Source organism: Drosophila suzukii, unplaced genomic scaffold (genome assembly GCF_043229965.1).
Source record: "Drosophila suzukii unplaced genomic scaffold, CBGP_Dsuzu_IsoJpt1.0 scf_10, whole genome shotgun sequence".
In the NCBI taxonomy this organism is placed as follows: domain Eukaryota; kingdom Metazoa; phylum Arthropoda; class Insecta; order Diptera; family Drosophilidae; genus Drosophila; species Drosophila suzukii.
Genome location: NW_027255897.1, coordinates 222,992 through 294,196, shown reverse-complemented (window position 1 = coordinate 294,196; position 71,205 = coordinate 222,992). Strand labels below are relative to the sequence as shown.

Sequence of the window (71,205 nt, the reverse complement as noted above, 5' to 3'; positions counted from 1 at the left end):
GCAGTTCATGTTTCAAAGTGTACCTACGCACGTCGCGTAAAAACCCAAAAGTACTCCCGTTTTTTTTGGGTACCACTCAGTCTTGGGGCTTCAACTATTTCAGCGATCAAGCCGCACCGCCCCAACATTTTGGTCCAGTTCGAGCAGGATTTCAAAATCTTTGGACTTTCCTCTCCTGGAGTTTCCTTTGATTTTGTCCCAGCAGGGCACTCCAGATAAGTTCCGCTTACTATAATTGCCGGTCAGACAGCCAGTTTTTCGAACCCTATTTCGACTAACTTTCTGTATGATATATTGTCTAAATCCAAAAGAGATTAATCCGACGCAACGGCATTTAATATATGTATTTCAATTCCGTTACTTGTGCCCGACAATATTCCAGTTTCCTTTGCCCACAGTTGCACACTTGAAACAACTCCAGTAAATATTTCAGTGCTACTATTCAACGAAAATATTTGTCAAATATATTTTCAATTCCAATCGTGTGTAAAATATAACTCAGCCGCAGTAAAAAATTCCCGGTCATAAAATTTTTCCTTAAGATTTGCACTCTTTATTTTTTACTGTGTTCCAGCTGCGTGTGTATATTTACATAAATATTCTAATACAGTCCACTCTAACTACTCTTTCTAATACAGTCCACTCCAACTACTTTTCTCGACCTACAAATACGGCTAAACTATTTCCAATATTAAGAACAAAGTTACAAATTCCACAAATTTACTCCAGCAAATCGTTTGCAATTTAGTTGTGCAGGTGACAAACAAACGCACCGACATACAAACATAAGCGAAGTCTTTCCCATTCCCGCAACGTTATTCTGCTACTCGCAATCCACATATGTACACACATACATACGTATATCGATATTTTCGCCAGTGCACAGTGGGTCAAGAGCTCACAATAAATGTTCCTTCCAAACATACAATATTAAAGTCCGTAATTCTTTACATAAGTCCGACCATCCGATATAATAAATATTTATTGCCTATCCGACAGTGTGACCGTATATATTTACAATCTTAATTGGTTCCTAAATTCCAATTTGATTCCAATCCGTTTCCTTACTTCTGAATTAAAATTCTAAATTATTTAACGTCATGGCAACATCAGTAAAATCCGCTTTAACCCGATTTATGGCCACAGCTGACTGTCTGATCCACTTTGAGGCCACTGTGAACGCTCCAGGTGCTCCTACACCAACGTTATCCGCCTATAAAATCCGTCGCGATCACCTCAATTCCTTGTGGCAATCGGTAAAGGCAGCATACGACATATGCTCCGACAGTATTATATCTGCAGGCGAGAGCGCCGCAGACACAAAATCCATACTAAAGTCCAAGTATTACCAAACGTACTCCACTTACGAAATATTTGCCGCGCAGCTGATGGAACAAATCCAAAAAGGCTCCTCCCAAATACCTCAAGCTCCAGTAACTCCGTCCCAAAATTCCACGTCTTATGGCTGTCGGCTCCCTCCTATCGACACAGAGGTTTTCTCTGGCGACTATTTTCGCTGGCCGACTTTCCGGGACCTTTTCACGGCAATATACATAGACAATCCGAGTCTAACGCCCGTTGAAAAATTATTCCATTTAAACTCAAAAACAAGTGGCGAAGCTCATTCCATAGTTTCGAGATCCCCACTCACCAATGATGGCTTTCGCTCAGCCTGGAATAACCTAACTGAGCGTTTCGAAAATAAGCGATTGCAGGTGAACAGTCACCTGAAAACACTTTTCAATGTGCAATCCATAGCACAGGAGTCGGGAGCAGCCTTAAAGGAACTTCAACGCACTTTTCAAGGTTGCTTAACTTCCTTAAAATTTTCCGGTGTTAATATTGAGAATTGGGACCCTATCCTGGTTTATATGTGCTCGACAAAACTACCAAAGCTCACTCTCTCATTATGGGAGCAATCCATCCAAAATAAAGCCGAAATTCCTACGTGGCTTGAGCTTGATTCATATTTGACGGAGCGCCATCTAACTCTTGAGGCCGTCGATAGCTTCCGATCTGCCAATTTCCACCACGTACAGTCCAAAGACACAAATCGAGAGGCAGAATTTCCAAAAATAAATTCCTTCAACACAAGGTTAGTTCCGATAACCAAAGGCTGCGATCTGTGTTCGAAGAAGAACCACCCCGTGCGTATATGTCCACGCTTCCTACAGATGACGGTAGAAGATCGCTTAGCCTATATCCAAAGGAAGCAGTTGTGCTCCAATTGCTTTGCAAGTAGCCATCAATTCCGGGATTGCACAAGCGCTCACAACTGTCTCACTTGCCAAGATCGACATCACACATTGCTGCATCGAAACAGCGGTCTTACTACTCCGACGATTCCATCCGACCCTCCAAGGCCAGTATCCGCCTCAGTTCCACACATCATTTCGTCCTATTCAACGCAAGTTTCCGTACAAAAAGTTCCTCCTAAGAATACTCCATCCGAATATTGGGTTCCATACCCCGCCTTGGATGGCAGACGTACTCGAGGTATTAAATCCTACCAATGCCGAGTCTGCCAAAAGATCCATCCTCTACGGAAGTGCCACCACTTTCTACGGCTAAGCCCCCAGAATCGGCTTCAGGAAGTACATATCCAGAAGTACTGCTCCAATTGCTTGGCTCACAATCATTCCAAGGACTCCTGCCGCAGTGGTCATCACTGCCACAAGTGTGGAAAGGCCCACCACACTCTCCTACATACGGACGACCGATCTACACTTCCAACATATTCCTGAGCCTACTATCCTGAGGTTTTTGCTACGGGTGTCCTCGCAAGGGGGGGAGAATGTTCACGCCAAAAGGGCGTTTAATTTCAGGAGGCAGTGTCGAGCGGCAGTTTTATCCAGATTTCTATATCTCGCGCGCTCGCACTGCCGTCCGCTCTCCCTCTCCATCTGTCCCCTAAGTCTCCGCTCTGCTCTGGAGCGCTTAAGTTAAGTTAGGCTTAAGCAGTTCATGTTTCAAAGTGTACTAATAAACACCTACGCACGTCGCGTAAAAACCCAAAAGTACTCCCGTTTTTTTTGGGTACCACTCAGTCTTGGGGCTTCAACTATTTCAGCGATCAAGCCGCACCGCCCCAACATGTATGAAAAAAAAAACAGCTCAAATGAATGTTTCTAAACATTTTCAAAAAATCATTAAAAATATAAGCAAACTGATTTTTTTTACTATTATTTTTGTTTAAAGAAACTGCAACAAAAATTGGAAAAAAAATTTAAAACGTAGATTTTTACACAAGTTCGACCTTTTTAATAAGTACTGAACGGGTTAAAAAAAAATGTATTGTATAATTTAAACTGCACTTAAATTACCTTTCCATTGATGCCAAAGTGTACAAAAAGTAAGTTCAAATTATGAGTATACTTTACTTTTGTTTCGTCAAAATACTTATGCCGACCAGTGTATAAGTTAACTAAAGGCAACCGGACTGAGAGTCAATGTCCGAAGATTAAGCGCTGGCCAAATTGCTGACACTGCATTTTACTGGACGCTCCTGCGTACTGGCGTCGATACTTTTGCGGGACATGTGTCCAAATATATGTTAGTAGACCCGTTACTGAAATACATGCCTGTGTCCGTATAAGTAATAAAATGTTGTCACTAATTGAAAAATGAGATATGCGCACATTAACTGTAGCTTTTAATTGTCCGTTATGTGGTTAACTCAAGACGTTTTGACCATGTATCACAACTGACATATAATATACTTGACCATAATTTGACCTCCTGGATCGATCTTAGAACTTTAATATTCTTTCACAAAACAGTAACGAGTAACGTAAATAAACTTACCCCAGCAACATCTTTAAGAACCCAAAATTACATATGCCCTCGAATACAAACAATGTGTTAAAGAAGGCTACATTTCATAAATGGTATTCGGTTATGGAACAATCTACCGCATAGATAATACCGCATTTATAATAAAGTTAAAGATCTCTTAAAATACCAGTACACATAGGTATAATAAAAAATAAAATTAAATTAAATTAAAAAATATTAAAAACAATAATAATAGTAACTAAGAAACTACGAACAAATATTAAAAACAATAATAATAGTAACTAAGAAACTACAAAAATTTGATTTTAGTCATAAACATTAATTATAAAAGTGAGAAAAATTGTTTTAATAATTTTAAAATAATAATAATTTTAAAATATCAACTCAATGTGACTAGCGCGATAATTATTTATTTATTTGTACACTGAAGGCTTACTTATAAAAACTAAGCTACAGGGAGTGATGACAGCCATAGCTGCTGAGGCTTTCGGCTGATTACATTTTCATCTATTTCTTATTTATTATATAAGATTTAACACTTAACATTTAGCTTACGAATAACAAATAACACTTAATTAGGAAACATAGAAATCTTAATTTTGATACATGATATTAGAAAGTAGCTTTAAATTCTCATCTTGTAGCCTTATAGTTCATTCATGATGATGGCTTTTTTTAGAAATGTAAGATGGATAAGTATGTTTTCAGGTTTTGGATTAGTTAAGAAAGGGATGAGATCGGAGTTTGGGGTTTTGGGTCTAGTATTGTGGAAGGATGGGCATTCGTTCAAGATATGTGTAATCGTTGTGTCCGTGCTATTGCAAAATTTGCATTGGTTCGATGGAGGTTGAACGAATCTATTGCATGGGTCAGTTATGAGTTAAAAAAAATTGATTACATAAATAAAAACAACAATAGACTAGTCTGCTAGATACAAAATTTTAACTGAAATGTATTGGTCTCGTCAATACCTATCGATTGATCCAAAAAAAAATTTGCCACGCCCACTCTAACGCCCATAACGCTTAAATCTGTCTACCGCCGGTAGGTGGCGTATTTTAATCTCGCTTTGCTGCTTGCATATCTCCATTTCCCTTTGATCCCTTTAGCTGAGTAACGGGTATCTGATAGTCGAGGCACTCGACTATAGCGTTCTTCCTTGTTTTTTATTTAATTTGATATTATACTTATGTGTACGTGTACTGGTATTTTAGGAGATCTTTAACTTTATTATAAATGCGGTATTATCTATGCGGTAGATTGTTCCATAACCGAATACCATTTATGAAATATTTATTTTTCTTTGGGCCGCGGGTAACGCCGTTCATCGAAATTCACTCGCAAAATCTGGTATTTTTCTGGTATTTCCTTAGCTCATCTGAGTACCGCGCTAAATACAGACCAGACGAAAAGCGTTAGCCGCGTGTTTTCCTCTCGCTCACTCCTATGGTTAGCTCGCGGTTTTCGTCGATGTGAGTACTAGGCTTAAAACTGCTTGACAGTAAGCCCATACTACATGCGTTGGTTATTATTCTTATTATAGCTAAAACGGTTTTCGATTTTTGTGACGGCGGTACGAGCACTTCATGCCTGACAAGAGTCAGTATTTTATTTGCTCCACAAGGTCTTTCGATGTTTTTACAAATATAATTGAACAACTAACGCAGATATTTTAAATTTAGCGTTTTTTCAATCGATATTATCTAGTTAAGGAAATAAATTTAATTATTGGCGGTGTTTGTTCAAAAGCGTTGTGGGAAAAAAATTAAAAATGGAATAAAATACACAAATACGCCTGCAGAATGCTAGAGCAAATGAAAATGTGGGTCTTTACCCACAGGAAACCACACTACAGTTGGAAGGAACATGCCGAGTGGAACTTTGCTCCCTACATGGACATCCTGCCGGGCGTGTTCTCGCAAAGAAAGTAAGTTCTGGCCAATCGAATTTGGTTACATTGCACTAATAGAAGTATCTTTTTAGCAGAACTACCACCACAATCTCCTACGGGCTCTCCATTTTGGGAGTCACAGGACTCCACCTCCACCAGCTACTTGGCAGCTAAAGCGGAGATGGAGAACACGCTGCCTTCTAAACGGTGAAGGGAAAAGGGACAGTTGGAGGAGCCATTACCAGCCATTGACAGGATGCTGGACTTCCTGCAGCATCAGCGTAACAATACCGTTCCCTATCTGGCTCCCACTTCCTCAAGGTCCCATATTCCTATTGGGATTCGGAGATGGACTGCAGAAAACGCTCGGGGAAGATGACGAAGCATCCGTGGGGCGAGAAGGAAGCTTTAAGCTACTAATTTGCATAAATAAAAATATTTGTTGAACATTCAATTTATTTTTAATTTAATTTCTGTGTGCACCAGCAGAATCTTCTTTAATTTGTTTTCCGTTTGTCAACAAAATCAGCTCCTTGACAGTAAGACAGTAAGATAAAAATCCATTCAAAGGCACATCCGCCTCCCAAAATTGTTGCTTAAATAACAGTATGCGAGGAAAGCGTTATAAATACTTAAAAAAGTCGAAATGGTTCTTACTTGTAAAAGTACTCGTGGCGTCACTGTGGCCCAAAATAGTCCCTGTTCAGTTTTCACTATCACCCTTGATAAATTTGCTAATAGCAATGAATTAATAATGTGCACTGAAAATATTCCACATGTTATGACATGACATCTCATCTAGTTTTCGGTTATCTTTATCATAACGAAAATTCAAATAAGTAAAGGCAGTGACTTTATACGTAACTAGCATAACTACAATATTATCAGCAAACGTGATTGTGTTTTTGATTTGTCGCTCTACAGCTTATTGCAAACTGCATCACTTTGATGTTGTTGGTGCACTTGCTCTATTATCGTTCGCTGACCCAACTGCAGGCTACGCTTTCTTAATTTGTTTGTTTGTCTACGCTTATGTATTAGACAACTATATAACAACACACTATGTATGCCTGCTGCCTTGCCTTTTAAATGTCAAAAAAGCCTCTCGACAGCCTACAATTTGTTGCTGGCTGTGTGACAACCTTGCTCACCCTAAATGTGCCGACGTTGGGCACAGTGCTGGCATAATTGCAGACCGTACAGAATCAAATACGGACCTGGACTTTACCTGTCCCAGTTGGCATCATATTAAAGTCAATATAATGGCTTTCATAAGGCAAACCGTTTTGGAACACCAGTCCTTATCGGCCGGAGTTAAGGACTTATCTACCCGGTTTCAAAAGGCTGATTCTACTCTTAAAGGTCGAATCCTGGTGTCAGATATACTAAACGAAACCACTAGCCGTGGCTGCCAATTCTACTTCGTGTGCTGCTGCTGTCGGCTCCGGTCATGATACAACACTGGGACCAGATCGTTTAACTACTAGTAAGCCCACTTTGGATACAGCAGTCTGCCGCAGTGCAGTCGATTCCTCCGGACCTTAACATGTAGCTGGACCATCTGTTCACTTCGTACTCCTACTCCACTTCGTACATCTACGTCGCGTGCTGCTGCAAATGGCTCCGTCACCATTTTGCCGCCTTCAACTCCCAACTCGGGACCAACGCAGTCAACCTTACCTGGAGTGACTCAAAGTCATTGCACAAACAAAGACGAAGACGATGTCAAAAACCACTTTACCAGCGAACTGAATATTTTTTGATCCGAACTAACAGTCCTGACGTTTAAGTTTAAGCAGAGACGTGAAATATTTTTGTTTAAAATTTTACTTCCTGAGGTACATCTTGGTAAGGGTCTCCATATTTCTATATGGCCTAAAGATGTCATTGTTGACGAGTACGTAAATAAGCTTAATCATCGGGCTCACGGGCCTCAGATATACGAGGATGGTCCGAAAAGTACTTAGCCTCCAAAAGAAAAATGAAAATTGTGGAAAAGTGGCGATTTATTTCTCAACATAATCTCCTTTTAGCTCGATACACTTGACCCAGCGATGCTCCAACTTTTTTAACCCGTCTGAAAATTACGTTTTCTCGATGTCTGCAAAATGGGCCCCGTGGCGGGGCCAAATCTGGAGAATATGGTGGATGGGATAGCAGTTCGTAGCCCAATTCGACCAATTTGGCCTCGCCGAGGGAGGAAGTGTGAACCGGTGCGTTGTCATGATGGAAGAGCACTTTTCTCTTCGCCAAATGGGACCGTATTTTCTGAAATTCGGCGGCGAATCGGCCCAATAATTCGGCAGAGTTCAACCCTGTGAACGTTTTGCCCTTCTCCAGGTAGTCGATGTAGATCACACCTTGTGAATCCCAAAAAACGGAGGCCATCACCTTTCCGGCCGATGGGACAGTCTTCGCCTTCTTCGGAGCAGGTTAGCCGGGTGAAGTCCACTGTTTCGACTGTTCCTTGGTCTCCGGTGTGTACCAGTGGATCCATGTTTCGTCGACGGTCATGAAACGACAGAGAAACTCCTTCGGATTCCGCTTAAACAGCGTCAAACACTGCTCTGAAGTCGTCTCACGGTTGCGTTTGTTGTCCGGAGTGAGCAAACGCGGCACCCATCGCGCCGACAGCTTTCTCATCGAACTGCCCTCGTAAATACAGCTAATTACCGCTCAGCTACAGCACCAATGCCGCTCAGTAATGTCCCCGACTCAGCATGACTTTATGAAACGAAGGTCAACGTCTACGAATCTTCTTGAATTTACTTCAGTCATCAGAAGGGCTTTTAAAAATAATAATCAAACTGATGTAATTTTTACGGACTTCAGTAAGGCATTCGATGCCGTGAACCATCAGCTAGAATTGAAAAAACGTATACTATTAGGATTTCCGATCACGTTGAATAAGTGGATTTCAACATATTTATCGAACCGGACTCAAAGAGTAGCTTTTAAAAGCTCAATCTCCAACCTTGTCCACCTGACCTCTGGTGTTCCGCAAGGAAGCCACCTACTCAAGTAGTTCTCTCCTCTCATGTTATGATGTATGCTGACAACGTAAAACTCTGTTTGCCGTTAACGAATCCCAATTTCCATGAACTTTTTCAAGCCGATTTGAACAATTTGCATTCTTGGTGCATTCAGAATTTTATATTTATCGGAAGAATCTTTTCCTCACTAGATATTTTATCGAGTGATCTTGAACGCATCTTTGGCATCATAGTTACTAAAGCAAAAGGGGTTTTTGCCTTTGTCAAGCGTTAGTCAAAGGAATTTAAGGACCCCTATACCACGAAACACTTATACATTTCCTTGTTTCGTCCAATACTTGAATACTGCTCGTGTGTTTAGTCACCTCAATATGCTAAGTACCAGGACCTTATCGAATCGGTACAGAAACAGTTCCTTTTGTTTGCATTTCGTGGTTTAAACTGGGATCGTAACTGCGTCTACTGAACTTTCCCTCATTCAAGGATCGTCGGACCAGCCATGGTGTTATGTTCCTTCACAAATTAATCACTGGACCTGTAAATTAGAGTTACCTTCTTGGTCAAATACAGTTCTCTATCCCTGTAAGGTCAACTCGTCACTTTCGACCTATTGCCCTAGAAATTTGTAAGACTAATTTTGAGTTACATGCTCCATTTCGCGTTTTATGTTTGCAATATAATGAATTGTAATTGTTTGATATTCACTGAATGCTCTGTACATTTGAATGAAACAAACATCTTAACCCACCTGTCTTTGCCCACGACGGGGCTATGTTTATGTTGGCAGATATTTGCTGACTTTAATAAAATAACAAAAAAAAAGGTTGGTTAGCGTTTAAATTGTAATTACTTTTATGTTTTTTTGAATTTATTTCAGGGCAACTAATTTTGCACGCACTCTCTTTTCGGACATGGTTTGCTTATGTCGATCAGCACTTCGCTGCAGCTGTTCGCTTCAGCGATTCTCTATGTAAACCGATTAAGAACAGCGATTGTGAAGAGTCTAATAGTGTAACTAGGTTTTCGAAGTGTTGGTCGCGGTTGACTTATTAGATTTCTTAAATTAGAGCAAATTTCCGTTTATTTTCAATCAAAAAAAAATAAAAATCAAAGAGAAAGCTATTTGTCAACCGAAAATGAAAACTTATAGAAAAGTCTTTATTTCTAGAGCTAAACAACATATAATCAATATTGATTTGGACTGCAAGCAGCAAAGCGAGATTAAAATACGCCACCTACCGGCGGTAGACAGATTTAAGCGTTATGGGCGTTAGAGTGGGCGTGGCAAATTTTTTTTTTGGATCAATCGATAGGTATTGACGAGACCAATACATTTCAGTTAAAATTTTTTATCTAGCATCAAAGTTGTGGGTGTCACAGATTTTCGCGGTTTGTGGGCGTTAGAGTGGGCGTGGCATATTCGCGTAACAAACCAATTCTCTATCTTTAATAGTTTCCGAGATATCCACGTTCATATTTACGATTTTTTTAAGTTTGTGGGCGGTTTATGGGCGTTAGGGTGGGCGTGGCAATCTTTTTTTTGGGTCAATCGATAGGTATTGATGAGAACATTACATTTCAATTAGCATCAAAACTCTAGGAGCCACAGTTTTGGGCGGTTTGTGGGCGTGGCACTCTACTGAAACAAACTTGCGCTGCGTAAGAAGCTCAGGAATCTGCACGCCAAATCTCAATAACCTAGCTCCCATAGTTTCCGAGATCTCAGCGTTCGTCCGGACAGACAGACGGACATGGCTAGATCGACTCGGCTAGTGATCCTGATCAAGAATATATATACTTTATGGGGTCGGAAACGCTTCCTTCTGCCTGTAACATACTTTCCGACGAATCTAGTATAACCTTTTACTCTACGAGTAACGGGTATAACTACGAGTCCGATTCGGCTGAAATTTCGACAGTCACAGTACACAGTACACGATAGTAAATTTGTCTTGCGATAGTGACGCCATCGGTCGGTGAGTCTAAGTACTTATCGGACTGCCCTCGTAAATACAGCTAATTACCGCTCAGCTACAGCACCAATGTCGCTCAGTAATGTCCCCGACTCAGCATGACTTTATGAAACGAAGGTCAACGTCTACGAATCTTCTTGAATTTACTTCAGTCATCAGAGGCGCTTTTAAAAATAATAATGAAACTGATGTAATTTTTACGGACATAAGTAAGGCATTCGATACCGTGAACCATCAGCTAGAATTCAAAAAACGTATACTATTATGATTTCCGATCACGTTGAATAAGTGGATTTCAACATACTTATCGAACCGGACTCAAAGAGTAGCTTTTAAAAGCTCAATCTCCAACCTTGTCCACCTGACCTCTGGTGTTCCGCAAGGAAGCCAACTACTAAAGTAGTTCTCATGAACTTTTTTAAGCCGATTTGAGCAATTTGCATTCTTGGTGCATTCAGAATTTTATATTTCTAAACAACTCTAAATGTAACTTTATGTCCTTTTATCGGAAGAATCTTTTCCTCACTAGATATTTTATCGAGTGATCTTGAACGCATCTTTGGCATCATAGTTACTAAAGCAAAAGGGGTTTTTGCCTTTGTCAAGCGTTAGTCAAAGGAATTTAAGGACCCCTATACCACGAAACACTTATACATTTCCTTGGTTCGTCCAATACTTAAATACTGCTCGTGTGTTTAGTCACCTCAATATGCTAAGTACCAGGACCTTATCGAATCGGTAAAGAAACAGTTCCTTTTGTTTGCATTACGTGTTTTAAACTGTGAAACACATCGTAACTGCGTCTACTGAACTTTCTCTCATTCAAGGATCGTCGGACCTGCCATGGTGTTATGTTCCTTCACAAATTAATCACTGGACCTGTAAATTAGAGTTACCTTCTTGGTCAAATACAGTTCTCTATCCCTGTAAGGTAAACTCGTCACTTTCGACCTAATGCCCTAGAAATTTGTAAGACTTATTTTGAGTAATTGTTTGATATTCACTGAATGCTCTGTACATTTGAATGTAACAAACATCTTAACCCACCTGTCTTTGCCCACGACGGGGCTATGTTTATGTTGGCAGATATTTGCTGACTTTAATAAAATAACAAAAAAATGGTTGGTTAGCGTTTAAATTGTAATTACTTTTATGTTTTTTTGAATTTATTTCAGGGCAACTAATTTTGCACGCACTCTCTTTTCGGACATGGTTTGCTTATGTCGATCAGCACTTCGCTGCAGCTGTTCGCTTCAGCGATTCTCTATGTGAATTAGAGTCCGATTAAGAACAGCGATTGTGAAGAGTCTAATAGTGTAACTAGGTTTTCAAAGTGTTGCTCGCGGTTGACTTATTAGATTTCTTAAATTGGAGCAAATTTCAGTTCAAGTTTTATTTTCGATCAAGAAAAAATAAAATTCAAAGAGAAAGCTATTTGTCAACCGAAAATGAAAACTTATAGAAAAGTCTTTATTTCTAGAGCTAAACAACATATAATCAATATTGATTTGGACTGAATGTTGATTTGTTATTCGAAAATTGGGTTATTTGCAAGATCTGGTTAAACGTCTCACCAGCTGCAAAATTTCTTATGTGAGAGAGGATATTGTAGACAAAATATAAAACTAATGTGATTTGTGCTTCCAGCTTCAAGCGCAAAACTGAAAAATTTCAGAGTCTGCAAACGAAAGAAATTAAATCGGGAAGGAAAAACCAAAATAAGCCGGAAAATTTGATAAGTGCCACTCGATTAGTCAAAAAATAATAAAAGAAAGAAATTGCAAAGTCCCTGTTATTGGCTGAGTTTCACAAATAAAAAAATCGAATTCTTCTATAGTGTGACCGAAGATTTGAAAGTGTTCTCGCATGAAGCATGGTCTTACTATCAAACAGTTAGGTTTTTTGACATACGGAAAACAAATCAATAAAAGCAATTTAAACAAGGAAGAACGCTATAGTCGAGTGCCTCGACTATCAGATACCCGTTACTCAGCTAAAGGGATCAAAGGGAAATGGAGATATGCAAGCAGGAAAGCGAGATTAAAATACGCCACCTACCGGCGGTAGACAGATTTAAGCGTTATGGGCGTTAGAGTGGGCGTGGCAAATTTTTTTTTGGATCAATCGATAGGTATTGACGAGACCAATACATTTCAGTTAAAATTTTGTATCTAGCATGAAAACTGTGGGCGTCACAGGCTTGGGCGGTTTGTGAGTGTTAGAGTGGGCGTGGCAATTTTTTTTTTCAGTGAACCGATAGGTATTGATGAGAACAATACACTTCAGTTAAGACTTTTTGGTCGGTTTGTGGGCGTAAGAGGGGGCGTGAAACATTGCTGAAACAAACTTGCGCTGCGTAAGAAGCTCAGGAATCTGCACGCCAAATCTCAATAGCCTAGCTCTTATAGTTTCCGAGATCTCAGCGCTCATCCGGACAGACGGACATGGCTAGATCGACTCGGCTAGTGATCCTGATCAAGAATATATACTTTATGGGGTCGGAAACGCTTCCTTCTGCCTGTTACATACTTTCCGACGAATCTAGTATATCCTTTTACTCTACGAGTAACGGGTATAAAAAGCCTAGTAGGCTGTTGTACACCAGATATTCATTTAAAAATCAATCTTAACATCCTATTTAATTTTAATATTTCTTTTCCAGCATACTAGTCTATTGTTGTTTTTATTTATGTAATCAATTTTTTTTAACTCATAACTGACCCATGCAATAGATTCGTTCAACCTCCATCTAACCAATGCAAATTTTGCAATAGCACGGACACAACGATTACACATATCTTGCACGAATGCCCATCCTTCCACAATACTAGACCCAAAACCCCAAACTCCGATCTCATCCCTTTCTTAACTAATCCAAAACCTGAAAACATACTTATCCTTCTTACATTTCTAAAAAAAGCCATCATCATGAATGAACTATAAGGCTACAAGATGAGAATTTAAAGCTACTTTCTAATATCATGTATCAAAATTAAGATTTCTATGTTTCCTAATTAAGTGTTATTTGTTATTCGTAAGCTAAATGTTAAGTGTTAAATCTTATATAATAAATAAGAAATAGATGAAAATGTAATCAGCCGAAAGCCTCAGCAGCTATGGCTGTCATCACTCCCTGTAGCTTAGTTTTTATAAGTAAGCCTTCAGTGTACAAATAAATAAATAAATAATTATCGCGCTAGTCACATTGAGTTGATATTTTAAAATTATTATTATTTTTAAATTATTAAAACAATTTTTCTCACTTTTATAATTAATGTTTATGACTAAAATCAAATTTTTGTAGTTTCTTAGTTACTATTGTTATCGTTTTTAATATTTGTTCGTAGTTTCTTAGTTACTATTATTATTGTTTTTAATATTTTTTAATTTAATTTTATTTTATTTTTTATTATACCTATTTGTACTGGTATTTTAAGAGATCTTTAACTTTATTATAAATGCGGTATTGTCTATGCGGTAGATTGTTCCATAACCGAATACCATTTATGAAATGTAGCCTTCTTTAACACATTGTTTGTATTCGAGGGCATATGTAATTTTGGGTTCTTAAAGATGTTGCTGGGGTAAGTTTATTTACGTTACTCGTTACTGTTTTGTGAAAGAATATTAAAGTTCTAAGATCGATCCAGGAGGTCAAATTATGGTCAAGTATATTATATGTCAGCTGTGATACATGGTCAAAACGTCTTGAGTTAACCACATAACGGACAATTAAAAGCTACAGTTAATGTGCGCATATCTCATTTTTCAATTAGTGACAACATTTTATTACTTATACGGACACAGGCATGTATTTCAGTAACGGGTCTACTAACATATATTTGGACACATGTCCCGCAAAAGTATCGACGCCAGTACGCAGGAGCGTCCAGTAAAATGCAGTGTCAGCAATTTGGCCAGCGCTTAATCTTCGGACATTGACTCTCAGTCCGGTTGCCTTTAGTTAACTTATACACTGGTCGGCATAAGTATTTTGACGAAACAAAAGTAAAGTATACTCATAATTTGAACTTACTTTTTGTACACTTTGGCATCAATGGAAAGGTAATTTAAGTGCAGTTTAAATTATACAATACATTTTTTTTAACCCGTTCAGTACTTATTAAAAAGGTCGAACTTGTGTAAAAATCTACGTTTTAAATTTTTTTTCCATTTTTTGTTGCAGTTTCTTTAAACAAAAATAATAGTAAAAAAATCAGTTTGCTTATATTTTTTATCATTTTTTGAAAATGTTTAGAAACATTCATTTGAGCTGTTTTTCTTTTTTCATACAAGTTTTTTCCGACATTTTTACCTATAAACAAGGAAGAACGCTATAGTCGAGTACCTCGACTATCAGATACCCGTTACTCAGCTAAATGGAGATATGCAAGCAGCAAAGCGAGATTAAAATGCGCCACCTACCGGCGGTATACAGATTTAAGCGTTATGGGCGTTAGAGTGGGCGTAGCAAATTTTTTTTGGACCAATCGATAGGTATCGACGAGACCAACACATTTCAGTTAAAATTTTTTATCTAGCATGAAAATTGTGGGCGTCACAGGTTTTCGCGGTTTGTTGTCGTTAAAGTGGGCGTGGCAAACTTTTTTTTGGGTCAATCGATAGGTATTGATGAGAACAATACATTTCAGTTAAAATTTTTATTCTAGCATCAAAACTGTTGGAGCCACAGTTTTGGGCGGTTTGTGGGCGTTAGAGTGGGCGTGGCACTGTGCTGAAACAAACTTGCGCTGCGTAAGAAGCTCAGGAATCTGCACGCCAAATCTCAATAGCCTAGCTCCCATAGTTTCCGAGATCTCAGCGTTCATCCGGACAGACGGACAGACGGACAGACGGACATGGCTAGATCGACTCGGCTAGTGATCCTGATCAAGAATATATATACTTTGTGGGGTCGGAAACGCTTCCTTCTGCCTGTTACATACTTTCCGACGAATCTAGTATACCCTTTTACTCTACGAGTAACGGGTATAAAAATCATACAAAATATAATCAAAATGATTTTTGAGAAATTCTTTTTTCAGTTACTATTATTTACCTTTCTATTGATGTCAAAGTTTACAAGAAGTAAGTTCAAATTATGAGTATATTTAACTTTTGTTTTGTCAAAATACTTATGCCGACCAGTGTACTTTATGGCCTCGAAAACGCTTCCCCGAATACAATATACCCTTTTACTCTACGAGTAACAGGTATAAGGGATCCTGATAAAGGATATGTCGGAGAGGAAGTAATGCAGCATTTCGATAAGGTCTGACCATGGGTTCTGCTGGCAGGCTTTGTATGCGTTGATAGATCTGCTCTCTCGTGTCCTTCTGGTTTTTATCGTGGCGTGAGGTTGTCATGCGAGTGTATCTAAGAGACAATAATGAGCAACAAAGGCAACGAAGACTGAAGAAGAGCTGCATCCGCTAGAATTGAGACACGGAACACCAGAAGCCGAAAGATCATGGAGATGACTTTAATTCTCCGACAAATTTATATACTTTATGGGCTTGAAAACGCTACCTTTTACCTGTCACGAACTTTTCCCCGAATACAAAATACCCTTTTACTCTACGAGTAGCAGGTATAATAACAGGTTACAATGGTGGTTTTCTTTCTGCAGTTGTTGTAGAAGTTGCTAAGATACAAAAAAAATGTGTTAAAAAACCCCAATGGTGGGTGTGGTTTCCGTTAATTAATCTGGCGCAAAATTAAAAAAATTAACCTTTTTAAACCGTGTTTTTTATATTTAATTAATTAAGAAAATTCATGGCTTAAGTTTACTTTTGTTGCCAGCTTTTGTTTAAGAGTATCCGACTGGTGAACAGCTTTATGTTTTTTGTTTGCAATTCGTGATCCGAACTGAATAGCTCGTTTCTTAAGCAATACTACGCCTCGCAGTCCTATTTGATAGCCATATAGTCTTAGAAGCAATTTATCACCGACACCTTCGGGGAAACAAAAGCAACATTTTTGGTACACTTCTAAAGATCTAATAAAATCTCTGGCTAAATTCCGGGCAGGTATTCGTTCAAGTTCGTTGTGCACGGCAAGCTGGCGTTCTGTGGCGCTGCCCTGGCAATGCTTGAAGCTCTTGCGATGGCGGGCATACCCACCAAATAATTCATCTGCCCCACTACCAATTAGGGCGACTCTGGCAGTAGAGCTATCGCAATGCGAAGCAAACCAAAAGGCACAACCGAGACTCTCATCTAAAACTGTTTCAAGTGGATATATTAGGTGCCTGATACGTGTTGTAAGAGTCTGGTCCAATTCCCGACGGGTTACATTAACTTCTAAGAGTTTCCAGCACCTCTTGGGACAAAGTTGCTTTAGTTCATTGATAGATAGCAGTGCAGTTTTGCGATCGGGAACGTCCCATAGCTTCTCAGAAATATTTTGATCCTCAACGCTTTCAAAAGCTACATTAATAAGCTCTATCGGTTCATTTTGTGCTACAAATTCGTTAGCTAGCAAGGCCAAGATGGTGCAGTCGATGCCACCCGAAAATAATATACACAACTTGGCATGTTCGCATAAAGTTGTCATTTTTTCCAAGCAAAGGCGGCAAAGTGGGGCCTTGTTTGTAACCCGATTTCTTACCGAGTTGGATAGCAGTTTATGGAGTGTCGCTAGTGACTCCTTGATTTGTGGATGACTAATTAGTTTGTTGTAAAGGTCTACATGACTGTCGGTATATGTATATTTATAGAAGTCGTAATCAAATGTGAGCTTACTTTTTAACATCCACTCTGGGGACATTGGACTCTCCACTGTAGTTTTCCAGCCAACTAATTGGTCAAGTCTGCTTAATAGCTCAACACAATAATTATTTAGAGGCTGCCACGGGTGCAATATGCATGAAGTAAGATCGTTAATGTTAACTTTATAAAGGCCCAGTGGTGGCAGTTCCAATGATAATTTATCATTTTCAAAACAGTGGGATGTGCTCAATAAATGTAAACCCTTCGGAATGCGTTCAATAATTAACGAATTTCTTCCCAGTGCATCGCGAGAGAAATAAAGTATTTGATCTCGTTTGTCATAAATTATAAAACAATGAGGTCCCTCCCATTTCTTCAACAGCTGCAGTAGCTTATTTTCATTATTTCGGCATTCTGATATTTTGCTCGCTATCCAAGACGTATCAGACATCGACTCTGGCTTTGGTAAATTGTAAATGTCTCCATTAAAGAGGAATATGAAGTCATTGGTAACCACGGGTTGTTTTTGAATACTTTCCCCCTGTTGCCATAATACGTTGCCAGAAAAAATTATTTGTCCAGCATCATAATCTACGATTATTTCGTCTTGCACATCAGGGCCACGATTTCTCAGAATTTCTTTCAGTGCGTTTGGAATCTTAAGTGAATGTAATCCAACATTATGCAAAATTGAGCAAAATATTCCACACATTGATCTATCTGTAACCACTTCTAATAATATCCATTAGAGATGTGAGAAATATATACAAATATTTATATCAGGCTTGCCGCAGAAACAATTTCAGCGCTAATAGCCTCTTCCAACATAGCACTTCGTGTGAAACAGTTGGCATTTCCGCCATTCGTGGCAGCAACGCAAAACAAATACAACTTGAGGGCTTGCATGTGGTACGTTTTTAGCGTTTTTTTTTTTAAATTGGAAAATTTATCAAGAGTGAGATTTCCATTCCGTCGTGAAAATATAGTGCATAGGACCTAGAGAATAGGGACTATAGTTTCCACAATCTATAACCGTTAAGACCCTTTTAAGTGTTTATAACAATATCCTTCCATTCAATTTCTATCCAAAAATGCTTGCCAAATTGGGGGATGGATGCGCCTTTGACAAATGTTAGACTCCCATTCCCACCGAGCTCACCCAATATCTACCATTCCATAAGAGCTGAGCTGAACAGCTGTAGCTTATAATTTCTTAAAAAATGCCACAGTAAAATGCCATTGTTGTTGTTGATGGCGAGAGCATCTCCAGAGAGCACTCTGAGAGGTTCGCCATCCAGCCAAATGTGTCGAGAAAAGTTGTTTTAGAAAGTCGAACGTCAAAAGCGTCGAGCGCATATCTATTAGGCGATGAAGAGTAAGAATCCAGATGTTCTAGGTACTTCGGGAGAGAGAAGGAAGATAATGAAAGCGCAACTCCGAGGAGCGCGCCGATATTAGGGCCAGGAGGACGGCGAATGTCGCGCAAAGCGGACAACAAGAGCTTCGGCTGATGTTGTTGATGGAACGTCAGGAGAGCGACGGAAGATGACGTAAGCGCAACTCCGTGGAGCGCGCCGATATTAGAGCCAGGCGACGGCGAATGTGGCACAAAGCGGACAACAAAAGCTCCGGCTGATGTTCTTGTTGGTGCAACGGTAGAGAGGAGCAAGTTGATGATAGCGCAGTGAGACAGGCAAGCAGCTGCCGATGTTGTTGCAGAAGATGTCCCGCAAAAGTATCGACGCCAGTACGCAGGAGCCTCCAGTAAAATGCAGTGTCAGCAATTTGGCCAGCGCTTAATCTTCGGACATTGACTCTCAGTCCGGTTGCCTTTAGTTAACTTATACACTGGTCGGCATAAGTATTTTGACGAAACAAAAGTAAAGTATACTCATAATTTGAACTTACTTTTTGTACACTTTGGCATCAATGGAAAGGTAATTTAAGTGCAGTTTAAATTATACAATACATTTTTTTTTAACCCGTTCAGTACTTATTAAAAAGGTCGAACTTGTGTAAAAATCTACGTTTTAAATTTTTTTTCCATTTTTTGTTGCAGTTTCTTTAAACAAAAATAATAGTAAAAAAAATCAGTTTGCTTATATTTTTTATGATTTTTTGAAAATGTTTAGAAACATTCATTTGAGCTGTTTTTCTTTTTTCATACAAGTTTTTCCGACATTTTTACCTATAAAAAATCATACAAAATATAAGCAAAATGATTTTTGAGAAATTCTTTTTTCAGTTACTATTATTTACCTTTCTATTGATGTCAAAGTTTACAAGAAGTAAGTTCAAATTATGAGTATATTTAACTTTTGTTTTGTCAAAATACTTATGCCGACCAGTGTACTTTATGGCCTCGAAAACGCTTCCCCGAATACAATATACCCTTTTACTCTACGAGTAACAGGTATAAGGGATCCTGATAAAGGATATGTCGGAGAGGAAGTAATGCAGCATTTCGATAAGGTCTGACCATGGGTTCTGCTGGCAGACTTTGTATGCGTTGATAGATCTGCTCTCTCGTGTCCTTCTGGTTTTTATCGTGGCGTGAGGTTGTCATGCGAGTGTATCTAAGAGACAATAATGAGCAACAAAGGCAACGAAGACTGAAGAAGAGCTGCATCCGCCAGAATTGAGACACGGAACACCAGAAGCCGAAAGATCAAGCGTCCAACAATGACGACCTGCATGGAGATGACTTTAATTCTCCGACAAATTTATATACTTTATGGGCTTGAAAACGCTACCTTTTACCTGTCACGAACTTTTCCCCGAATACAAAATACCCTTTTACTCTACGAGTAGCAGGTATAATAACAGGTTACAATGGTGGTTTTCTTTCTGCAGTTGTTGTAGAAGTTGCTAAGATACAAAAAAAATGTGTTAAAAAACCCCAATGGTGGGTGTGGTTTCCGTTAATTAATCTGGCGCAAAATTAAAAAAATTAACCTTTTTAAACCGTGTTTTTTATATTTAATTAATTAAGAAAATTCATGGCTTAAGTTTACTTTTGTTGCCAGCTTTTGTTTAAGAGTATCCGACTGGTGAACAGCTTTATGTTTTTTGTTTGCAATTCGTGATCCGAACTGAATAGCTCGTTTCTTAAGCAATACTACGCCTTGCAGTCCTATTTGATAGCCATATAGTCTTAGAAGCAATTTATCACCGACACCTTCGGGGAAACAAAAGCAACATTTTTGGTACACTTCTAAAGATCTAATAAAATCTCTGGCTAAATTCCGGGCAGGTATTCGTTCAAGTTCGTTGTGCACGGCAAGCTGGCGTTCTGTGGCGCTGCCCTGGCAATGCTTGAAGCTCTTGCGATGGCGGGCATACCCACCAAATAATTCATCTGCCCCACTACCAATTAGGGCGACTCTGGCAGTAGAGCTATCGCAATGCGAAGCAAACCAAAAGGCACAACCGAGACTCTCATCTAAAACTGTTTCAAGTGGATATATTAGGTGCCTGATACGTGTTGTAAGAGTCTGGTCCAATTCCCGACGGGTTACATTAACTTCTAAGAGTTTCCAGCACCTCTTGGGACAAAGTTGCTTTAGTTCATTGATAGATAGCAGTGCAGTTTTGCGATCGGGAACGTCCCATAGCTTCTCAGAAATATTTTGATCCTCAACGCTTTCAAAAGCTACATTAATAAGCTCTATCGGTTCATTTTGTGCTACAAATTCGTTAGCTAGCAAGGCCAAGATGGTGCAGTCGATGCCACCCGAAAATAATATACACAACTTGGCATGTTCGCATAAAGTTGTCATTTTTTCCAAGCAAAGGCGGCAAAGTGGGGCCTTGTTTGTAACCCGATTTCTTACCGAGTTGGATAGCAGTTTATGGAGTGTCGCTAGTGACTCCTTGATTTGTGGATGACTAATTAGTTTGTTGTAAAGGTCTACATGACTGTCGGTATATGTATATTTATAGAAGTCGTAATCAAATGTGAGCTTACTTTTTAACATCCACTCTGGGGACATTGGACTCTCCACTGTAGTTTTCCAGCCAACTAATTGGTCAAGTCTGCTTAATAGCTCAACACAATAATTATTTAGAGGCTGCCACGGGTGCAATATGCATGAAGTAAGATCGTTAATGTTAACTTTATAAAGGCCCAGTGGTGGCAGTTCCAATGATAATTTATCATTTTCAAAACAGTGGGATGTGCTCAATAAATGTAAACCCTTCGGAATGCGTTCAATAATTAACGAATTTCTTCCCAGTGCATCGCGAGAGAAATAAAGTATTTGATCTCGTTTGTCATAAATTATAAAACAATGAGGTCCCTCCCATTTCTTCAACAGCTGCAGTAGCTTATTTTCATTATTTCGGCATTCTGATATTTTGCTCGCTATCCAAGACGTATCAGACATCGACTCTGGCTTTGGTAAATTGTAAATGTACCCATTAAAGAGGAATATGAAGTCATTGGTAACCACGGGTTGTTTTTGAATACTTTCCCCCTGTTGCCATAATACGTTGCCAGAAAAAATTATTTGTCCAGCATCATAATCTACGATTATTTCGTCTTGCACATCAGGGCCACGATTTCTCAGAATTTCTTTCAGTGCGTTTGGAATCTTAAGTGAATGTAATCCAACATTATGCAAAATTGAGCAAAATATTCCACACATTGATCTATCTGTAACCACTTCTAATAATATCCATTAGAGATGTGAGAAATATATACAAATATTTATATCAGGCTTGCCGCAGAAACAATTTCAGCGCTAATAGCCTCTTCCAACATAGCACTTCGTGTGAAACAGTTGGCATTTCCGCCATTCGTGGCAGCAACGCAAAACAAATACAACTTGAGGGCTTGCATGTGGTACGTTTTTAGCGTTTTTTTTTTTAAATTGGAAAATTTATCAAGAGTGAGATTTCCATTCCGTCGTGAAAATATAGTGCATAGAACCTAGAGAATAGGGACTATAGTTTCCACAATCTATAACCGTTAAGACCCTTTTAAGTGTTTATAACAATATCCTTCCATTCAATTTCTATCCAAAAATGCTTGCCAAATTGGGGGATGGATGCGCCTTTGACAAATGTTAGACTCCCATTCCCACCGAGCTCACCCAATATCTACCATTCCATAAGAGCTGAGCTGAACAGCTGTAGCTTATAATTTCTTAAAAAATGCCACAGTAAAATGCCATTGTTGTTGTTGATGGCGAGAGCATCTCCAGAGAGCACTCTGAGAGGTTCGCCATCCAGCCAAATGTGTCGAGAAAAGTTGTTTTAGAAAGTCGAACGTCAAATACGTCGAGCGCATATCTATTAGGCGATGAAGAGTAAGAATCCAGATGTTCTAGGTACTTCGGGAGAGAGAAGGAAGATAATGAAAGCGCAACTCCGAGGAGCGCGCCGATATTAGGGCCAGGAGGACGGCGAATGTCGCGCAAAGCGGACAACAAGAGCTCCGGCTGATGTTGTTGATGGAGCGTCAGGAGAGCGACGGAAGATGACGTAAGCGCAACTCCGTGGAGCGCGCCGATATTAGAGCCAGGCGGACGGCGAATGTGGCACAAAGCGGACAACAAAAGCTCCGGCGGATGTTCTTGTTGGTGCAACGGAAGAGAGGAGCAAGTTGACGATAGCGCAGTGAGACAGGCAAGCAGCTGCCGATGTTGTTGCAGAAGATGTCCCGCAAAAGTATCGACGCCAGTACGCAGGAGCCTCCAGTAAAATGCAGTGTCAGCAATTTGGCCAGCGCTTAATCTTCGGACATTGACTCTCAGTCCGGTTGCCTTTAGTTAACTTATACACTGGTCGGCATAAGTATTTTGACGAAACAAAAGTAAAGTATACTCATAATTTGAACTTACTTTTTGTACACTTTGGCATCAATGGAAAGGTAATTTAAGTGCAGTTTAAATTATACAATACATTTTTTTTTAACCCGTTCAGTACTTATTAAAAAGGTCGAACTTGTGTAAAAATCTACGTTTTAAATTTTTTTTCCATTTTTTGTTGCAGTTTCTTTAAACAAAAATAATAGTAAAAAAAATCAGTTTGCTTATATTTTTTATGATTTTTTGAAAATGTTTAGAAACATTCATTTGAGCTGTTTTTCTTTTTTCATACAAGTTTTTCCGACATTTTTACCTATAAAAAATCATACAAAATATAAGCAAAATGATTTTTGAGAAATTCTTTTTTCAGTTACTATTATTTACCTTTCTATTGATGTCAAAGTTTACAAGAAGTAAGTTCAAATTATGAGTATATTTAACTTTTGTTTTGTCAAAATACTTATGCCGACCAGTGTACTTTATGGCCTCGAAAACGCTTCCCCGAATACAATATACCCTTTTACTCTACGAGTAACAGGTATAAGGGATCCTGATAAAGGATATGTCGGAGAGGAAGTAATGCAGCATTTCGATAAGGTCTGACCATGGGTTCTGCTGGCAGACTTTGTATGCGTTGATAGATCTGCTCTCTCGTGTCCTTCTGGTTTTTATCGTGGCGTGAGGTTGTCATGCGAGTGTATCTAAGAGACAATAATGAGCAACAAAGGCAACGAAGACTGAAGAAGAGCTGCATCCGCCAGAATTGAGACACGGAACACCAGAAGCCGAAAGATCAAGCGTCCAACAATGACGACCTGCATGGAGATGACTTTAATTCTCCGACAAATTTATATACTTTATGGGCTTGAAAACGCTACCTTTTACCTGTCACGAACTTTTCCCCGAATACAAAATACCCTTTTACTCTACGAGTAGCAGGTATAATAACAGGTTACAATGGTGGTTTTCTTTCTGCAGTTGTTGTAGAAGTTGCTAAGATACAAAAAAAATGTGTTAAAAAACCCCAATGGTGGGTGTGGTTTCCGTTAATTAATCTGGCGCAAAATTAAAAAAATTAACCTTTTTAAGCCGTGTTTTTTATATTTAATTAATTAAGAAAATTCATGGCTTAAGTTTACTTTTGTTGCCAGCTTTTGTTTAAGAGTATCCGACTGGTGAACAGCTTTATGTTTTTTGTTTGCAATTCGTGATCCGAACTGAATAGCTCGTTTCTTAAGCAATACTACGCCTTGCAGTCCTATTTGATAGCCATATAGTCTTAGAAGCAATTTATCACCGACACCTTCGGGGAAACAAAAGCAACATTTTTGGTACACTTCTAAAGATCTAATAAATTTAACAACGTTCTCCTCGATAAATGGGGATCTAGCCGTTTTACCATTATCTGCAATAACTCGGTCGTCTCTGGCTAAATTCCGGGCAGGTATTCGTTGCCAGTCCATTTCAAGTTCGTTGTGCACGGCAAGCTGGCGTTCTGTGGCGCTGCCCTGGCAATGCATGAAGCTCTTGCGATGGCGGGCATACCCACCAAATAATTCATCTGCCCCACTACCAATTAGGGCGACTCTGGCAGTAGAGCTATCGCAATGCGAAGCAAACCAAAAGGCACAACCGAGACTCTCATCTAAAACTGTTTCAAGTGGATATATTAGGTGCCTGATACGTGTTGTAAGAGTCTGGTCCAATTCCCGACGGGTTACATTAACTTCTAAGAGTTTCCAGCACCTCTTGGGACAAAGTTGCTTTAGTTCATTGATAGATAGCAGTGCAGTTTTGCGAATCGGGAACGTCCCATAGCTTCTCAGAAATATTTTGATCCTCAACGCTTTCAAAAGCTACATTAATAAGCTCTATCGGTTCATTTTGTGCTACAAATTCGTTAGCTAGCAAGGCCAAGATGGTGCAGTCGATGCCACCCGAAAATAATATACACAACTTGGCATGTTCGCATAAAGTTGTCATTTTTTCCAAGCAAAGGCGGCAAAGTGGGGCCTTGTTTGTAACCCGATTTCTTACCGAGTTGGATAGCAGTTTATGGAGTGTCGCTAGTGACTCCTTGATTTGTGGATGACTAATTAGTTTGTTGTAAAGGTCTACATGACTGTCGGTATATGTATATTTATAGAAGTCGTAATCAAATGTGAGCTTACTTTTTAACATCCACTCTGGGGACATTGGACTCTCCACTGTAGTTTTCCAGCCAACTAATTGGTCAAGTCTGCTTAATAGCTCAACACAATAATTATTTAGAGGCTGCCACGGGTGCAATATGCATGAAGTAAGATCGTTAATGTTAACTTTATAAAGGCCCAGTGGTGGCAGTTCCAATGATAATTTATCATTTTCAAAACAGTGGGATGTGCTCAATAAATGTAAACCCTTCGGAATGCGTTCAATAATTAACGAATTTCTTCCCAGTGCATCGCGAGAGAAATAAAGTATTTGATCTCGTTTGTCATAAATTATAAAACAATGAGGTCCCTCCCATTTCTTCAACAGCTGCAGTAGCTTATTTTCATTATTTCGGCATTCTGATATTTTGCTCGCTATCCAAGACGTATCAGACATCGACTCTGGCTTTGGTAAATTGTAAATGTCTCCATTAAAGAGGAATATGATGTCATTGGTAACCACGGGTTGTTTTTGAATACTTTCCCCCTGTTGCCATAATACGTTGCCGGAAAAAATTATTTGTCCAGCATCATAATCTACGATTATTTCGTCTTGCACATCAGGGCCACGATTTCTCAGAATTTCTTTCAGTGCGTTTGGAATCTTAAGTGAATGTAATCCAACATTATGCAAAATTGAGCAAAATATTCCACACATTGATCTATCTGTAACCACTTCTAATAATATCCATTAGAGATGTGAGAAATATATACAAATATTTATATCAGGCTTGCCGCAGAAACAATTTCAGCGCTAATAGCCTCTTCCAACATAGCACTTCGTGTGAAACAGTTGGCATTTCCGCCATTCGTGGCAGCAACGCAAAACAAATACAACTTGAGGGCTTGCATGTGGTACGTTTTTAGCGTTTTTTTTTTAAATTGAAAAATTTATCAAGAGTGAGATTTCCATTCCGTCGTGAAAATATAGTGCATAGGACCTAGAGAATAGAGACTATAGTTTCCACAATCTATAACCGTTAAGACCCTTTTAAGTGTTTATAACAATTTCCTTCCATTCAATTTCTTTCCAAAAATGCTTGCCAAATTGGGGGATGGATGCGCCTTTGACAAATGTTAGACTCCCATTCCCACCGAGCTCACCCAATATCTACCATTCCATAAGAGCTGAGCTGAACAGCTGTAGCTTATAATTTCTTAAAAAATGCCACAGTAAAATGCCATTGTTGTTGTTGATGGCGAGAGCATCTCCAGAGAGCACTCTGAGAGGTTCGCCATCCAGCCAAATGTGTCGAGAAAAGTTGTTTTAGAAAGTCGAACGTCAAAAGCGTCGAGCGCATATCTATTAGGCGATGAAGAGTAAGAATCCAGATGTTCTAGGTACTTCGGGAGAGAGAAGGAAGATAATGAAAGCGCAACTCCGAGGAGCGCGCCGATATTAGGGCCAGGAGGACGGCGAATGTCGCGCAAAGCGGACAACAAGAGCTCCGGCTGATGTTGTTGATGGAGCGTCAGGAGAGCGACGGAAGATGACGTAAGCGCAACTCCGTGGAGCGCGCCGATATTAGAGCCAGGCGGACGGCGAATGTGGCACAAAGCGGACAACAAAAGCTCCGGCTGATGTTCTTGTTGGTGCAACGGTAGAGAGGAGCAAGTTGATGATAGCGCAGTGAGACAGGCAAGCAGCTGCCGATGTTGTTGCAGAAGATGTCCCGCAAAAGTATCGACGCCAGTACGCAGGAGCGTCCAGTAAAATGCAGTGTCAGCAATTTGGCCAGCGCTTAATCTTCGGACATTGACTCTCAGTCCGGTTGCCTTTAGTTAACTTATACACTGGTCGGCATAAGTATTTTGACGAAACAAAAGTAAAGTATACTTATAATTTGAACTTACTTTTTGTACACTTTGGCATCAATGGAAAGGTAATTTAAGTGCAGTTTAAATTATACAATACATTTTTTTTTAACCCGTTCAGTACTTATTAAAAAGGTCGAACTTGTGTAAAAATCTACGTTTTAAATTTTTTTTCCATTTTTTGTTGCAGTTTCTTTAAACAAAAATAATAGTAAAAAAAATCAGTTTGCTTATATTTTTTATGATTTTTTGAAAATGTTTAGAAACATTCATTTGAGCTGTTTTTCTTTTTTCATACAAGTTTTTCCGACATTTTTACCTATAAAAAATCATACAAAATATAAGCAAAATGATTTTTGAGAAATTCTTTTTTCAGTTACTATTATTTACCTTTCTATTGATGTCAAAGTTTACAAGAAGTAAGTTCAAATTATGAGTATATTTAACTTTTGTTTTGTCAAAATACTTATGCCGACCAGTGTACTTTATGGCCTCGAAAACGCTTCCCCGAATACAATATACCCTTTTACTCTACGAGTAACAGGTATAAGGGATCCTGATAAAGGATATGTCGGAGAGGAAGTAATGCAGCATTTCGATAAGGTCTGACCATGGGTTCTGCTGGCAGACTTTGTATGCGTTGATAGATCTGCTCTCTCGTGTCCTTCTGGTTTTTATCGTGGCGTGAGGTTGTCATGCGAGTGTATCTAAGAGACAATAATGAGCAACAAAGGCAACGAAGACTGAAGAAGAGCTGCATCCGCCAGAATTGAGACACGGAACACCAGAAGCCGAAAGATCAAGCGTCCAACAATGACGACCTGCATGGAGATGACTTTAATTCTCCGACAAATTTATATACTTTATGGGCTTGAAAACGCTACCTTTTACCTGTCACGAACTTTTCCCCGAATACAAAATACCCTTTTACTCTACGAGTAGCAGGTATAATAACAGGTTACAATGGTGGTTTTCTTTCTGCAGTTGTTGTAGAAGTTGCTAAGATACAAAAAAAATGTGTTAAAAAACCCCAATGGTGGGTGTGGTTTCCGTTAATTAATCTGGCGCAAAATTAAAAAAATTAACCTTTTTAAACCGTGTTTTTTATATTTAATTAATTAAGAAAATTCATGGCTTAAGTTTACTTTTGTTGCCAGCTTTTGTTTAAGAGTATCCGACTGGTGAACAGCTTTATGTTTTTTGTTTGCAATTCGTGATCCGAACTGAATAGCTCGTTTCTTAAGCAATACTACGCCTTGCAGTCCTATTTGATAGCCATATAGTCTTAGAAGCAATTTATCACCGACACCTTCGGGGAAACAAAAGCAACATTTTTGGTACACTTCTAAAGATCTAATAAATTTAACAACGTTCTCCTCGATAAATGGGGATCTAGCCGTTTTACCATTATCTGCAATAACTCGGTCGTCTCTGGCTAAATTCCGGGCAGGTATTCGTTGCCAGTCCATTTCAAGTTCGTTGTGCACGGCAAGCTGGCGTTCTGTGGCGCTGCCCTGGCAATGCTTGAAGCTCTTGCGATGGCGGGCATACCCACCAAATAATTCATCTGCCCCACTACCAATTAGGGCGACTCTGGCAGTAGAGCTATCGCAATGCGAAGCAAACCAAAAGGCACAACCGAGACTCTCATCTAAAACTGTTTCAAGTGGATATATTAGGTGCCTGATACGTGTTGTAAGAGTCTGGTCCAATTCCCGACGGGTTACATTAACTTCTAAGAGTTTCCAGCACCTCTTGGGACAAAGTTGCTTTAGTTCATTGATAGATAGCAGTGCAGTTTTGCGATCGGGAACGTCCCATAGCTTCTCAGAAATATTTTGATCCTCAACGCTTTCAAAAGCTACATTAATAAGCTCTATCGGTTCATTTTGTGCTACAAATTCGTTAGCTAGCAAGGCCAAGATTGTGCAGTCGATGCCACCCGAAAATAATATACACAACTTGGCATGTTCGCATAAAGTTGTCATTTTTTCCAAGCAAAGGCGGCAAAGTGGGGCCTTGTTTGTAACCCGATTTCTTACCGAGTTGGATAGCAGTTTATGGAGTGTCGCTACTGACTCCTTGATTTGTGGATGACTAATTAGTTTGTTGTAAAGGTCTACATGACTGTCGGTATATGTATATTTATAGAAGTCTTAATCAAATGTGAGCTTACTTTTTAACATCCACTCTGGGGACATTGGACTCTCCACTGTAGTTTTCCAGCCAACTAATTGGTCAAGTCTGCTTAATAGCTCAACACAATAATTATTTAGAGGCTGCCACGGGTGCAATATGCATGAAGTAAGATCGTTAATGTTAACTTTATAAAGGCCCAGTGGTGGCAGTTCCAATGATAATTTATCATTTTCAAAACAGTGGGATGTGCTCAATAAATGTAAACCCTTCGGAATGCGTTCAATAATTAACGAATTTCTTCCCAGTGCATCGCGAGAGAAATAAAGTATTTGATCTCGTTTGTCATAAATTATAAAACAATGAGGTCCCTCCCATTTCTTCAACAGCTGCAGTAGCTTATTTTCATTATTTCGGCATTCTGATATTTTGCTCGCTATCCAAGACGTATCAGACATCGACTCTGGCTTTGGTAAATTGTAAATGTCTCCATTAAAGAGGAATATGAAGTCATTGGTAACCACGGGTTGTTTTTGAATACTTTCCCCCTGTTGCCATAATACGTTGCCGGAAAAAATTATTTGTCCAGCATCATAATCTACGATTATTTCGTCTTGCACATCAGGGCCACGATTTCTCAGAATTTCTTTCAGTGCGTTTGGAATCTTAAGTGAATGTAATCCAACATTATGCAAAATTGAGCAAAATATTCCACACATTGATATATCTGTAACCACTTCTAATAATATCCATTAGAGATGTGAGAAATATATACAAATATTTATATCAGGCTTGCCGCAGAAACAATTTCAGCGCTAATAGCCTCTTCCAACATAGCACTTCGTGTGAAACAGTTGGCATTTCCGCCATTCGTGGCAGCAACGCAAAACAAATACAACTTGAGGGCTTGCATGTGGTACGTTTTTAGCGTTTTTTTTTTTAAATTGGAAAATTTATCAAGAGTGAGATTTCCATTCCGTCGTGAAAATATAGTGCATAGGACCTAGAGAATAGGGACTATAGTTTCCACAATCTATAACCGTTAAGACCCTTTTAAGTGTTTATAACAATTTCCTTCCATTCAATTTCTTTCCAAAAATGCTTGCCAAATTGGGGGATGGATGCGCCTTTGACAAATGTTAGACTCCCATTCCCACCGAGCTCACCCAATATCTACCATTCCATAAGAGCTGAGCTGAACAGCTGTAGCTTATAATTTCTTAAAAAATGCCACAGTAAAATGCCATTGTTGTTGTTGATGGCGAGAGCATCTCCAGAGAGCACTCTGAGAGGTTCGCCATCCAGCCAAATGTGTCGAGAAAAGTTGTTTTAGAAAGTCGAACGTCAAAAGCGTCGAGCGCATATCTATTAGGCGATGAAGAGTAAGAATCCAGATGTTCTAGGTACTTCGGGAGAGAGAAGGAAGATAATGAAAGCGCAACTCCGAGGAGCGCGCCGATATTAGGGCCAGGAGGACGGCGAATGTCGCGCAAAGCGGACAACAAGAGCTCCGGCTGATGTTGTTGATGGAGCGTCAGGAGAGCGACGGAAGATGACGTAAGCGCAACTCCGTGGAGCGCGCCGATATTAGAGCCAGGCGGACGGCGAATGTGGCACAAAGCGGACAACAAAAGCTCCGGCTGATGTTCTTGTTGGTGCAACGGTAGAGAGGAGCAAGTTGATGATAGCGCAGTGAGACAGGCAAGCAGCTGCCGATGTTGTTGCAGAAGATGTCCCGCAAAAGTATCGACGCCAGTACGCAGGAGCGTCCAGTAAAATGCAGTGTCAGCAATTTGGCCAGCGCTTAATCTTCGGACATTGACTCTCAGTCCGGTTGCCTTTAGTTAACTTATACACTGGTCGGCATAAGTATTTTGACGAAACAAAAGTAAAGTATACTTATAATTTGAACTTACTTTTTGTACACTTTGGCATCAATGGAAAGGTAATTTAAGTGCAGTTTAAATTATACAATACATTTTTTTTTAACCCGTTCAGTACTTATTAAAAAGGTCGAACTTGTGTAAAAATCTACGTTTTAAATTTTTTTTCCATTTTTTGTTGCAGTTTCTTTAAACAAAAATAATAGTAAAAAAAATCAGTTTGCTTATATTTTTTATGATTTTTTGAAAATGTTTAGAAACATTCATTTGAGCTGTTTTTCTTTTTTCATACAAGTTTTTCCGACATTTTTACCTATAAAAAATCATACAAAATATAAGCAAAATGATTTTTGAGAAATTCTTTTTTCAGTTACTATTATTTACCTTTCTATTGATGTCAAAGTTTACAAGAAGTAAGTTCAAATTATGAGTATATTTAACTTTTGTTTTGTCAAAATACTTATGCCGACCAGTGTACTTTATGGCCTCGAAAACGCTTCCCCGAATACAATATACCCTTTTACTCTACGAGTAACAGGTATAAGGGATCCTGATAAAGGATATGTCGGAGAGGAAGTAATGCAGCATTTCGATAAGGTCTGACCATGGGTTCTGCTGGCAGACTTTGTATGCGTTGATAGATCTGCTCTCTCGTGTCCTTCTGGTTTTTATCGTGGCGTGAGGTTGTCATGCGAGTGTATCTAAGAGACAATAATGAGCAACAAAGGCAACGAAGACTGAAGAAGAGCTGCATCCGCCAGAATTGAGACACGGAACACCAGAAGCCGAAAGATCAAGCGTCCAACAATGACGACCTGCATGGAGATGACTTTAATTCTCCGACAAATTTATATACTTTATGGGCTTGAAAACGCTACCTTTTACCTGTCACGAACTTTTCCCCGAATACAAAATACCCTTTTACTCTACGAGTAGCAGGTATAATAACAGGTTACAATGGTGGTTTTCTTTCTGCAGTTGTTGTAGAAGTTGCTAAGATACAAAAAAAATGTGTTAAGAAACCCCAATGGTGGGTGTGGTTTCCGTTAATTAATCTGGCGCAAAATTAAAAAAATTAACCTTTTTAAACCGTGTTTTTTATATTTAATTAATTAAGAAAATTCATGGCTTATGTTTACTTTTGTTGCCAGCTTTTGTTTAAGAGTATCCGACTGGTGAACAGCTTTATGTTTTTTGTTTGCAATTCGTGATCCGAACTGAATAGCTCGTTTCTTAAGCAATACTACGCCTCGCAGTCCTATTTGATAGCCATATAGTCTTAGAAGCAATTTATCACCGACACCTTCGGGGAAACAAAAGCAACATTTTTGGTACACTTCTAAAGATCTAATAAATTTAACAACGTTCTCCTCGATAAATGGGGATCTAGCCGTTTTACCATTATCTGCAATAACTCGGTCGTCTCTGGCTAAATTCCGGGCAGGTATTCGTTGCCAGTCCATTTCAAGTTCGTTGTGCACGGCAAGCTGGCGTTCTGTGGCGCTGCCCTGGCAATGCTTGAAGCTCTTGCGATGGCGGGCATACCCACCAAATAATTCATCTGCCCCACTACCAATTAGGGCGACTCTGGCAGTAGAGCTATCGCAATGCGAAGCAAACCAAAAGGCACAACCGAGACTCTCATCTAAAACTGTTTCAAGTGGATATATTAGGTGCCTGATACGTGTTGTAAGAGTCTGGTCCAATTCCCGACGGGTTACATTAACTTCTAAGAGTTTCCAGCACCTCTTGGGACAAAGTTGCTTTAGTTCATTGATAGATAGCAGTGCAGTTTTGCGATCGGGAACGTCCCATAGCTTCTCAGAAATATTTTGATCCTCAACGCTTTCAAAAGCTACATTAATAAGTGTAATACTCCAGTAATAACACGTGTATAGTAGTTTTAATAACTTTTATTAAACAGTCGCTATTGCTCGCTACCGCTCGCTTTCGTTGCTTATCGTCGACTCCTTCTTGAACTCAACATACGACGCGATTCAACACGCGTCGTGGTGAGTTTATGTATCCAGTGTTGGGCTCGAATCCCGATCAGCTGACACGGGTTCCCACATCTCTCCTTTTTTTTTCAGACGCAGTTTTAGACCTCCCTGTGGCATCTGTGAGGTGAGCTCCGCGTCAATTGGTTTGGCCGGGAATGATTCATCAGTCCTTTTCGGGGACTGGCCCTTCTCTGGCTGAACTGCAGCAGAGGATTCGACTTTCTTGAGGTGACTGGCGTTCCTGGTATACGACTTCCCATTTCCGGTTACCTGGACCACATCACCGTCTCTGCTGGTCACCTCGTAAACCGTTGGATCGAACGTTGGTGTTAGCTTGTGGGGGATAATAACATTTTTAATTAGAACCCTGTCACCTACAGTTAATTGAATATCTTTTGCTCCTCTAGCTGCATCTGCTACCTTCTTCCCTTTTTCTTTCTGGCACATGTCCTTATCTCTTTCCTCCGAGTCCACATCCTGATCCAAAATATCCTCAATTCCGGGAATTTTATCTCGAATCGTCCGATTGTACATCAGCTGGGTTGGAGCTGCACCCGTTGTACTATGCGGTGTTACATTATACATAAGAACGAACTTTTGCAACTCCTTCTTATTGTTACTTCTACTCGCATATGCGATTTTGAGACGTTTAACCAGCGATTTATTCATATTCTCCACCTCGCCGTTCGCTTGTGGCCAATATGGAGGAGTTGTACGCAACTCGATCCCGTTTGTTGTACAAAATTCTTTGAATTCCGCGCTTATAAACTGGCGACCGTTGTCCGCTGTTAATGTTTGGGGAAAACCTAGCCTTGCGAAAATTTCCTCCATCTCGTTTATTATAGTCTTTGATGTGATGCTCCTCGTTATTTTGTACTCCATATATCGAGAGTAATAATCGATTAGTACCAAAATGTATTCTCCGTTTGGTAGCGGGCCTAACAGATCGGTTGCCAAACACTTCCATGGGCCATTTGGAAACGAGTGCCTCTTCATTGGGGCCGGACGTACCGGAGCAGACACCAAAATGCAGCTACGACAGGTTTTAACGAACTCTTCAGCTTCTCTGTCCATTCGTGGCCACCATACTTTCGATCGGAGTCGCCGCTTCATTGCAGTCTCGCCTGGGTGACCCTCATGTGCTAACTCCAACACTTTCCGTCGCAGATTTTTCGGAATCACTATCTTTGTTCCTCTTAGCAGCAAATTACCGAGCGTCGACACTTCAAATCGAAACGGATAGAATGGACTCGATGTAGCTAGCTTCCACGAATCCTCCTTTAGGCACGTCATTGCATCCATTATCCCCTCATCATGAGTACTACTTTCTGCTATCTCTGAGATTGATAACGAAACTGGAATTGAATTTGAGACGATATGAAAAATGTTTTTCTCCCCCTGCCAATCGAATGAGTTTGACTCGGTTTCCTGGGACAGTCTCGACAATGAGTCTGCGATGTTTTCTTTTCCTGGCTTATACACGACTCGGAAACGGTAAGATTGTAGGCGTAGAAGCCACCTTTCGATGCGGGCTGGAGGTCTGGAAGTGGGCTTAAATATAGCCTCCAGAGGTTTGTGGTCTGTTACTAGGTCAAATTCTAATCCGATCAAATAAAAATAAAACTTTTCTACCGCCCAGACTAACGCGAGACTTTCCTTTTCTGTTTGAGAGTACCTTTTTTCTACCTCCGATAAACTCTTGCTGGCGAACGAGATAATACGGGGAATTTTATCTTTGTCTAGTTGCACCAATACCGCTCCTAACGCTACCGGACTAGCGTCCGCAATCAACTTAGTCCGATCAGTCAAGGTAAAATAGGACAGCATGGGGACTACTGAAACCTTTTCCTTTAATTGTTTAAAAGCTAACTTCTGCGCCTCACCCCATATGAATTTCTCGTTCAATTTGAGCAATCCTCTCAATGGCTCTGTCGTATCCGCCAAGTCTGGTATAAACTTTCCAACATACGTGACCAAACCCAAAAAGCTGCGGACCTCTTCCTTATTTTTGGGTTCTCTAAAGTTTTGTATTATCTCAATCTTGCCTGGATCCGCCTCAATCCCCTTGTCAGAGAGGATATGACCAAGAAATTTCAGCTTAGTTGTCCGCCAAACACACTTCTCCTCGTTGAGCATCACATTACGGCCCACAAAAACATCTTTCACCGCGCTCAGCGCCATGTCGTGCTCCTCGAGGGTATTGCCAAAAACTATAACATCGTCAATATAGTTTATGGCATTTGGGCACTGTGCCAGCATCTCCTCCATAAGCCTCTGGAAAATCTCCGGAGCTGAGTTCACTCCAAATAGCAACCTCTTATACCTGAACAGCCCACGATGTGTAATGAATGTCGTTATCTCCCGGCTCGCAACGTCAAGCTCAAGTTGATGATAGGCGTTCTTTAGATCAAGCCGAGAAAAGTATTTAGCGTTCTTCAATTTGGTCATCAATGAGTCGAACGTCGGAAGAGGATAATTTTCCCTTTTTATGGCCTTATTGGCTCTGCGCATGTCCAAACACATTCGAATATCTCCACATTCTTTAAACACGATGACCACTGGCGATATCCAAGCGCTCGGCCCAGTTACCGGCTCTATAATATCAAATTTTAGGGCTTCCTCTAGTTTTGCGTTTACCTTGTGCTCCAGCGCCGTCGGGACTCGCCTCATGGGTTGTTTGACAGGCACCACCGTTGGATCAATTGAAAGCCTTATCTGAACATCTTTCCATTTGGGGAACGACCCAATCTGCTCAACTCGATTTATGTTTAACCCTAGTTTTAAAACATTGAGTTGTATCGCAGTGTCACATCCTAGTAGTGATTGTCTGCTGTTTTCTATGACGTAAAACGTAGCAATTACCTCCGGGTCCCTTTTTACGCTTATCGGAGCTTCAAATACTCTTAATATTTTGAGAGGTTGATCAGAAGCATAAGAACGGAACTGGTTCGATGATTTAGTGCGCATGTTGAAAATGGTTGCCTGGTCGTCGATAAGTTTCTGCCAATCTGCTTGACTGCATAGATTGTGTTTGGAACCAGAGTCGATAACCATTTCCATTGTCCTGCCGCCGACTTTGCATGGAATAATCTCGTCATTATTCCCCTTGGTGGCTACTCGAAAACAATCAGAGTTTGCTGACTTTTCTCCGTCGTGCACACACTCACAATTAACCAGCCTGATGTGTGTGTCTGTACGCCGTGGCCGTTTTGCCCAAGGCCCGTCCGCGTCGTGGTTGCCTGCTCTTATTTTGGTCTTGCATTTCCGTGCGAAGTGTCCAATCTTTGAGCATTTCCTGCATGTGGCGCTTCGTGCTGGGCAATCTGGGCTGTTCTCCCTATGTCCCTTTCTCCCGCAACGACCACATTCTTGCAGTGTATCAGGGTTTCGTGCCTTTTGATGTGAAACTCTCTGAATTGTGCTTTGTTGGCCAGCTGCACCCATCGTCTCTGTCTGCCTGTTAACCTGCTCTTCGATGTGACACATCTTTACAAAATCATTTAAAGTAAATTCGTTCTCCAAGAGCTTCCTTTTTAAGTCCACCGGCGCCCAGACATCTATGATTTTGTCTTTGAGACAGATCTCCTCAATTTCCTTCTTGGTTTCGCCGAAAGAGCACTTTGCAACTTGTCGACGCAAGCGCATTAAGAATTCGGTAAAGCCTTCACCTTCCACAGGAACCATAGTCCGGAAAAGGTGCCTCTCGAAAACCGAGTTCCGTTGTGGAGAAAAATACTCGGTTAATTTCTCCACTAGAGGTGTAAAAATGTCATTATTGGCTTCCTCGTCGAACGCAACAAGTGCCCCGGGTAAGTTGTACACCACTGCCTGCAACTGCGGTCCACCCAGGTGCAGCAACTTATTTCGCTTTTTGTACACAGACGTTATCTCCTCCGACTCTATGTAGATGGTAAAAGAGCGCAGCCATGTCTCCCACTCATTTCTCCACAACGCCTTGTCAAATGCTTGAAATAGAAATGGTTTTAGCTCCGCCATTTCGGTAGATTACTGAAATTCAAGAAAAATAATAACAATCAACTTTTTTTTTTTTCAGCTCCAATAATAACAATTCGTTGTTATTATCATTTGCTTTATTTTCAACTCCACCACGCTCTTAAACATGCGCTTTTGCTATGCCTTTTTGCATTCGCTTTTGCACTTACATCTCTCTCTCATCTACCACCACCTCTTTCTTATTTTTCTTTTCGTGGTGTGTTTCTTCTCTTTAGATCTGCAGGAATTTAATCCGCACACTTGCTTCAACCTATTTTTCGTGGCGTGGTCGAAACTTTTCCCGTTTCCTTTTTCTTGTCTCTTCTTTCCTTTTTTTTTTTCTTTTCTTCTTTTTTTTTTTTTTTTTTTTTTTTTTTTTTTTTTTTTTTTTTTTTTTCCTTCATCAGCCTGAATTTAATCGGCTCTCGATGAACGGACGTGATCGAAACTTTTCCAGTTTCCTTTTTCTTGTCTCTTCTTTTCTTTTTATTTCATCAGCCTGAATTTAATCGGCTCTCGATGAACGGACGTTTTACCCACTTATTCGTTTTGTGGCGTACCAAGCTTGCATATTCACACATTTACATACAACTACACATCGCATGTACATTTCGCACATACATGAGCGCTGCACGTGCAGGAATATATATACATACATATATGTATGTATCTCTATTCCCTTTTCCAGCTTATGCACTTTTTTTTTTTCTTTACCTGCATTCGTTGGCAGCGGTCGTTTATTTTATTAATACTCAGTAGTCTTTCTTATCCGTCAGTAATAGATTTTAATCCTCGTCGCCAATGTAATACTCCAGTAATAACACGTGTATAGTAGTTTTAATAACTTTTATTAAACAGTCGCTATTGCTCGCTACCGCTCGCTTTCGTTGCTTATCGTCGACTCCTTCTTGAACTCAACATACGACGCGATTCAACACGCGTCGTGGTGAGTTTATGTATCCAGTGTTGGGCTCGAATCCCGATCAGCTGACACGGGTTCCCACAATAAGCTCTATCGGTTCATTTTGTGCTACAAATTCGTTAGCTAGCAAGGCCAAGATTGTGCAGTCGATGCCACCCGAAAATAATATACACAACTTGGCATGTTCGCATAAAGTTGTCATTTTTTCCAAGCAAAGGCGGCAAAGTGGGGCCTTGTTTGTAACCCGATTTCTTACCGAGTTGGATAGCAGTTTATGGAGTGTCGCTAGTGACTCCTTGATTTGTGGATGACTAATTAGTTTGTTGTAAAGGTCTACATGACTGTCGGTATATGTATATTTATAGAAGTCTTAATCAAATGTGAGCTTACTTTTTAACATCCACTCTGGGGACATTGGACTCTCCACTGTAGTTTTCCAGCCAACTAATTGGTCAAGTCTGCTTAATAGCTCAACACAATAATTATTTAGAGGCTGCCACGGGTGCAATATGCATGAAGTAAGATCGTTAATGTTAACTTTATAAAGGCCCAGTGGTGGCAGTTCCAATGATAATTTATCATTTTCAAAACAGTGGGATGTGCTCAATAAATGTAAACCCTTCGGAATGCGTTCAATAATTAACGAATTTCTTCCCAGTGCATCGCGAGAGAAATAAAGTATTTGATCTCGTTTGTCATAAATTATAAAACAATGAGGTCCCTCCCATTTCTTCAACAGCTGCAGTAGCTTATTTTCATTATTTCGGCATTCTGATATTTTGCTCGCTATCCAAGACGTATCAGACATCGACTCTGGCTTTGGTAAATTGTAAATGTCTCCATTAAAGAGGAATATGAAGTCATTGGTAACCACGGGTTGTTTTTGAATACTTTCCCCCTGTTGCCATAATACGTTGCCGGAAAAAATTATTTGTCCAGCATCATAATCTACGATTATTTCGTCTTGCACATCAGGGCCACGATTTCTCAGAATTTCTTTCAGTGCGTTTGGAATCTTAAGTGAATGTAATCCAACATTATGCAAAATTGAGCAAAATATTCCACACATTGATATATCTGTAACCACTTCTAATAATATCCATTAGAGATGTGAGAAATATATACAAATATTTATATCAGGCTTGCCGCAGAAACAATTTCAGCGCTAATAGCCTCTTCCAACATAGCACTTCGTGTGAAACAGTTGGCATTTCCGCCATTCGTGGCAGCAACGCAAAACAAATACAACTTGAGGGCTTGCATGTGGTACGTTCTTAGCGTTTTTTTTTTAAATTGGAAAATTTATCAAGAGTGAGATTTCCATTCCGTCGTGAAAATATAGTGCATAGGACCTAGAGAATAGGGACTATAGTTTCCACAAGCTATAACCGTTAAGACCCTTTTAAGTGTTTATAACAATTTCCTTCCATTCAATTTCTTTCCAAAAATGCTTGCCAAATTGGGGGATGGATGCGCCTTTGACAAATGTTAGACTCCCATTCCCACCGAGCTCACCCAATATCTACCATTCCATAAGAGGTGAGCTGAACAGCTGTAGCTTATAATTTCTTAAAAAATGCCACAGTAAAATGCCATTGTTGTTGTTGATGGCGAGAGCATCTCCAGAGAGCACTCTGAGAGGTTCGCCATCCAGCCAAATGTGTCGAGAAAAGTTGTTTTAGAAAGTCGAACGTCAAAAGCGTCGAGCGCATATCTATTAGGCGATGATAAGTAAGAATCCAGATGTTCTAGGTACTTCGGGAGAGAGAAGGAAGATAATGAAAGCGCAACTCCGAGGAGCGCGCCGATATTAGGGCCAGGAGGACGGCGAATGTCGCGCAAAGCGGACAACAAGAGCTTCGGCTGATGTTGTTGATGGAACGTCAGGAGAGCGACGGAAGATGACGTAAGCGCAACTCCGTGGAGCGCGCCGATATTAGAGCCAGGCGACGGCGAATGTGGCACAAAGCGGACAACAAAAGCTCCGGCTGATGTTCTTGTTGGTGCAACGGTAGAGAGGAGCAAGTTGATGATAGCGCAGTGAGACAGGCAAGCAGCTGCCGATGTTGTTGCAGAAGATGTCCCGCAAAAGTATCGACGCCAGTACGCAGGAGCGTCCAGTAAAATGCAGTGTCAGCAATTTGGCCAGCGCTTAATCTTCGGACATTGACTCTCAGTCCGGTTGCCTTTAGTTAACTTATACACTGGTCGGCATAAGTATTTTGACGAAACAAAAGTAAAGTATACTCATAATTTGAACTTACTTTTTGTACACTTTGGCATCAATGGAAAGGTAATTTAAGTGCAGTTTAAATTATACAATACATTTTTTTTTAACCCGTTCAGTACTTATTAAAAGGTCGAACTTGTGTAAAAATCTACGTTTTAAATTTTTTTTTCCATTTTTTGTTGCAGTTTCTTTAAACAAAAATAATAGTAAAAAAAATCAGTTTGCTTATATTTTTTATGATTTTTTGAAAATGTTTAGAAACATTCATTTGAGCTGTTTTTCTTTTTTCATACAAGTTTTTTCCGACATTTTTACCTATAAAAAATCATACAAAATATAAGCAAAATGATTTTTGAGAAACTCTTTTTTCAGTTACTATTATTTACCTTTCTATTGATGTCAAAGTTTACAAGAAGTAAGTTCAAATTATGAGTATATTTCACTTTTGTTTTGTCAAAATACTTATGCCGACCAGTGTACTTTATGGCCTCGAAAACGCTTCCCCGAATACAATATACCCTTTTACTCTACGAGTAACAGGTATAAGGGATCCTGATAAAGGATATGTCGGAGAGGAAGTAATGCAGCATTTCGATAAGGTCTGACCATGGGTTCTGCTGGCAGACTTTGTATGCGTTGATAGATCTGCTCTCTCGTGTCCTTCTGGTTTTTATCGTGGCGTGAGGTTGTCATGCGAGTGTATCTAAGAGACAATAATGAGCAACAAAGGCAACGAAGACTGAAGAAGAGCTGCATCCGCCAGAATTGAGACACGGAACACCAGAAGCCGAAAGATCAAGCGTCCAACAATGACGACCTGCATGGAGATGACTTTAATTCTCCGACAAATTTATATACTTTATGGGCTTGAAAACGCTACCTTTTACCTGTCACGAACTTTTCCCCGAATACAAAATACCCTTTTACTCTACGAGTAGCAGGTATAATAACAGGTTACAATGGTGGTTTTCTTTCTGCAGTTGTTGTAGAAGTTGCTAAGATACAAAAAAAATGTGTTAAAAACCCCAATGGTGGGTGTGGTTTCCGTTAATTAATCTGGCGCAAAATTAAAAAAATTAACCTTTTTAAACCGTGTTTTTTATATTTAATTAATTAAGAAAATTCATGGCTTAAGTTTACTTTTGTTGCCAGCTTTTGTTTAAGAGTATCCGACTGGTGAACAGCTTTATGTTTTTTGTTTGCAATTCGTGATCCGAACTGAATAGCTCGTTTCTTAAGCAATACTACGCCGCCTCGCAGTCCTATTTGATAGCCATATAGTCTTAGAAGCAATTTATCACCGACACCTTCGGGGAAACAAAAGCAACATTTTTGGTACACTTCTAAAGATCTAATAAATTTAACAACGTTCTCCTCGATAAATGGGGATCTAGCCGTTTTACCATTATCTGCAATAACTCGGTCGTCTCTGGCTAAATTCCGGGCAGGTATTCGTTGCCAGTCCATTTCAAGTTCGTTGTGCACGGCAAGCTGGCGTTCTGTGGCGCTGCCCTGGCAATGCATGAAGCTCTTGCGATGGCGGGCATACCCACCAAATAATTCATCTGCCCCACTACCAATTAGGGCGACTCTGGCAGTAGAGCTATCGCAATGCGAAGCAAACCAAAAGGCACAACCGAGACTCTCATCTAAAACTGTTTCAAGTGGATATATTAGGTGCCTGATACGTGTTGTAAGAGTCTGGTCCAATTCCCGACGGGTTACATTAACTTCTAAGAGTTTCCAGCACCTCTTGGGACAAAGTTGCTTTAGTTCATTGATAGATAGCAGTGCAGTTTTGCGAATCGGGAACGTCCCATAGCTTCTCAGAAATATTTTGATCCTCAACGCTTTCAAAAGCTACATTAATAAGCTCTATCGGTTCATTTTGTGCTACAAATTCGTTAGCTAGCAAGGCCAAGATGGTGCAGTCGATGCCACCCGAAAATAATATACACATCTTGGCATGTTCGCATAAAGTTGTCATTTTTTCCAAGCAAAGGCGGCAAAGTGGGGCCTTGTTTGTAACCCGATTTCTTACCGAGTTGGATAGCAGTTTATGGAGTGTCGCTAGTGATTCCTTGATTTGTGGATGACTAATTAGTTTGTTGTAAAGGTCTACATGACTGTCGGTATATGTATATTTATAGAAGTCGTAATCAAATGTGAGCTTACTTTTTAACATCCACTCTGGGGACATTGGACTCTCCACTGTAGTTTTCCAGCCAACTAATTGGTCAAGTCTGCTTAATAGCTCAACACAATAATTATTTAGAGGCTGCCACGGGTGCAATATGCATGAAGTAAGATCGTTAATGTTAACTTTATAAAGGCCCAGTGGTGGCAGTTCCAATGATAATTTATCATTTTCAAAACAGTGGGATGTGCTCAATAAATGTAAACCCTTCGGAATGCGTTCAATAATTAACGAATTTCTTCCCAGTGCATCGCGAGAGAAATAAAGTATTTGATCTCGTTTGTCATAAATTATAAAACAATGAGGTCCCTCCCATTTCTTCAACAGCTGCAGTAGCTTATTTTCATTATTTCGGCATTCTGATATTTTGCTCGCTATCCAAGACGTATCAGACATCGACTCTGGCTTTGGTAAATTGTAAATGTCTCCATTAAAGAGGAATATGAAGTCATTGGTAACCACGGGTTGTTTTTGAATACTTTCCCCCTGTTGCCATAATACGTTGCCGGAAAAAATTATTTGTCCAGCATCATAATCTACGATTATTTCGTCTTGCACATCAGGGCCACGATTTCTCAGAATTTCTTTCAGTGCGTTTGGAATCTTAAGTGAATGTAATCCAACATTATGCAAAATTGAGCAAAATATTCCACACATTGATCTATCTGTAACCACTTCTAATAATATCCATTAGAGATGTGAGAAATATATACAAATATTTATATCAGGCTTGCCGCAGAAACAATTTCAGCGCTAATAGCCTCTTCCAACATAGCACTTCGTGTGAAACAGTTGGCATTTCCGCCATTCGTGGCAGCAACGCAAAACAAATACAACTTGAGGGCTTGCATGTGGTACGTTTTTAGCGTTTTTTTTATATTGGAAAATTTATCAAGAGTGAGATTTCCATTCCGTCGTGAAAATATAGTGCATAGGACCTAGAGAATAGGGACTATAGTTTCCACAATCTAAAACCGTTAAGACCCTTTTAAGTGTTTATAACAATTTCCTTCCATTCAATTTCTTTCCAAAAATGCTTGCCAAATTGGGGGATGGATGCGCCTTTGACAAATGTTAGACTCCCATTCCCACCGAGCTCACTCAATATCTACCATTCCATAAGAGCTGAGCTGAACAGCTGTAGCTTATAATTTCTTAAAAAATGCCACAGTAAAATGCCATTGTTGTTGTTGATGGCGAGAGCATCTCCAGAGAGCACTCTGAGAGGTTCGCCATCCAGCCAAATGTGTCGAGAAAAGTTGTTTTAGAAAGTCGAACGTCAAAAGCGTCGAGCGCATATCTATTAGGCGATGATAAGTAAGAATCCAGATGTTCTAGGTACTTCGGGAGAGAGAAGGAAGATAATGAAAGCGCAACTCCGAGGAGCGCGCCGATATTAGGGCCAGGAGGACGGCGAATGTCGCGCAAAGCGGACAACAAGAGCTTCGGCTGATGTTGTTGATGGAACGTCAGGAGAGCGACGGAAGATGACGTAAGCGCAACTCCGTGGAGCGCGCCGATATTAGAGCCAGGCGACGGCGAATGTGGCACAAAGCGGACAACAAAAGCTCCGGCTGATGTTCTTGTTGGTGCAACGGTAGAGAGGAGCAAGTTGATGATAGCGCAGTGAGACAGGCAAGCAGCTGCCGATGTTGTTGCAGAAGATGTCCCGCAAAAGTATCGACGCCAGTACGCAGGAGCGTCCAGTAAAATGCAGTGTCAGCAATTTGGCCAGCGCTTAATCTTCGGACATTGACTCTCAGTCCGGTTGCCTTTAGTTAACTTATACACTGGTCGGCATAAGTATTTTGACGAAACAAAAGTAAAGTATACTCATAATTTGAACTTACTTTTTGTACACTTTGGCATCAATGGAAAGGTAATTTAAGTGCAGTTTAAATTATACAATACATTTTTTTTTAACCCGTTCAGTACTTATTAAAAGGTCGAACTTGTGTAAAAATCTACGTTTTAAATTTTTTTTTCCATTTTTTGTTGCAGTTTCTTTAAACAAAAATAATAGTAAAAAAAATCAGTTTGCTTATATTTTTTATGATTTTTTGAAAATGTTTAGAAACATTCATTTGAGCTGTTTTTCTTTTTTCATACAAGTTTTTTCCGACATTTTTACCTATAAAAAATCATACAAAATATAAGCAAAATGATTTTTGAGAAACTCTTTTTTCAGTTACTATTATTTACCTTTCTATTGATGTCAAAGTTTACAAGAAGTAAGTTCAAATTATGAGTATATTTCACTTTTGTTTTGTCAAAATACTTATGCCGACCAGTGTACTTTATGGCCTCGAAAACGCTTCCCCGAATACAATATACCCTTTTACTCTACGAGTAACAGGTATAAGGGATCCTGATAAAGGATATGTCGGAGAGGAAGTAATGCAGCATTTCGATAAGGTCTGACCATGGGTTCTGCTGGCAGACTTCGTATGCGTTGATAGATCTGCTCTCTCGTGTCCTTCTGGTTTTTATCGTGGCGTGAGGTTGTCATGCGAGTGTATCTAAGAGACAATAATGAGCAACAAAGGCAACGAAGACTGAAGAAGAGCTGCATCCGCCAGAATTGAGACACGGAACACCAGAAGCCGAAAGATCAAGCGTCCAACAATGACGACCTGCATGGAGATGACTTTAATTCTCCGACAAATTTATATACTTTATGGGCTTGAAAACGCTACCTTTTACCTGTCACGAACTTTTCCCCGAATACAAAATACCCTTTTACTCTACGAGTAGCAGGTATAATAACAGGTTACAATGGTGGTTTTCTTTCTGCAGTTGTTGTAGAAGTTGCTAAGATACAAAAAAAATGTGTTAAAAACCCCAATGGTGGGTGTGGTTTCCGTTAATTAATCTGGCGCAAAATTAAAAAAATTAACCTTTTTAAACCGTGTTTTTTATATTTAATTAATTAAGAAAATTCATGGCTTAAGTTTACTTTTGTTGCCAGCTTTTGTTTAAGAGTATCCGACTGGTGAACAGCTTTATGTTTTTTGTTTGCAATTCGTGATCCGAACTGAATAGCTCGTTTCTTAAGCAATACTACGCCTCGCAGTCCTATTTGATAGCCATATAGTCTTAGAAGCAATTTATCACCGACACCTTCGGGGAAACAAAAGCAACATTTTTGGTACACTTCTAAAGATCTAATAAATTTAACAACGTTCTCCTCGATAAATGGGGATCTAGCCGTTTTACCATTATCTGCAATAACTCGGTCGTCTCTGGCTAAATTCCGGGCAGGTATTCGTTGCCAGTCCATTTCAAGTTCGTTGTGCACGGCAAGCTGGCGTTCTGTGGCGCTGCCCTGGCAATGCATGAAGCTCTTGCGATGGCGGGCATACCCACCAAATAATTCATCTGCCCCACTACCAATTAGGGCGACTCTGGCAGTAGAGCTATCGCAATGCGAAGCAAACCAAAAGGCACAACCGAGACTCTCATCTAAAACTGTTTCAAGTGGATATATTAGGTGCCTGATAAGTGTTGTAAGAGTCTGGTCCAATTCCCGACGGGTTACATTAACTTCTAAGAGTTTCCAGCACCTCTTGGGACAAAGTTGCTTTAGTTCATTGATAGATAGCAGTGCAGTTTTGCGAATCGGGAACGTCCCATAGCTTCTCAGAAATATTTTGATCCTCAACGCTTTCAAAAGCTACATTAATAAGCTCTATCGGTTCATTTTGTGCTACAAATTCGTTAGCTAGCAAGGCCAAGATGGTGCAGTCGATGCCACCCGAAAATAATATACACAACTTGGCATGTTCGCATAAAGTTGTCATTTTTTCCAAGCAAAGGCGGCAAAGTGGGGCCTTGTTTGTAACCCGATTTCTTACCGAGTTGGATAGCAGTTTATGGAGTGTCGCTAGTGACTCCTTGATTTGTGGATGACTAATTAGTTTGTTGTAAAGGTCTACATGACTGTCGGTATATGTATATCAGTGGTCGGCACACACATACCATCACAAGTTTGCCTTGTATTAGTGTGAGTGTAACAAACACGAAGTTTGCGCGCGGCGTGCTGAAGCGAGACGTTTCTCTGCTTTGCACTGAGATCCTCTGCCGCAGCAACAAAAAAGCGCGCCGAAGTTGAGAAAAAAATGACCCGAAGACCCATGCCGAAGTCACACGAACATGTACGTTATACGTGAGCGAGCAGAGGATGGACAGAACACTTCCCTATGCTCACTAGATAGGCCGCTGCCGACCACTGATGTATATTTATAGAAGTCGTAATCAAATGTGAGCTTACTTTTTAACATCCACTCTGGGGACATTGGACTCTCCACTGTAGTTTTCCAGCCAACTAATTGGTCAAGTCTGCTTAATAGCTCAACACAATAATTATTTAGAGGCTGCCACGGGTGCAATATGCATGAAGTAAGATCGTTAATGTTAACTTTATAAAGGCCCAGTGGTGGCAGTTCCAATGATAATTTATCATTTTCAAAACAGTGGGATGTGCTCAATAAATGTAAACCCTTCGGAATGCGTTCAATAATTAACGAATTTCTTCCCAGTGCATCGCGAGAGAAATAAAGTATTTGATCTCGTTTGTCATAAATTATAAAACAATGAGGTCCCTCCCATTTCTTCAACAGCTGCAGTAGCTTATTTTCATTATTTCGGCATTCTGATATTTTGCTCGCTATCCAAGACGTATCAGACATCGACTCTGGCTTTGGTAAATTGTAAATGTCTCCATTAAAGAGGAATATGAAGTCATTGGTAACCACGGGTTGTTTTTGAATACTTTCCCCCTGTTGCCATAATACGTTGCCGGAAAAAATTATTTGTCCAGCATCATAATCTACGATTATTTCGTCTTGCACATCAGGGCCACGATTTCTCAGAATTTCTTTCAGTGCGTTTGGAATCTTAAGTGAATGTAATCCAACATTATGCAAAATTGAGCAAAATATTCCACACATTGATATATCTGTAACCACTTCTAATAATATCCATTAGAGATGTGAGAAATATATACAAATATTTATATCAGGCTTGCCGCAGAAACAATTTCAGCGCTAATAGCCTCTTCCAACATAGCACTTCGTGTGAAACAGTTGGCATTTCCGCCATTCGTGGCAGCAACGCAAAACAAATACAACTTGAGGGCTTGCATGTGGTACGTTTTTAGCGTTTTTTTTATATTGGAAAATTTATCAAGAGTGAGATTTCCATTCCGTCGTGAAAATATAGTGCATAGGACCTAGAGAATAGGGACTATAGTTTCCACAATCTATAACCGTTAAGACCCTTTTAAGTGTTTATAACAATTTCCTTCCATTCAATTTCTTTCCAAAAATGCTTGCCAAATTGGGGGATGGATGCGCCTTTGACAAATGTTAGACTCCCATTCCCACCGAGCTCACTCAATATCTACCATTCCATAAGAGCTGAGCTGAACAGCTGTAGCTTATAATTTCTTAAAAAATGCCACAGTAAAATGCCATTGTTGTTGTTGATGGCGAGAGCATCTCCAGAGAGCACTCTGAGAGGTTCGCCATCCAGCCAAATGTGTCGAGAAAAGTTGTTTTAGAAAGTCGAACGTCAAAAGCGTCGAGCGCATATCTATTAGGCGATGATAAGTAAGAATCCAGATGTTCTAGGTACTTCGGGAGAGAGAAGGAAGATAATGAAAGCGCAACTCCGAGGAGCGCGCCGATATTAGGGCCAGGAGGACGGCGAATGTCGCGCAAAGCGGACAACAAGAGCTTCGGCTGATGTTGTTGATGGAACGTCAGGAGAGCGACGGAAGATGACGTAAGCGCAACTCCGTGGAGCGCGCCGATATTAGAGCCAGGCGACGGCGAATGTGGCACAAAGCGGACAACAAAAGCTCCGGCTGATGTTCTTGTTGGTGCAACGGTAGAGAGGAGCAAGTTGATGATAGCGCAGTGAGACAGGCAAGCAGCTGCCGATGTTGTTGCAGAAGATGTCCCGCAAAAGTATCGACGCCAGTACGCAGGAGCGTCCAGTAAAATGCAGTGTCAGCAATTTGGCCAGCGCTTAATCTTCGGACATTGACTCTCAGTCCGGTTGCCTTTAGTTAACTTATACACTGGTCGGCATAAGTATTTTGACGAAACAAAAGTAAAGTATACTCATAATTTGAACTTACTTTTTGTACACTTTGGCATCAATGGAAAGGTAATTTAAGTGCAGTTTAAATTATACAATACATTTTTTTTTAACCCGTTCAGTACTTATTAAAAGGTCGAACTTGTGTAAAAATCTACGTTTTAAATTTTTTTTTCCATTTTTTGTTGCAGTTTCTTTAAACAAAAATAATAGTAAAAAAAATCAGTTTGCTTATATTTTTTATGATTTTTTGAAAATGTTTAGAAACATTCATTTGAGCTGTTTTTCTTTTTTCATACAAGTTTTTTCCGACATTTTTACCTATAAAAAATCATACAAAATATAAGCAAAATGATTTTTGAGAAACTCTTTTTTCAGTTACTATTATTTACCTTTCTATTGATGTCAAAGTTTACAAGAAGTAAGTTCAAATTATGAGTATATTTCACTTTTGTTTTGTCAAAATACTTATGCCGACCAGTGTACTTTATGGCCTCGAAAACGCTTCCCCGAATACAATATACCCTTTTACTCTACGAGTAACAGGTATAAGGGATCCTGATAAAGGATATGTCGGAGAGGAAGTAATGCAGCATTTCGATAAGGTCTGACCATGGGTTCTGCTGGCAGACTTTGTATGCGTTGATAGATCTGCTCTCTCGTGTCCTTCTGGTTTTTATCGTGGCGTGAGGCTGTCATGCGAGTGTATCTAAGAGACAATAATGAGCAACAAAGGCAACGAAGACTGAAGAAGAGCTGCATCCGCCAGAATTGAGACACGGAACACCAGAAGCCGAAAGATCAAGCGTCCAACAATGACGACCTGCATGGAGATGACTTTAATTCTCCGACAAATTTATATACTTTATGGGCTTGAAAACGCTACCTTTTACCTGTCACGAACTTTTCCCCGAATACAAAATACCCTTTTACTCTACGAGTAGCAGGTATAATAACAGGTTACAATGGTGGTTTTCTTTCTGCAGTTGTTGTAGAAGTTGCTAAGATACAAAAAAAATGTGTTAAAAACCCCAATGGTGGGTGTGGTTTCCGTTAATTAATCTGGCGCAAAATTAAAAAAATTAACCTTTTTAAACCGTGTTTTTTATATTTAATTAATTAAGAAAATTCATGGCTTAAGTTTACTTTTGTTGCCAGCTTTTGTTTAAGAGTATCCGACTGGTGAACAGCTTTATGTTTTTTGTTTGCAATTCGTGATCCGAACTGAATAGCTCGTTTCTTAAGCAATACTACGCCTCGCAGTCCTATTTGATAGCCATATAGTCTTAGAAGCAATTTATCACCGACACCTTCGGGGAAACAAAAGCAACATTTTTGGTACACTTCTAAAGATCTAATAAATTTAACAACGTTCTCCTCGATAAATAGGGATCTAGCCGTTTTACCATTATCTGCAATAACTCGGTCGTCTCTGGCTAAATTCCGGGCAGGTATTCGTTGCCAGTCCATTTCAAGTTCGTTGTGCACGGCAAGCTGGCGTTCTGTGGCGCTGCCCTGGCAATGCATGAAGCTCTTGCGATGGCGGGCATACCCACCAAATAATTCATCTGCCCCACTACCAATTAGGGCGACTCTGGCAGTAGAGCTATCGCAATGCGAAGCAAACCAAAAGGCACAACCGAGACTCTCATCTAAAACTGTTTCAAGTGGATATATTAGGTGCCTGATAAGTGTTGTAAGAGTCTGGTCCAATTCCCGACGGGTTACATTAACTTCTAAGAGTTTCCAGCACCTCTTGGGACAAAGTTGCTTTAGTTCATTGATAGATAGCAGTGCAGTTTTGCGAATCGGGAACGTCCCATAGCTTCTCAGAAATATTTTGATCCTCAACGCTTTCAAAAGCTACATTAATAAGCTCTATCGGTTCATTTTGTGCTACAAATTCGTTAGCTAGCAAGGCCAAGATGGTGCAGTCGATGCCACCCGAAAATAATATACACAACTTGGCATGTTCGCATAAAGTTGTCATTTTTTCCAAGCAAAGGCGGCAAAGTGGGGCCTTGTTTGTAACCCGATTTCTTACCGAGTTGGATAGCAGTTTATGGAGTGTCGCTAGTGACTCCTTGATTTGTGGATGACTAATTAGTTTGTTGTAAAGGTCTACATGACTGTCGGTATATGTATATTTATAGAAGTCGTAATCAAATGTGAGCTTACTTTTTAACATCCACTCTGGGGACATTGGACTCTCCACTGTAGTTTTCCAGCCAACTAATTGGTCAAGTCTGCTTAATAGCTCAACACAATAATTATTTAGAGGCTGCCACGGGTGCAATATGCATGAAGTAAGATCGTTAATGTTAACTTTATAAAGGCCCAGTGGTGGCAGTTCCAATGATAATTTATCATTTTCAAAACAGTGGGATGTGCTCAATAAATGTAAACCCTTCGGAATGCGTTCAATAATTAACGAATTTCTTCCCAGTGCATCGCGAGAGAAATAAAGTATTTGATCTCGTTTGTCATAAATTATAAAACAATGAGGTCCCTCCCATTTCTTCAACAGCTGCAGTAGCTTATTTTCATTATTTCGGCATTCTGATATTTTGCTCGCTATCCAAGACGTATCAGACATCGACTCTGGCTTTGGTAAATTGTAAATGTCTCCATTAAAGAGGAATATGAAGTCATTGGTAACCACGGGTTGTTTTTGAATACTTTCCCCCTGTTGCCATAATACGTTGCCGGAAAAAATTATTAGTCCAGCATCATAATCTACGATTATTTCGTCTTGCACATCAGGGCCACGATTTCTCAGAATTTCTTTCAGTGCGTTTGGAATCTTAAGTGAATGTAATCCAACATTATGCAAAATTGAGCAAAATATTCCACACATTGATATATCTGTAACCACTTCTAATAATATCCATTAGAGATGTGAGAAATATATACAAATATTTATATCAGGCTTGCCGCAGAAACAATTTCAGCGCTAATAGCCTCTTCCAACATAGCACTTCGTGTGAAACAGTTGGCATTTCCGCCATTCGTGGCAGCAACGCAAAACAAATACAACTTGAGGGCTTGCATGTGGTACGTTTTTAGCGTTTTTTTTATATTGGAAAATTTATCAAGAGTGAGATTTCCATTCCGTCGTGAAAATATAGTGCATAGGACCTAGAGAATAGGGACTATCTATAACCGTTAAGACCCTTTTAAGTGTTTATAACAATTTCCTTCCATTCAATTTCTTTCCAAAAATGCTTGCCAAATTGGGGGATGGATGCGCCTTTGACAAATGTTAGACTCCCATTCCCACCGAGCTCACTCAATATCTACCATTCCATAAGAGCTGAGCTGAACAGCTGTAGCTTATAATTTCTTAAAAAATGCCACAGTAAAATGCCATTGTTGTTGTTGATGGCGAGAGCATCTCCAGAGAGCACTCTGAGAGGTTCGCCATCCAGCCAAATGTGTCGAGAAAAGTTGTTTTAGAAAGTCGAACGTCAAAAGCGTCGAGCGCATATCTATTAGGCGATGATAAGTAAGAATCCAGATGTTCTAGGTACTTCGGGAGAGAGAAGGAAGATAATGAAAGCGCAACTCCGAGGAGCGCGCCGATATTAGGGCCAGGAGGACGGCGAATGTCGCGCAAAGCGGACAACAAGAGCTCCGGCTGATGTTGTTGATGGAACGTCAGGAGAGCGATATTAGAGCCAGGCGACGGCGAATGTGGCACAAAGCGGACAACAAAAGCTCCGGCTGATGTTCTTGTTGGTGCAACGGTAGAGAGGAGCAAGTTGATGATAGCGCAGTGAGACAGGCAAGCAGCTGCCGATGTTGTTGCAGAAGATGTCCCGCAAAAGTATCGACGCCAGTACGCAGGAGCGTCCCGTAAAATGCAGTGTCAGCAATTTGGCTGGCATTTGGCTGGTCGGCATAAGTATTTTGACGAAACAAAAGTAAAGTATACTCATAATTTGAACTTACTTTTTGTACACTTTGGAATCAATTGAAAGGTAATTTAAGTGCAGTTTAAATTATACAATACATTTTTTTTTAACCCGTTCAGTACTTATTAAAAAGGTCGAACTTGTGTAAAAATCTACTTTTTAAATTTTTTTTCCATTTTTTGTTGCAGTTTCTTTAAACAAAAATAATGGTAAAAAAAATCAGTTTGCTTATTTTTTTATGATTTTTTGAAAATGTTTAGAAACATTCATTTGAGCTGTTTTTCTTTTTTCATACAAGTTTTTTCCGACATTTTTACCTATAAAAAATCATACAAAATATAAGCAAAATGATTTTTGAGAAACTCTTTTTTCAGTTACTATTATTTACCTTTCTATTGATGTCAAAGTTTACAAGAAGTAAGTTCAAATTATGAGTATATTTAACTTTTGTTTTGTCAAAATACTTATGCCGACCAGTGTACTTTATGGCCTCGAAAACGCTTCCCCGAATACAATATACCCTTTTACTCTACGAGTAACAGGTATAAGGGATCCTGATAAAGGATATGTCGGAGAGGAAGTAATGCAGCATTTCGATAAGGTCTGACCATGGGTTCTGCTGGCAGACTTTGTATGCGTTGATAGATCTGCTCTCTCGTGTCCTTCTGGTTTTTATCGTGGCGTGAGGTTGTCATGCGAGTGTATCTAAGAGACAATAATGAGCAACAAAGGCAACGAAGACTGAAGAAGAGCTGCATCCGCCAGAATTGAGACACGGAACACCAGAAGCCGAAAGATCAAGCGTCCAACAATGACGACCTGCATGGAGATGACTTTAATTCTCCGACAAATTTATATACTTTATGGGCTTGAAAACGCTACCTTTTACCTGTCACGAACTTTTCCCCGAATACAAAATACCCTTTTACTCTACGAGTAGCAGGTATAATAACAGGTTACAATGGTGGTTTTCTTTCTGCAGTTGTTGTAGATACAAAAAAAATGTGTTAAAAAACCCCAATGGTGGGTGTGGTTTCCGTTAATTAATCTGGCGCAAAATTAAAAAAATTAACCTTTTTAAACCGTGTTTTTTATATTTAATTAATTAAGAAAATTCATGGCTTAAGTTTACTTTTGTTGCCAGCTTTTGTTTAAGAGTATCCGACTGGTGAACAGCTTTATGTTTTTTGTTTGCAATTCGTGATCCGAACTGAATAGCTCGTTTCTTAAGCAATACTACGCCTCGCAGTCCTATTTGATAGCCATATAGTCTTAGAAGCAATTTATCACCGACACCTTCGGGGAAACAAAAGCAACATTTTTGGTACACTTCTAAAGATCTAATAAATTTAACAACGTTCTCCTCGATAAATGGGGATCTAGCCGTTTTACCATTATCTGCAATAACTCGGTCGTCTCTGGCTAAATTCCGGGCAGGTATTCGTTGCCAGTCCATTTCAAGTTCGTTGTGCACGGCAAGCTGGCGTTCTGTGGCGCTGCCCTGGCAATGCATGAAGCTCTTGCGATGGCGGGCATACCCACCAAATAATTCATCTGCCCCACTACCAATTAGGGCGACTCTGGCAGTAGAGCAGTGGTCGGCAGCGGCCTATCTAGTGAGCATAGGGAAGTGTTCTGCCCATCCTCTGCTCGCTCACGTATAACGTACATGTTCGTGTGACTTCGGCATGGGTCTTCGGGTCATTTTTTCTCAGCTTCGGCGCGCTTTTTTGTTGCTGCGGCAGAGGATCTCAGTGCAAAGCAGAGAAACGTCTCGCTACAGCACGCCGCGCGCAAACTTCGTGTTTGTTACACTCACACTAATGTGGGGCAAACTTGTGATGGTATGTGTGTGCCGACCACTGCAGTAGAGCTATCGCAATGCGAAGCAAACCAAAAGGCACAACCGAGACTCTCATCTAAAACTGTTTCAAGTGGATATATTAGGTGCCTGATACGTGTTGTAAGAGTCTGGTCCAATTCCCGACGGGTTACATTAACTTCTAAGAGTTTCCAGCACCTCTTGGGACAAAGTTGCTTTAGTTCATTGATAGATAGCAGTGCAGTTTTGCGAATCGGGAACGTCCCATAGCTTCTCAGAAATATTTTGATCCTCAACGCTTTCAAAAGCTACATTAATAAGCTCTATCGGTTCATTTTGTGCTACAAATTCGTTAGCTAGCAAGGCCAAGATGGTGCAGTCGATGCCACCCGAAAATAATATACACAACTTGGCATGTTCGCATAAAGTTGTCATTTTTTCCAAGCAAAGGCGGCAAAGTGGGGCCTTGTTTGTAACCCGATTTCTTACCGAGTTGGATAGCAGTTTATGGAGTGTCGCTAGTGACTCCTTGATTTGTGGATGACTAATTAGTTTGTTGTAAAGGTCTACATGACTGTCGGTATATGTATATTTATAGAAGTCGTAATCAAATGTGAGCTTACTTTTTAACATCCACTCTGGGGACATTGGACTCTCCACTGTAGTTTTCCAGCCAACTAATTGGTCAAGTCTGCTTAATAGCTCAACACAATAATTATTTAGAGGCTGCCACGGGTGCAATATGCATGAAGTAAAATCGTTAATGTTAACTTTATAAAGGCCCAGTGGTGGCAGTTCCAATGATAATTTATCATTTTCAAAACAGTGGGATGTGCTCAATAAATGTAAACCCTTCGGAATGCGTTCAATAATTAACGAATTTCTTCCCAGTGCATCGCGAGAGAAATAAAGTATTTGATCTCGTTTGTCATAAATTATAAAACAATGAGGTCCCTCCCATTTCTTCAACAGCTGCAGTAGCTTATTTTCATTATTTCGGCATTCTGATATTTTGCTCGCTATCCAAGACGTATCAGACATCGACTCTGGCTTTGGTAAATTGTAAATGTCTCCGTTAAAGAGGAATATGAAGTCATTGGTAACCACGGGTTGTTTTTGAATACTTTCCCCCTGTTGCCATAATACGTTGCCGGAAAAAATTATTTGTCCAGCATCATAATCTACGATTATTTCGTCTTGCACATCAGGGCCACGATTTCTCAGAATTTCTTTCAGTGCGTTTGGAATCTTAAGTGAATGTAATCCAACATTATGCAAAATTGAGCAAAATATTCCACACATTGATATATCTGTAACCACTTCTAATAATATCCATTAGAGATGTGAGAAATATATACAAATATTTATATCAGGCTTGCCGCAGAAACAATTTCAGCGCTAATAGCCTCTTCCAACATAGCACTTCGTGTGAAACAGTTGGCATTTCCGCCATTCGTGGCAGCAACGCAAAACAAATACAACTTGAGGGCTTGCATGTGGTACGTTTTTAGCGTTTTTTTTATATTGGAAAATTTATCAAGAGTGAGATTTCCATTCCGTCGTGAAAATATAGTGCATAGGACCTAGAGAATAGGGACTATAGTTTCCACAATCTATAACCGTTAAGACCCTTTTAAGTGTTTATAACAATTTCCTTCCATTCAATTTCTTTCCAAAAATGCTTGCCAAATTGGGGGATGGATGCGCCTTTGACAAATGTTAGACTCCCATTCCCACCGAGCTCACTCAATATCTACCATTCCATAAGAGCTGAGCTGAACAGCTGTAGCTTATAATTTCTTAAAAAATGCCACAGTAAAATGCCATTGTTGTTGTTGATGGCGAGAGCATCTCCAGAGAGCACTCTGAGAGGTTCGCCATCCAGCCAAATGTGTCGAGAAAAGTTGTTTTAGAAAGTCGAACGTCAAAAGCGTCGAGCGCATATCTATTAGGCGATGATAAGTAAGAATCCAGATGTTCTAGGTACTTCGGGAGAGAGAAGGAAGATAATGAAAGCGCAAGTCCGAGGAGCGCGCCGATATTAGGGCCAGGAGGACGGCGAATGTCGCGCAAAGCGGACAACAAGAGCTCCGGCTGATGTTGTTGATGGAACGTCAGGAGAGCGATATTAGAGCCAGGCGACGGCGAATGTGGCACAAAGCGGACAACAAAAGCTCCGGCTGATGTTCTTGTTGGTGCAACGGTAGAGAGGAGCAAGTTGATGATAGCGCAGTGAGACAGGCAAGCAGCTGCCGATGTTGTTGCAGAAGATGTCCCGCAAAAGTATCGACGCCAGTACGCAGGAGCGTCCCGTAAAATGCAGTGTCAGCAATTTGGCTGGCATTTGGCTGGTCGGCATAAGTATTTTGACGAAACAAAAGTAAAGTATACTCATAATTTGAACTTACTTTTTGTACACTTTGGAATCAATTGAAAGGTAATTTAAGTGCAGTTTAAATTATACAATACATTTTTTTTTAACCCGTTCAGTACTTATTAAAAAGGTCGAACTTGTGTAAAAATCTACTTTTTAAATTTTTTTTCCATTTTTTGTTGCAGTTTCTTTAAACAAAAATAATGGTAAAAAAAATCAGTTTGCTTATTTTTTTATGATTTTTTGAAAATGTTTAGAAACATTCATTTGAGCTGTTTTTCTTTTTTCATACAAGTTTTTTCCGACATTTTTACCTATAAAAAATCATACAAAATATAAGCAAAATGATTTTTGAGAAACTCTTTTTTCAGTTACTATTATTTACCTTTCTATTGATGTCAAAGTTTACAAGAAGTAAGTTCAAATTATGAGTATATTTCACTTTTGTTTTGTCAAAATACTTATGCCGACCAGTGTACTTTATGGCCTCGAAAACGCTTCCCCGAATACAATATACCCTTTTACTCTACGAGTAACAGGTATAAGGGATCCTGATAAAGGATATGTCGGAGAGGAAGTAATGCAGCATTTCGATAAGGTCTGACCATGGGTTCTGCTGGCAGACTTTGTATGCGTTGATAGATCTGCTCTCTCGTGTCCTTCTGGTTTTTATCGTGGCGTGAGGTTGTCATGCGAGTGTATCTAAGAGACAATAATGAGCAACAAAGGCAACGAAGACTGAAGAAGAGCTGCATCCGCCAGAATTGAGACACGGAACACCAGAAGCCGAAAGATCAAGCGTCCAACAATGACGACCTGCATGGAGATGACTTTAATTCTCCGACAAATTTATATACTTTATGGGCTTGAAAACGCTACCTTTTACCTGTCACGAACTTTTCCCCGAATACAAAATACCCTTTTACTCTACGAGTAGCAGGTATAATAACAGGTTACAATGGTGGTTTTCTTTCTGCAGTTGTTGTAGAAGTTGCTAAGATACAAAAAAAATGTGTTAAAAAACCCCAATGGTGGGTGTGGTTTCCGTTAATTAATCTGGCGCAAAATTAAAAAAATTAACCTTTTTAAATCGTGTTTTTTATATTTAATTAATTAAGAAAATTCATGGCTTAAGTTTACTTTTGTTGCCAGCTTTTGTTTAAGAGTATCCGACTGGTGAACAGCTTTATGTTTTTTGTTTGCAATTCGTGATCCGAACTGAATAGCTCGTTTCTTAAGCAATACTACGCCTCGCAGTCCTAGTTGATAGCCATATAGTCTTAGAAGCAATTTATCACCGACACCTTCGGGGAAACAAAAGCAACATTTTTGGTACACTTCTAAAGATCTAATAAATTTAACAACGTTCTCCTCGATAAATGGGGATCTAGCCGTTTTACCATTATCTGCAATAACTCGGTCGTCTCTGGCTAAATTCCGGGCAGGTATTCGTTGCCAGTCCATTTCAAGTTCGTTGTGCACGGCAAGCTGGCGTTCTGTGGCGCTGCCCTGGCAATGCATGAAGCTCTTGCGATGGCGGGCATACCCACCAAATAATTCATCTGCCCCACTACCAATTAGGGCGACTCTGGCAGTAGAGCTATCGCAATGCGAAGCAAACCAAAAGGCACAACCGAGACTCTCATCTAAAACTGTTTCAAGTGGATATATTAGGTGCCTGATACGTGTTGTAAGAGTCTGGTCCAATTCCCGACGGGTTACATTAACTTCTAAGAGTTTCCAGCACCTCTTGGGACAAAGTTGCTTTAGTTCATTGATAGATAGCAGTGCAGTTTTGCGATCGGGAACGTCCCATAGCTTCTCAGAAATATTTTGATCCTTAACGCTTTCAAAAGCTACATTAATAAGCTCTATCGGTTCATTTTGTGCTACAAATTCGTTAGCTAGCAAGGCCAAGATGGTGCAGTCGATGCCACCCGAAAATAATATACACAACTTGGCATGTTCGCATAAAGTTGTCATTTTTTCCAAGCAAAGGCGGCAAAGTGGGGCCTTGTTTGTAACCCGATTTCTTACCGAGTTGGATAGCAGTTTATGGAGTGTCGCTAGTGACTCCTTGATTTGTGGATGACTAATTAGTTTGTTGTAAAGGTCTACATGACTGTCGGTATATGTATATTTATAGAAGTCGTAATCAAATGTGAGCTTACTTTTTAACATCCACTCTGGGGACATTGGACTCTCCACTGTAGTTTTCCAGCCAACTAATTGGTCAAGTCTGCTTAATAGCTCAACACAATAATTATTTAGAGGCTGCCACGGGTGCAATATGCATGAAGTAAGATCGTTAATGTTAACTTTATAAAGGCCCAGTGGTGGCAGTTCCAATGATAATTTATCATTTTCAAAACAGTGGGATGTGCTCAATAAATGTAAACCCTTCGGAATGCGTTCAATAATTAACGAATTTCTTCCCAGTGCATCGCGAGAGAAATAAAGTATTTGATCTCGTTTGTCATAAATTATAAAACAATGAGGTCCCTCCCATTTCTTCAACAGCTGCAGTAGCTTATTTTCATTATTTCGGCATTCTGATATTTTGCTCGCTATCCAAGACGTATCAGACATCGACTCTGGCTTTGGTAAATTGTAAATGTCTCCATTAAAGAGGAATATGATGTCATTGGTAACCACGGGTTGTTTTTGAATACTTTCCCCCTGTTGCCATAATACGTTGCCGGAAAAAATTATTTGTCCAGCATCATAATCTACGATTATTTCGTCTTGCACATCAGGGCCACGATTTCTCAGAATTTCTTTCAGTGCGTTTGGAATCTTAAGTGAATGTAATCCAACATTATGCAAAATTGAGCAAAATATTCCACACATTGATCTATCTGTAACCACTTCTAATAATATCCATTAGAGATGTGAGAAATATATACAAATATTTATATCAGGCTTGCCGCAGAAACAATTTCAGCGCTAATAGCCTCTTCCAACATAGCACTTCGTGTGAAACAGTTGGCATTTCCGCCATTCGTGGCAGCAACGCAAAACAAATACAACTTGAGGGCTTGCATGTGGTACGTTTTTAGCGTTTTTTTTTTATATTGGAAAATTTATCAAGAGTGAGATTTCCATTCCGTCGTGAAAATATAGTGCATAGGACCTAGAGAATAGGGACTATAGTTTCCACAAGCTATAACCGTTAAGACCCTTTTAAGTGTTTATAACAATTTCCTTCCATTCAATTTCTTTCCAAAAATGCTTGCCAAATTGGGGGATGGATGCGCCTTTGACAAATGTTAGACTCCCATTCCCACCGAGCTCACCCAATATCAGCTGAGCTGAACAGCTGTAGCTTATAATTTCTTAAAAAATGCCACAGTAAAATGCCATTGTTGTTGTTGATGGCGAGAGCATCTCCAGAGAGCACTCTGAGAGGTTCGCCATCCAGCCAAATGTGTCGAGAAAAGTTGTTTTAGAAAGTCGAACGTCAAAAGCGTCGAGCGCATATCTATTAGGCGATGATAAGTAAGAATCCAGATGTTCTAGGTACTTCGGGAGAGAGAAGGAAGATAATGAAAGCGCAACTCCGAGGAGCGCGCCGATATTAGGGCCAGGAGGACGGCGAATGTCGCGCAAAGCGGACAACAAGAGCTCCGGCTGATGTTGTTGATGGAGCGTCAGGAGAGCGACGGAAGATGACGTAAGCGCAACTCCGTGGAGCGCGCCGATATTAGAGCCAGGCGGACGGCGAATGTGACACAAAGCGGACAACAAAAGCTCCGGCTGATGTTCTTGTTGGTGCAACGGTAGAGAGGAGCAAGTTGATGATAGCGCAGTGAGACAGGCAAGCAGCTGCCGATGTTGTTGCAGAAGATGTCCCGCAAAAGTATCGACGCCAGTACGCAGGAGCGTCCAGTAAAATGCAGTGTCAGCAATTTGGCCAGCGCTTAATCTTCCGACATTGACTCTCAGTCCGGTTGCCTTTAGTTAACTTATACACTGGTCGGCATAAGTATTTTGACGAAACAAAAGTAAAGTATACTCATAATTTGAACTTACTTTTTGTACACTTTGGCATCAATGGAAAGGTAATTTAAGTGCAGTTTAAATTATACAATACATTTTTTTTTAACCCGTTCAGTACTTATTAAAAAGGTCAAACTTGTGTAAAAATCTACGTTTTAAATTTTTTTTCCATTTTTTGTTGCAGTTTCTTTAAACAAAAATAATGGTAAAAAAAAATCAGTTTGCTTATTTTTTTATGATTTTTTGAAAATGTTTAGAAACATTCATTTGAGCTGTTTTTCTTTTTTCATACAAGTTTTTTCCGACATTTTTACCTATAAAAAATCATACAAAATATAAGCAAAATGATTTTTGAGAAATTCTTTTTTCAGTTACTATTATTTACCTTTCTATTGATGTCAAAGTTTACAAGAAGTAAGTTCAAATTATGAGTATATTTAACTTTTGTTTTGTCAAAATACTTATGCCGACCAGTGTACTTTATGGCCTCGAAAACGCTTCCCCGAATACAATATACCCTTTTACTCTACGAGTAACAGGTATAAGGGATCCTGATAAAGGATATGTCGGAGAGGAAGTAATGCAGCATTTCGATAAGGTCTGACCATGGGTTCTGCTGGCAGACTTTGTATGCGTTGATAGATCTGCTCTCTCGTGTCCTTCTGGTTTTTATCGTGGCGTGAGGTTGTCATGCGAGTGTATCTAAGAGACAATAATGAGCAACAAAGGCAACGAAGACTGAAGAAGAGCTGCATCCGCCAGAATTGAGACACGGAACACCAGAAGCCGAAAGATCAAGCGTCCAACAATGACGACCTGCATGGAGATGACTTTAATTCTCCGACAAATTTATATACTTTATGGGCTTGAAAACGCTACCTTTTACCTGTCACGAACTTTTCCCCGAATACAAAATACCCTTTTACTCTACGAGTAGCAGGTATAATAACAGGTTACAATGGTGGTTTTCTTTCTGCAGTTGTTGTAGAAGTTGCTAAGATACAAAAAAAATGTGTTAAAAAACCCCAATGGTGGGTGTGGTTTCCGTTAATTAATCTGGCGCAAAATTAAAAAAATTAACCTTTTTAAACCGTGTTTTTTATATTTAATTAATTAAGAAAATGCATGGCTTAGTTTACTTTTGTTGCCAGCTTTTGTTTAAGAGTATCCGACTGGTGAACAGCTTTATGTTTTTTGTTTGCAATTCGTGATCCGAACTGAATAGCTCGTTTCTTAAGCAATACTACGCCTCGCAGTCCTATTTGATAGCCATATAGTCTTAGAAGCAATTTATCACCGACACCTTCGGGGAAACAAAAGCAACATTTTTGGTACACTTCTAAAGATCTAATAAATTTAACAACGTTCTCCTCGATAAATGGGGATCTAGCCGTTTTACCATTATCTGCAATAACTCGGTCGTCTCTGGCTAAATTCCGGGCAGGTATTCGTTGCCAGTCCATTTCAAGTTCGTTGTGCACGGCAAGCTGGCGTTCTGTGGCGCTGCCCTGGCAATGCATGAAGCTCTTGCGATGGCGGGCATACCCACCAAATAATTCATCTGCCCCACTACCAATTAGGGCGACTCTGGCAGTAGAGCTATCGCAATGCGAAGCAAACCAAAAGGCACAACCGAGACTCTCATCTAAAACTGTTTCAAGTGGATATATTAGGTGCCTGATACGTGTTGTAAGAGTCTGGTCCAATTCCCGACGGGTTACATTAACTTCTAAAAGTTTCCAGCACCTCTTGGGACAAAGTTGCTTTAGTTCATTGATAGATAGCAGTGCAGTTTTGCGATCGGGAACGTCCCATAGCTTCTCAGAAATATTTTGATCCTCAACGCTTTCAAAAGCTACATTAATAAGCTCTATCGGTTCATTTTGTGCTACAAATTCGTTAGCTAGCAAGGCCAAGATGGTGCAGTCGATGCCACCCGAAAATAATATACACAACTTGGCATGTTCGCATAAAGTTGTCATTTTTTCCAAGCAAAGGCGGCAAAGTGGGGCCTTGTTTGTAACCCGATTTCTTACCGAGTTGGATAGCAGTTTATGGAGTGTCGCTAGTGACTCCTTGATTTGTGGATGACTAATTAGTTTGTTGTAAAGGTCTACATGACTGTCGGTATATGTATATTTATAGAAGTCGTAATCAAATGTGAGCTTACTTTTTAACATCCACTCTGGGGACATTGGACTCTCCACTGTAGTTTTCCAGCCAACTAATTGGTCAAGTCTGCTTAATAGCTCAACACAATAATTATTTAGAGGCTGCCACGGGTGCAATATGCATGAAGTAAGATCGTTAATGTTAACTTTATAAAGGCCCAGTGGTGGCAGTTCCAATGATAATTTATCATTTTCAAAACAGTGGGATGTGCTCAATAAATGTAAACCCTTCGGAATGCGTTCAATAATTAACGAATTTCTTCCCAGTGCATCGCGAGAGAAATAAAGTATTTGATCTCGTTTGTCATAAATTATAAAACAATGAGGTCCCTCCCATTTCTTCAACAGCTGCAGTAGCTTATTTTCATTATTTCGGCATTCTGATATTTTGCTCGCTATCCAAGACGTATCAGACATCGACTCTGGCTTTGGTAAATTGTAAATGTCTCCATTAAAGAGGAATATGAAGTCATTGGTAACCACGGGTTGTTTTTGAATACTTTCCCCCTGTTGCCATAATACGTTGCCGGAAAAAATTATTTGTCCAGCATCATAATCTACGATTATTTCGTCTTGCACATCAGGGCCACGATTTCTCAGAATTTCTTTCAGTGCGTTTGGAATCTTAAGTGAATGTAATCCAACATTATGCAAAATTGAGCAAAATATTCCACACATTGATCTATCTGTAACCACTTCTAATAATATCCATTAGAGATGTGAGAAATATATACAAATATTTATATCAGGCTTGCCGCAGAAACAATTTCAGCGCTAATAGCCTCTTCCAACATAGCACTTCGTGTGAAACAGTTGGCATTTCCGCCATTCGTGGCAGCAACGCAAAACAAATACAACTTGAGGGCTTGCATGTGGTACGTTTTTAGCGTTTTTTTTTTATATTGGAAAATTTATCAAGAGTGAGATTTCCATTCCGTCGTGAAAATATAGTGCATAGGACCTAGAGAATAGGGACTATAGTTTCCACAAGCTATAACCGTTAAGACCCTTTTAAGTGTTTATAACAATTTCCTTCCATTCAATTTCTTTCCAAAAATGCTTGCCAAATTGGGGGATGGATGCGCCTTTGACAAATGTTAGACTCCCATTCCCACCGAGCTCACCCAATATCAGCTGAGCTGAACAGCTGTAGCTTATCTAAACATTCCTAGCGCATTTCATTTTAAAAATCCTCCGGTCATTGTTGTCTACGTTTTCGTAGTGAACGTTTTAATTTTCACTTTAAAAAATAAGAAGACAGAGTTTTATTGTATAATGGTGTCCGTCAAATTTGGATGGCGGAGAATCCGTTCAACAGACGACATAGGCTGAACGAAGGTCAATTTCTTAAAAAATGCCACAATAATATTTATTATCACGATGAGATTACTTACTGAGTTTGGGACCGTTGAAAAACATCTTGATCCTGCACCAACAAAAATTTCCATACCACGGCACCATTGCAGTGCAAATGTATTTTTTCTCAAATAAAATTCAGAAAAGTTTGAGGGTGATTAAAATCCCTTGAATTTATCTAGTATTAACTATGTATCTTAAATCCTAATCTTATTCTTTGTAGTGTGACCGAAGTTTTCAAAGTTCACCAGCAATGCTTGTGGCATGGTCTTACTGTCAAGCAGCTGGGCTGAGCAATTTAAAAAAGAAGAGTCTGCTGGTACACAAAGAATTTAAAATAAAAATAAATAAAATGTTTAACGAATGTTTTTATTTATGTAAGTTAGAAGTTTAAGGCTTCCTTCTCGTCCCACGGATGCTTCGCTATCTTTCCTGCGCCATCTGCCGTCCAGCTCCGAGTCCCAATAGGCTGGCCAATAATGGCTGGTGAAGGCTCCTCCAGCTGTCCCTTAGCGGGCGACCATATTTTCTCCTCCCTACAAAAGCCGGCGCGTCCTGCATCTCCGCTTTAGCTGACAAGTAGCTGGTGGAGGTGGAGTCCTCAATGGAGAGCTCGTCGGAGATCGAACGATGTCCCATGTTCCTGCCCACTGGGATTCTTTAGTGGACCTCCTCTAGCGCTTCAACTACTCTGCGGATTTGGCCCGTTGTGTTATTGCTTCCTGTCGGTCAAGTCCCACAAGAATGGGCAACTGCTTGGACTTGGCGTCCTTTTTCATCTGCACTGGCCCCCTTAGCCGTTTTTGGTGTTTTTTTTCATTTTTAATTTTTAAATTCTCCACCGCTTCTGCGCGAACACCGCCAAAGATTAAATTTCTTTTTCTTTGGCACGCGGCTAACGGCGTTCATCGAAAATTCACTCACGAAATCTGGTATTTCCTTAGTTCATCTGAGTACCGCGCTGAAAAACAGACCCGAAAAAAAGCGTTAGCCGCCTGTTTGCCTCTCGCTCACTCCTATGGTTAGCTCGCGGTTTTCGTCGATGTGAGTACTAGGCTTAACCACTGAAGGCACCATAACCAGCCAATGAAGACGAAAAACTGTTTATTAAGATCTCACAACAAAATATATACTTAAGCCTAGTACTCACATCGACGAAAACCGCGAGCTAACCATAGGAGTGAGCGAGAGGCAAGTACGCGGCTAACGCTTTTTTTCGGGTCTGTTTTTCAGGGCGGTACTCAGATGAGCTAAGGAAATACCAGAAAAAATACCAGATTTAGCGAGTGAATTTCGATGGACGCCGTTTGCCGCGGCCCGAAGAATAAGAAATAAGAATAAGAAATTTAATCTTTAGCGGTGTTCGCGGAGGAGCGGTGTGGAAACAAAAAAATTGAAAATGGTAGGAAAAACCAAAAAACGCTTGCAGGATGTCATTGCAGATGAAAAAGAACGTATAGTCCAAGCTGTTTCCCATTATTGTGAGACTTCACCGACAGGAACCAATACCACAACTGGGCAAATTCGCAGAATAGATGAAGTGCTGGACTCCTCCAGAGTCCTCCAGAGTACTAGAGTAGTTCAGTGGGACTTGGCTCCCTACATGGACATTCTGCCGGTAGTGTCCTCGCTAAGTTAGTAAGCGCTGGCCACAACAATTTGGTTAGTAAGTAAGTAAGTAAGTAGTAAGTAAGTTAGATTAGAAAACCCTAGTGTCAAGTTTGAGTGCGAAGATAAGGATATCTGCGTTCCTGAGCCGCTTACTCTGCGCAACTCGGCCGCCGGACTGTTCACGAGGAGCGCTGAGAAAGGAACTCTCTCTCTCTCTCTCTCGGGTGCTTGTGGGCTTTCTGTGCTTTAATTCGTGTCGGCCAAGATATCGCGTTGTGCTTCTGAGCCGTTTTCTGTGCGCAAAGCGGCTGCGTCACTGTTCGCGGAAAAGCGCGGGAAAGGACGGCCCCACTTTAGTATTATGGAGCACTCGGGGAAAATCGTTGTAATTGGGTTAAAATGCAACACCTCCGAGCCGCTTACTCTGTGCCGCATTGAACTCCGGATCACCTCTTCCCGGCGAGTCCCCCCATTGTCCCCGAAGACCACTATGTCAAAGGGGAACGACCGCGCCATCTTACGGGAAACGGCCATTTTTATATCGTCTTTCCGAGCCAAAACCACCCCGGCGGTAACTCCCAGTCCGCGATATCGTCCCCTGTATTTCTACAAATGTAACTGTGGAGGACCCTGGCCGGACTGAGTCCTTTCCCAGCCCAAGAAAATGCCCTTACGGTTTGGCGCCCGAACAGGGACGATTCAGGGACGACCTAAGTATCCTACAGTGTTGGGTGTTTTATCACCAACCGCATGACCTATAGACCCATGTCCAGCCGCAGTAATTTTCTGTTAAAACCAAATAAAGGACCTTAGTCGTCATCTAGCTTTCTTATCGTTCGGACGTGCTTAAAATTCTGGCTATGTTACTTCCCCGCTGTCCCGAGTGCAATACCGATGTTAAATTGTCCTTCTTCGCGCTTTGGATGCTGTCCGCTGTTCTTCTTTTTGCCGTCGCGCTTATCATACTTCTTGTGTAGCCCCACCGGACGATGTGCTCAAACTTTTATTAAATAAAAACATACTGTGGCAATGTGACAGCTGTGTGGTTGCGAATGATTCGCATTATAAAGTTGGTCAATTCGATGATAAATTGAAAACCCGGGAGCGCTTATATCAGGACCTTCATAATAAATTCTTGGAGGCGTTCCCCCTTAAAGATGATGCATTGACTCAGAATTTAAATGTAAATCCCGTCTACCAAGGCCTACCAAAGTAACTGCAGCTCCCTAGTCATATGTGGCTGCTGCTGCTACGCTGCTTCCGCGGTCGTTGACCCTTCTAATCCAGCTCTAGATATTGAGAGAGGAAATTTCATACAAGTTCGAAATAAGAAGAGAAGGAAGAACAGCAAGCCCAACAAACATGTTATTGGAGTGGCTCCTATCGCGGAAGATCTTCATGTTTTTCCGAGCAAGAAATTCTTGCACGTCGGAAAGTTTGCAACAGATACAGAGCCGAATGCTGTTTTAAAATATGTGTTCAACAAGCTTAGGGTGAATGCTAATTTTTTCACTTGTGTAAAACTTGTAAAAAAAGATGTTGACGTTACAACTTTAAAGTTTGTAAGTTTGAAGCTTGAAATTCCTGATCATCTTTACGATTCAGTCTTCAAAAACGATTTCTGCCCGACCTCAGTTAAGGTCAAAAGTTTTATTCATAGAGAACGGGCCGTTGTGGTAGGGGATGGAATCTTATCCAACTTACCGGAGTCCGGACAAACTTCAACATCAAGTCATCCATCAAGAGAGCCCTAGAGTTCGACGCCACTGGCGTCGATACTTTTGCGGGACATCTCCTGCAAGCCTTTCCTCATTTGTCGGAGGATTTTTCGCAACAACATTATCTTCCGTCTCTCTCCCGAAGTACCTAGAACATCTGCTGGATTCTTTCTCTTCATCGCCATATAGATATGCGCTCGACGTTTTTGACTTTCGACTTTCTACAACAACTTTTCTCGACACATTTAGATGGATGGCGAGCCCCTCAAAGTGCTCTCTTTGAAGGTGCTCTCCGGAGATGCTCTCGCCATCAACAACAACAATGGACTGCGGCAGCTGTAGTACGTTCTCGCTCATTACTATTAGGATTGGATTCACCTGCGTACAGTTATATTTTGAATGCTAATAATGACTGCCCACCAAACATTTGGAGCGAGGATCACCAGCCTATTCTTATCCGTACTACTACTTTACTGAAATTTCTTACAAATAATTTTAGTAATTATGATAGAATCCCAGCGAGGCCTCTTTCGGATTCGTTCCATGATGCTGGACCAATTATGGATAGCATGACCATGGATGACCGGATAAGCGCAAACAATAAGAATTTCAATATTTATTTTTAAAATGTCGGTGGTATGCGTACGAAAGCTCAATCTCTTTTCGTCGGCATTTTTGAAACCTGGCTCAACATGGAATCCTATGATAATGAATTCTTCGATACAAATCTTTCTAATGTGTTCCGTAAAGATAGAGATTCCGATAAACACGATGCTCCAGAGGTGGCGCCGTTTTAATTGCTGTGCGGCGTTAGCTGCGTTGCACTGCTATTCGTATCCAGAACGAGGATTCTCTGCTCGATAAATTCTGTGTATCTCTCGCTGGTCCTAAGGAGACAATTTTCCCGACATTATCATACATATCCCCAATCAGCAGTTTTGATTTATATAAAGCGCATGTGGACAATATTGCCCACCTATACCAGGAGCTGGAAGATGACCAGTATATATGTGTTTTAAGCGACTTCAACCTGTAACCAATTAATTTTGTTGTCTGCTCGTTTCGAGATTCGTGCGGCTAGCTCAGAAGATTGTGTGTTCGTTCCACCAAATTTATATGACGTGACTGCTCCGTAGATCAGTGAGAAAACGCAGGGTTCGAATGGTGACAGTGGGATTTATTCTCGTGTTATTAGTACAGCGGGTGTATGGCTGGGCTGGCCTCGGCATCTCCTTGCTCTGGTTCCGCCTGCTGCTGGTGCTCCTCGTCCTGGCTTGTCGACGCGTCGACTTGCTCCTGTGTTTCGGCATGCTCATGGTGGCCGCCTCTGCTCGCTTGCCGACGCGCTGCTCCGGGGTCGCTTGTCGCGCCTTGGACTCGCAGAGAGTTCGGCATTGTGGGCTTAAGGAAGCGTCACCGTTCTCAGACTAGGGTGAACAAGCCTTGCTCTCCAGGCCAACGCCTTTCGAGGCAATAACTGTCCCTTGCTCTGTCCCGGACGGTCCCGCTAGGTTCTTGCTCAGATCGCGTTGACAGTCAAGGCTAACGCCAGGAAGCTGCCTAGCAGTTCACTTTGCTTTACGCCTAGCGCATACGAACGTTCCACCCGGCTTCACCCTAATGCTTGACGTCCGCGAAGCTCCTGCGCTCCCCAATGAGCTCCGCACCGCGATCGTAACGTGGCTGCCGGTGATGTCTGCTGCCGTCGCTGCCGATGTCCACTGCGCTGTCTCCTGTCTTGCCGCTGGGCCTCTCCAGGACAACGCCTCTTGACTGCTTCGACGGGTCGTTCGCTCGCCTTTCCTGATCCACCGCTCGTCCTTCACGCCAGGTCCTGCTTGGTCAGGCAAGGCACGCTAGGTCTTAGCCAACTTTCCTCCCCGAGGAACATAATCGCGGAACATGTCCGCTTTGCGCGACTTTCGCTGTCCGCCTGGTTCTAATATCGGCGTGCTCCTCGGAGTTGCGCTCTCATCATCTTGCGCCTCTCTCCCGTTGTACCATCAACAACATCAGCTGGACCTTTTTTTTGTCCGCTTTGCGCGACATTCGCCGTCCGCCTGGCTCTGATATCGAAGCGCTCCTCGGAGTTGAGCTCACATCATTTTCCGTTGCTCTCCTGACGCTTCATCAATAACAGCCGGAGCTTTTGTTGTCCGCTTTGCGCGACATTCGAGGTCCGCCTGGTTCTAATATCGGTGCGCTTCTCGGAGTTGCGCTCTCATCAGCTAGCGCCTCTCACCGAAGTACCTAGAACATCGGCTGGATTCTTACTCTTCATTAGGTTGGAACCCGCTCATTGAAAATATGTTCTCTACATATTTGCCGCTGGAGTTAAACCAACATCGGATGCTTGTATCTTCGGATTCTGATACTAATGAGCTCAGCGCGTCTTTTGGGATAGCGCTCCCTTTTTTATAAGTAGTCGGATACACTCTTCTCTGTGCCCTTCACCGCCTCTCTCTATTGATGCAATTTCTTCTGCGCTCTTTGGATGGCCGTCACAGAACAGGCATGCGTCCGTATGAAAATCATTTACATATTCCCAATTCGACTGCACTATTATTCCTTGGAACGACGATCTCAACCTGCCTATCAAAATACGTACGGATACGTTTCGCAAGGTACTTAATAGTACTTATGATCGTGCGAGGCCGACATCTAATTTTGATGTTGAGAATTCCTCTTCAACAATATGCGCTGACTGGCAACCTGCTAGGGGTTGTCTGCAGTAAACTCAAACAGCCATAATTCAGGAAATAATGGCCTGAAAATATACTTTCAAAATATATCCGGCATGAGAACTTAAACGCAGTCTGTCTTTATGAATAATTCCAACAGTGACTATGACATTATCATACTGGTTGGGACTTGGCTAAATTCTAACTTTAGTTCGAATGAATTTTTCGATCCTAAATTTTGCCAAGTTTTTCGTAAAGATAGAGACTTCGGCAGAATGCAGTGCGAGAGAGGAGGTGGTGTCATCGTGGCTGTTAGCCATAAATTCTGTTGCACTGTAATTCGACTCCTTAATGATGACTCCCTTCTGGACCAATTGACGGTGACGGTGTCTGGCTCATCCGGGAAGATATCGATTGTGGCTTCCTATGTTCCACCCGGCAGACATTCTGGACTTTACCAGGCTCACTTAGACAACATCTCTAACATCCATGCCAGCTTGTAGGACTCTGATGGCATATGTGTGGCAGGAAACTTCAACCTCAGCTCTGTTTTCTGGACGTGGGACCCACAATCGTCTGCTATGGTGCCCGGAAATGTTCATTATTCACATGAAATAATTGTCATTGATGACTGTTTTAGTATGGGCCTCACCCAAATTAATAATATTTTCAATGATTTGCATTAGCTTCTTGATTTAATCTTCATTAATTCTATTGTTCACTCTAACGTAACTCTGGCTGAATTTACGATTCAGATTGTGTTGTACATCACAAAACCTTGCGCTTAAACATCGAATTTTACAGCTTTCTGCCATTCAATGATTTTAATCCTAGATATATATTTGATCCCTTTAGTTTGAGTTCCCGAAGCGATTGCCTGCTATCCTTAAATTGGGGTGCCTTGTTATCGAAACCTT

General features: G+C 40.4%; 4 protein-coding genes, 3 long non-coding RNA genes and 7 pseudogenes across 7 annotated transcripts in view; all 14 read right to left on the bottom strand.

Moving 5' to 3' along the window:
• Window positions 1–3,921, bottom strand: part of LOC139354576 (uncharacterized) — an 8,649-nt gene extending 4,728 nt beyond the window's left edge. Inside the window, exon 1 of the long non-coding RNA XR_011605540.1 lies at window positions 3,324–3,921. This is a non-coding gene — a long non-coding RNA (uncharacterized lncRNA). The remainder of the gene's footprint in view (window positions 1–3,323) is intronic.
• A 12,463-nt stretch (window positions 3,922–16,384) lies between these two features.
• On the bottom strand, window positions 16,385–18,110 carry LOC118879107 (asparagine synthetase domain-containing protein CG17486). The gene has a single exon (XM_036822086.3). It carries the CDS (start codon window positions 18,072–18,074, stop codon window positions 16,416–16,418), a length of 1,659 nt encoding a protein of 552 aa, XP_036677981.1. The 5' UTR covers window positions 18,075–18,110; the 3' UTR covers window positions 16,385–16,415.
• A 2,202-nt stretch (window positions 18,111–20,312) lies between these two features.
• On the bottom strand, window positions 20,313–22,043 carry LOC118879106 (asparagine synthetase domain-containing protein CG17486-like). Its single transcript, XM_070998862.1, has one exon. The coding sequence runs from the start codon at window positions 22,006–22,008 to the stop codon at window positions 20,350–20,352; it is 1,659 nt and encodes a 552-aa protein (XP_070854963.1). The 5' UTR covers window positions 22,009–22,043; the 3' UTR covers window positions 20,313–20,349.
• Window positions 22,044–23,586: 1,543 nt separating this feature from the next.
• On the bottom strand, window positions 23,587–26,062 carry LOC118879103 (asparagine synthetase domain-containing protein CG17486-like; annotated as a pseudogene).
• Window positions 26,063–28,260: 2,198 nt separating this feature from the next.
• LOC118879102 (asparagine synthetase domain-containing protein CG17486-like) lies at window positions 28,261–30,034 on the bottom strand (annotated as a pseudogene).
• Window positions 28,261–39,222, bottom strand: LOC139354600 (asparagine synthetase domain-containing protein CG17486-like; annotated as a pseudogene).
• LOC139354601 (uncharacterized) lies at window positions 33,097–38,199 on the bottom strand. The gene is made up of 2 exons (XR_011605561.1): window positions 37,906–38,199; window positions 33,097–37,206 (listed from the first exon to the last, which is right to left on the bottom strand). It is a non-coding gene; the product is annotated as an uncharacterized lncRNA (long non-coding RNA).
• Window positions 39,223–41,425: 2,203 nt separating the features above from the next.
• Window positions 41,426–43,237, bottom strand: LOC136117725 (asparagine synthetase domain-containing protein CG17486-like; annotated as a pseudogene).
• Window positions 43,238–45,438: 2,201 nt separating this feature from the next.
• Window positions 45,439–47,528, bottom strand: LOC136117724 (asparagine synthetase domain-containing protein CG17486-like; annotated as a pseudogene).
• A 2,202-nt stretch (window positions 47,529–49,730) lies between these two features.
• Window positions 49,731–51,535, bottom strand: LOC139354599 (asparagine synthetase domain-containing protein CG17486-like; annotated as a pseudogene).
• A 421-nt stretch (window positions 51,536–51,956) lies between these two features.
• LOC139354598 (uncharacterized) lies at window positions 51,957–53,552 on the bottom strand. Its single transcript, XR_011605560.1, has 2 exons — window positions 53,439–53,552; window positions 51,957–53,375 (listed from the first exon to the last, which is right to left on the bottom strand). It is a non-coding gene; the product is annotated as an uncharacterized lncRNA (long non-coding RNA).
• Window positions 53,553–53,630: 78 nt separating this feature from the next.
• Window positions 53,631–55,719, bottom strand: LOC136117729 (asparagine synthetase domain-containing protein CG17486-like; annotated as a pseudogene).
• A 2,115-nt stretch (window positions 55,720–57,834) lies between these two features.
• LOC139354597 (asparagine synthetase domain-containing protein CG17486-like) lies at window positions 57,835–59,642 on the bottom strand. The gene has a single exon (XM_070998861.1). The coding sequence runs from the start codon at window positions 59,600–59,602 to the stop codon at window positions 57,866–57,868; it is 1,737 nt and encodes a 578-aa protein (XP_070854962.1). The 5' UTR covers window positions 59,603–59,642; the 3' UTR covers window positions 57,835–57,865.
• A 2,185-nt stretch (window positions 59,643–61,827) lies between these two features.
• On the bottom strand, window positions 61,828–63,639 carry LOC118879104 (asparagine synthetase domain-containing protein CG17486-like). The gene has a single exon (XM_036822085.3). It carries the CDS (start codon window positions 63,598–63,600, stop codon window positions 61,882–61,884), a length of 1,719 nt encoding a protein of 572 aa, XP_036677980.2. The 5' UTR covers window positions 63,601–63,639; the 3' UTR covers window positions 61,828–61,881.
• Window positions 63,640–71,205: the final 7,566 nt, after the last annotated feature.

Excerpts from the sequence above, each read along its gene's own strand:
- LOC118879107 (XM_036822086.3), bottom strand. The coding sequence starts at position 18,074 with ATGTGTGGAATATTTTGCTCAATTTTGCATAATGTTGGATTACATTCA.
- LOC118879106 (XM_070998862.1), bottom strand. The coding sequence starts at position 22,008 with ATGTGTGGAATATTTTGCTCAATTTTGCATAATGTTGGATTACATTCA.
- LOC139354597 (XM_070998861.1), bottom strand. The coding sequence starts at position 59,602 with ATGTGTGGAATATTTTGCTCAATTTTGCATAATGTTGGATTACATTCA.
- LOC118879104 (XM_036822085.3), bottom strand. The coding sequence starts at position 63,600 with ATGTGTGGAATATTTTGCTCAATTTTGCATAATGTTGGATTACATTCA.